At 38.0% G+C, this 64,621-nt stretch overlaps 1 protein-coding gene and 1 pseudogene across 3 annotated transcripts; both read left to right on the plus strand.

Annotated features, from left to right (window-relative positions):
• The first annotated feature begins 32,167 nt into the window (after window positions 1-32,167).
• On the plus strand, window positions 32,168-56,964 carry LOC148873201 (uncharacterized). Of its 2 annotated transcripts, none has more exons than XM_088964328.1 (14): window positions 32,168-32,669; window positions 36,967-37,089; window positions 37,581-37,640; window positions 37,754-37,855; window positions 45,961-46,044; window positions 46,134-46,252; window positions 46,376-46,477; window positions 48,746-48,862; window positions 49,284-49,340; window positions 49,452-49,518; window positions 49,984-50,127; window positions 55,995-56,057; window positions 56,141-56,179; window positions 56,509-56,964. In XM_088964328.1, the coding sequence occupies exons 1-14, from the start codon at window positions 32,652-32,654 to the stop codon at window positions 56,617-56,619; spliced, it is 1,206 nt and encodes a 401-aa protein (XP_088820454.1). In that variant the 5' UTR covers window positions 32,168-32,651; the 3' UTR covers window positions 56,620-56,964. The 2 variants fall into 2 exon arrangements, with proteins under 2 accessions (XP_088820454.1, XP_088820455.1); XM_088964329.1 differs by having other exon boundaries at window positions 32,176-32,669; window positions 37,765-37,855.
• A 2,698-nt stretch (window positions 56,965-59,662) lies between these two features.
• On the plus strand, window positions 59,663-64,618 carry LOC148873202 (cellulose synthase-like protein H1; annotated as a pseudogene). Its single transcript, XR_016095182.1, has 8 exons — window positions 59,663-60,145; window positions 61,116-61,243; window positions 61,354-61,470; window positions 61,798-62,009; window positions 62,185-62,329; window positions 62,409-62,599; window positions 62,730-63,082; window positions 64,017-64,618. The product of XR_016095182.1 is annotated as a cellulose synthase-like protein H1 (transcript).
• Window positions 64,619-64,621: the final 3 nt, after the last annotated feature.

A 64,621-nucleotide genomic window follows, 5' to 3' on the forward strand; every position in this document is an offset into this window, starting at 1 on the left:
CTCTCTACTCTATCTCCCCCCTTTCGCCCTTTCAATCATTCTCTGCAATGGCATCTTCATGAACAAGCTTCGCCTTGTCCTTTCACTCATTTTGCAATGGCATCTTCATGGAAAATCTCACCCATACACCATCGACAAGGGACAGAGAGGTTCCCATCGATCTGATTCCCAAATGCAAATCTGAGGGAAATTCCTCTCGGACAAGCTCTCCCTGCACCATCGACCGAAGACCTCTTCATAGTCGCCAACTATGATCCAGCACTACTAGGATTGAGCGCACTATTGAGTTGCTGGTTTTTTGACATTAATGGAATCATCTAAACTTACACTTCAAAATCATTCAATTGGAATTTCTTTGGACCAACGCTTGTGAAAAATGAAAAATTAGAATAAACCAAGCTATTTAGATCCATGCCAAGGTTCCCCTTAATGTCCTGGAATGTGTTCTCTCATCTCTGAAACAACCAACAAAGCTTGTCTCTCTCTCTCCACACAAGTTCAATCAACTGTTGGCTGAAGCAGATAACTAGCCGAGCAACCTTCTCTCTCCACACAAGTTCAATCGACATCTCTCCCATAAACACGAAGAGGGTAATAGTGGGTTAAAAAAATTTATTGGTCACTTGATGTCACATATGTACGGATTTTGACGAAACATTAGCATATGCTAACGATAGGTAGAGTTAATTAGTTGTCAGAAATAGTAGAGATAATGGCTAGAGGTGTCAATTGGACGGATTTGGTCCAACCTGATCCAATCCAATGTGGGTCCACTTATAAATGGACGGGATTCAGTCTAGTCCAAATCCAATCCAATCCATTAAAATGTAAATGGATTGGATTGGATCCAATCCAAACCGAATGAAATATCAAAAATTATATAAAAACACTTTTGTAAAAGTACTTCGATAAAAATACTTTCATAAAAGTGCTTTTACAAAAGCACTTTTTTGAAAGTACTTCGAAAAAGTGTTTTTATAAAAGCACTTTTGAAAAGTACTTCCATAGACTTTTATAGAAGTGCTTTTATAAAAGTACTTCCATAAAAGTACTTTTTGTAGAAGTGTTTTTATAAAAGTGCTTTCATAAAATTACTTTTATATTAGTTCTTTCATAAAAGTGATTTTCTAAAAGCGCTTCCATAAAAGTGCTTTTATAAAAGTAGTATAAAAGTTCTTTCGTAAAAATACTTCTGTAAAAGTTTTTTGTAAAAGTGATTCATAAAAGTGTGTTTGTATAAAAGTACTTTTACAAAAGTGCTTTCATAGTACTTTTGTAAAAGTGCGTTTATAAAAATGATTTTGTAAAAGTATTTTAATAAAACTTCTGTAAAACTTTTATAGAAATGCTTTTGTAAAAGTATTTTTATAAAAGTGCTTTCATAGAAGTACTTTTGTAAAAGTGCGTTTATAAAAATGATTTTGTAAAAGTATTTTTATAAAAGTGCTTTCGTAAAAATACTTTTCATAAAATTACTTTTATAAAAGTGCTTTTATAAAAATGTTTTCATAAAAATGATTTTATGATGTTTTTTGCCTCTTGATGGAATTATTAGAAATATGATTAAAATCTAATTCAAACCAATAAGACTACAAACCAATTTATTTTGAAATAGCCCAATCTAATAATTATAATAAACCGTACAAATCCAATTTAATAAGGTCCAAGGTAGAACCGGTTGATTGACACCCCTACTTAACCATTAAGGTACGATTTGCAAATTAACTAACCAGTAAACAGTAGGGATAGTTTAAGGAACGGTTTGCCAGATCTGACAACTGCACCACCAAAGGTGGCCACTGACTTCTACCTTTCTAGCTGCATCGGCATTTCCGCCCGATCTTTCCTAGGAAAATCAGAGGTAAAGTGTTGATATGCAGTTGTAAATCATCTTTTTCCTACTTCATGACATAAATTCTGTGAAACGTATTATACTACATGAAAACAAAAGAATGCTACTTAGGTTCAGCCTTTCTACTTACGATTTCAATAGGAACCGGTAATGATGGCATGGTGGGAATCGGCAACCCCATTCGACGGACGAGCAAGACCTCGAGTAATCTACATCTACGCACACTACCCAAGAAAATTAGTAAGAGCAACATCAAACACAGGGGAGTAAAGAGAAGCTTCTTTAAAGCAATAGCTTGAGAGGTTGCGTACCAGCCTTGTAAGTCCCGAGGATATGATGGTTGCCTGCAGAATCGATAAACATTGGGTCCAAAAAATGATAACATGTTTGTATTTCTACAACTAGCACTAGCTCTTCCCAATCTATATTACTGTCGTGTCTCCTTCGTGTGTCCATAGCATTGACCTGCCCATGAATATCGAGTAAGAAATAGGAGAAAAACAAATTGTTGCAGAAAACAAAACGGCAGATGCAGGTTATAGTGGCTTATTCTGGGTGCATGGACGACGCCCGTTGCTGCTCCACTTCGCACACTTGAATCATCTCTGCCACATAATCTCGTAGAAATTACCAAAAGGAAATGTTTGTTTCTAAGAAAGATTTTAGCATGTAAAAAGAATGGGACTTATTTCTTTGCTGGCAACGAGAGCTCCAAATAATGCGCCTGCAATGGCATGGTTGACGTTGCTTTGGAAACACTCATTAAGTTGTGCGAGTCCAAAAATCAACATCCCACATCAGAATCATTCCTTACAATCGCCAAACTTTGAACACATACTATGGGTTGGAAATCTCCTTACCAAGAGAAGCGGATCCGAGTGGGCAAGGAAAGGAAACACCGGTGTTACTGTAGCACGGGCCTTCCCATATTCCATATTCATGAACTAGGGCCATCAACATGTCGGGTATACCCAACGGATCTTGGCGGACCGAACTGGAAAAAACGGTTCTGGTTCAGTAAGTTTGTCCGACTTAAGTATCGGGCCGGTTGTTGTCCTCAACAGTTCTAAACCAATTTGAACCCAAAGTCGTTCACTTTATTAATTATATGTGATATGCATCATTCTATAATATTATATGCTTAAAATGGAAAATTTTATGTAAAATACCAGTTAAAAGTATTTGATTTCCCAGTTGATCTCTAGTTTAATCTTTTTCCAACAATTTTTTTAAGGTTAGATTATCAGATTTTAAATTTTAAGTTCCTAGTTAAATAACACAATAATAGTTGTTAGCAAAATTAGTTCGGTTGTTGTTTGAGTGTAGCTTTTATACTAACAAGGACAGTTCTAGGCTTATGGTTTTGTGCCAAATAACAACCGGTTTGGGACTGCTTCTACCTAGACCCGACTCGGACCCTACCCATTGACGGCCCTACGTTGAGTGGCCATCTTCCGGTCGAGCCTCACCTTGAAACTTCAGAAGGAACGGTCGACCACTCCTCCAGCACAATGAAAATAAAAGTGGAATCCGTTTAAAATGTGCAAAACGGTAATAACAAAACCCAACATTCCCACATAAATCTACCATTAGTTTACCTTGCCAAAGCCAGAACTGACAACTGCATCGACAAAGGTGGCCACTGACTTCTTCCTTTCCAGCGGCATCGGCATTTCTGCTCCATCTTTCCTAGGAAAATCAAAGGTAAAGTGTTCATATGCGGCCGTATATCATTTTTTTTCCTTCTTCTTCAATCACATAAATTCCATGAAACGTACTATACTACAAGAAAACTAAAAGAATGCTACTTAGGTTCAGTCTTTTACTTACGGTTTTAACAAGAACAGGTAAGGATGGCATGGTGCTAGTCGGCAACCCCATTCCACGGACGGGCAAGACCTCGAGCAATCTGCATCTACGCACACTTCCCAAGAAAATTAATAGGAGCAAGAGCTCACATAGAGGAATAAAGAGCAGCTTCTTTATACCAATAGCTTGAGAGGTTGCTTACCAAGCCTGCAATTCATGCATCGTTGGTTGCTGCATTTGTAAGTCCCACGGATATGATGGCCGCCTACAGAAACAAGAAACATTGAGTCCAAAAAATGATAACAAGTTTGCATTGCTAACAGTTTACAATTAGGACAACCATTAATTATTGCCAATTTATATCACCACCGAGTCTCCTTCGTGTGTCCAAAGCATTGACCTGCCCATGAATATCGTGTAAGAAATAGGAGAAAAACAAAATGGGATATGTTGATTATAGTGGCTTATTCTCGGTGCATGGACGAGGCACGTTGCTGCTCCATTTCGCACACTTGAATATTCTTTCCCATATAATCTTGTAGAAGCGCTGATTCCTGTAGATAGTTGACAAGAGTTTTAAAAGAGAATAAGAGAAAATACCAACAACACAGATTACCAAAAGGAAATGTTTGTTTCTACTAAAAGTTTAGCATGTAAAAAGAATGTGACTTACATGGTCGCAGTCATTCTTATACCTTAGGTGGTAACGAGAGCTCCATATAATGCGCCTGCAATGCCATGGCTGACATTTCTATCAAAACACTCATTAAGCCGTGCAAGTCCAAAATTCAACATCCCACGTTAGAATCATTCTTACAATCGCCAAACTTTGAACATAAACTACGGGTTGGAATGCTCCTTACCAAGAGAAGCGGATCCGAGTGGGCAAGGAAAGGGTATTGGTGTTGCTGCAGCATGGGCCTTCCCATATTCCATATTGTTGAACTAGGGCCATCAACGGGTCAGGTCTGCCCAACGGACCCTGGTGGACAGAACTGGAAATAGCGGTTCCAGTTCGGTAAGTTTGTCCGACTTAAGAATCGAGCTGGTTGTTGCTCTCAACAGTCCCAAACCGTTCACTTTATTAATTATATGTGATATGTTGTTTATATTCTGATCATTCTATAATATTATATGCTTCAAATGGAAAAAATTATGTATAGTACTGGTTAAAAGTGTTCGATTTCCATGCTTATCTCTAGTTTAATCTTTTTCCAGCAATTTTTATCTAGGTTATATTATCAAAATTTAAAATTTAAGATCCCTCAATAGTTTTTAACATAATCGTTGCGGTTGTTATTTGAATGTAGCTTTTATACTAACAAGAACGGTTCTAGGTTTATGGTTTTGTGACGAATAACAACCGGTTCGGGACTGCTTCAACCTAGACCCGACTCGGACTCTACCCATTGATGGCCCTATGTTGAGTGGCCAGCATCCGGTCGAGCCGCCCCTTGAAGCTTCAGAAGGAATAGTCGACCACTCCTCCAGCACAGTGAAAACAAAAGTGGAATCCGTTAAAAATGTGCAAAGCGGAAAAACAGAACCCAACATTCCCACATAAATCTACCATAAGTTTACCTTGCCAAAGTTAGAACGGACAACTGCACCAACAAAGGTGGCCACTGACTTCTTCCTTTCTAGCTGCATTGGCCTTTGTGCCCAATCGTTCATAGGAAAATCAGAGGTAAAGTGTTCATATGCAGCTGTATATCATTTTTCTACCTTCTTCTTCAATCACATAAATTCCATGAAACGCACTATACTACAAGAAAACAAAAGAATGCTACTTAGGTTCAGCCTTTTACTTACGGTTTCAACAAGAACCGGTAAGGATGGCATGGTGCTAGTCGGAAACCACATTCCACGGAGGGCAAGACCTTGAGATATCTGCATCTACACACACTACCCAAGAAAATTAGTAAGAGCAAGAGCTTACACAGAAGAGTAAAGAGAAGCTTCTTTATAGCAATAGCTTGAGAGGTTGCGTACCAGGCTTGCAATTCATGCATCGTTGGTTACTGCACTTGTAAGTCCCAAGGATACGATGGCCGCCTGTAGAATCGAAAAGCATTGGGTCCAGAAAATGATAACATGTTTGCATTGCTGACATTCTATAACTACCACATACCATTAACTCTTCTCGATCTATATCACTGTTGAGTCTCCTTCGTGCGTCCATAGCATTGACCTGCCCATGAATTTCGAGTAAGAAATAGGAGAAAAACAAATAGTTCTATAAAACAATACAGGGGATGCAGGTTATAGTGGCTTATTCTGGGTGCATGGACGACGCCCGTTGCTGCTCCACTTCGCACACTTGAATCAACTCTGCCACATAATCTTGTAGAAGCGCCGATTTCTGTAGATAGTCGAGAAGAGTTTTAAAAAAACAAGAAAAGACAATACCAACAATACAGATTACCAAAAGGAAATGTTTGTTTCTAGGAAAATTTTAGCATGTAAAAAGAATGTGACTTACATGGTCATAGTTATTCTTATACCTTAACTGGCAACGAGAGCTCTCCAAATAAAGCGCCTGCAATGGCACGGTTGACATTGCTTTGGAAACACTCATTAAGCCGTGCGAGTCCAAAAATCAACAGACCACGTTTGAATCATTCCTTACAATTGCCAAAATTTGAACACAGGCTACGGGTTAGAAAGCTCCTTACCAAGAGAAGTGGATCTGAGTGGGCAAGGAAAGGAAATACCAGTATTAATACAGCACGGGCCTTCCCACATTCCATATTCTTGAACTAGGGCCATCGACGGGTCAGGTATGCCCAACGGACCCTAGAGGAACAAACTGGAATCCGACTTAAGAATTTGGCCAGTTGTTGATCTCAATAGTCCCAAACCGATTTGGACCCAAAGCCGTTCAGTTTATTAATTATATGTGATATGCTATTAATATTCTTATCATTCTATCATATTATATGCTTAAAATGGAAAATTTTATATATAATACTAGTTAAATGTGTTTGATTTCCTAACTTATCTCTAGTTTTATCTTTTTCCAACAATTTTTATTCAGGTTATTCTATCAAATTTTAAATGTTAATTTCCTAGTTAAATAAAACACTAATTGTTTTGAGCATAATTGGTCCCTTTGTTATTTGAATGTAGCTTTTATACTAACAAGAACGGTTATGGGTTTATGGTTCTATGCCGATTAACAACCGGTTCAGGACTACTTCTACCTAGACCTGACTTGGACACTACCCATTGACGACCCTATGTTGAGTGGCCACCTTCCGGTCGAGCCGCCCCTTGAAGTTTCAGAAGGAACAATCGACCACTCCTCTAGAACAATGAAAACAAAAGGGAAAACCGTTAAAAATGTGCAAAACGAAATTAATACAAACCAACATTCCCACATAAATCTACCGTTAGTTTACCTTGCCAAAGCCATAATTTGTAAAAGCATCGACAAAGGTGGCCACTGAGTTTTTCCTTTCTGGCCACATCGGCATTTGTGCCCGATCTTTCATAGGATAATGAGAGGTAAAGTTTTCATAATTCAGCTATATATCATTTTTTACCTTCTTCTTCAATCACATAAATTCCTTGAAACGTACTATACTACAAGAAAACAAAAGATGTTCTGCCTTTTACTTACAGTTTTGACAAGAACCAGTAAGGATGGTATGGTGCGAGTCGGCAACCCCATTCCACAGACGAGCAAGACCTCTAGCAATCTGCATCTACGCACACTGCCCAAGAAAATTGGTATGAGTAAGAGAAGCTTCTTTATAGCAATAGCTTGAGAGGTTGCAAATCATGCATCGTTGGTTGTTGCACTTGTAAGTCCCGAGGATATGATGGCCGCCTGGAGAAATGACAAACATTGAGTCCAAAAAATGATAACAAGTTTGCATTGCTGACATTCTACAACTAGCACATACCATTAACTCTTCCCAATCTATATCACTGTCGAGTCTCCTTCGTGTGTCCATAGCATTGACCTGCCCATGAATATCGAGTAAGAAATAGGAGAAAAACAAATAGTTCTAGAAGCTGAGAAGCACGAATAGACCATAAGCTTGGCTTGGAGCTTTTCAGATCTAGATCATTTTGATCTTTTAGGGTCTTTCTTGGGATCCTGTCTTTTGGTCTAGTGGGCTTTCAGTAGCCAAACAGAAAAAAAGACCATTTTTGGTTTATTGGGATTCTAAAAGCCCAAATCTTTCAAAAAGACTTACCAAACAGCACTTAAAACAAACCAGCTGGGAGCCCAAAACTGAAATTGCTTTATTTTACAAAACAAACAATAAAGGAAAAACAGCAAATGATTATAATCCACCTGTACCTAAGCTCAAAACATGGCCACAAAATTAATTCAAACACAGGAATAAAACTTCTCACAGTAAGCTTTCTTGCCAATGGAATAAGGAGCCTTCCTATCCTGATTTTGACATTGACCCAGATGTTCTATCATTCCATAAGCTCATAATTTCTTTATTAGTTTGATGAATTAAATTTGATTATGGAAGGATAAGAAATATTAGGTGGGGATTGGACTTTATTTGTGAGGATTGCCTTAGATGTAGAGTTTCTAGGTCGGTAGATCAGTTTATTTGACTAACATCTGAATGGCTACCTTAATTTGGAGAAGTGGGACTTTGGAGTAACCTCAACAGGTGGTGGGATGGCAAAAAATTGACTGATATTATTCACTCTTGTGCATAGGTGATCGATAATATATATCATTAGTGTTTTAAAGTCTTAACTATCATTTATATACATTGGAATCATTTTCATATACTCTCCTTAGTAGCTTAATCTTTCACTTTCTCTCAATAGCATTTGAAACCTCATTCACATCTAGTGTTTATATTGAGCTTTCTTTAAGATTTAAGTCTATGAAACCAGCATGTGAAAAGTCAATAAGTGGGGTTGTCTTATATTAAATTTAGCCACCAAGTGGTGCATTGACCTAATCTAGCCATGCAAGATATGGTTTCAGTATAAGTATTATAAGTATTGTCATACATCGTAAGTTCTTCATAGATCAGCCAACTTGTCCCATGATTGATGTTTAATATTTGTGCTTGTCAGTTAAAAAGATTCCAGCAAAGCATGGGTCATAAAACAGGTATAGTTCAGATCAATCAAAAAAGAAAAAACAACCTGTCAGGATTGAGAAAATGTAAGGTAAATTTATAGGAGTTAAATTTGATGTATCGCAATCCGGTTGCTCCTAATTGGAGATGAAGTGGCTTCAGGTAGACGATGGAATTGGCTGATCTGCGCAGAGAATTAGAGAACCTGGAGGTATTTAACCGGCGAAGTCGCTCCGATGCTTAAGTCAGTACTTTGCGAGCTAAAGATAATTTAGAAAGCAAGAGAGCTAGTGAGCAGTGATTACGCGTACCTTAGGCCCCTGGAGGGGGGGCCTTCTTATAATGGAGTCCTCGCGGGCTTCGCAGAGTTGTTCTAGGATCATCGCCATGATAGAATCTGTTTCCGCATTAAGTGGGGATAACGTTATCAATTGATAAGGTTAATCACTTCCGCCCGAATCGGTCGGGGAGATAATGCTAGCTATTACGAGGCGTGATCCCGTAGAATTCAGGAACCGTTGGAGTGACTTTCGGGATTATATTATGAGGGCAGATCGGTATACCCGAGCTGGTTTCCCCGAACTGATATTCTCGAGCTAAGGCTTATACACCCCGAACTGAATCAAGTACTGGTGTCACGACCTGGTACAGAGGTGCCCTTAGCCCGGGATGATCTCGGCTCGAAGAAGACTTAGTTCGGGGTAATGGAGTATCACTTTGTAGCGAGTTGGCCATGCCGAGTTGTCACTCATGTCGAGTCACGTCCACGTGTCCTCTTATTATGAGGTCGGGCCAAATCACCCTTCATCAATTGCCCCCCACTCCCCGAGCCAGGGGTCCTGACCTGGTGTGGGGAGTTCACAACATGACAAGTGAATTTGGCTCGAAGTCCAAGCCGTCCAGTCGAATAGTTCATCGGTCGGACCAGTTTGGCTACTCGACTCAACCAAGGATAACTCATGTCACGTGCGGTTTACACGCGGACGTCACGCGATCTATAAATTCCACAGATGCCAAAAAACACACTAAACCGATTTCAACCTCGGGGGTCATGCAACTGGTTTTCTTAGGAACCGTCAGATCGCTTTGATCTTGATCGTTGATCCCTCGATATAGCGTCTATATATAGGGGGACCCGAGACATTTTCTTCGTCATAAGTTCACTAGCCTTCGTTCTGAGGTCGTGTTTAAACTCTTTAGCTCGGGTTTTCCAGTTCGTCATTTTTCCAGTTCGATCATTTTTCTTGGTGAGTCTTCCCTAGCTCTTCTTTTCAATTTAGTTCAGGTCGGTCCTCCTGAGGTGTAGTCATCCTGGGAGGGGTGAGAGACCTCAGATAACCCAGTGTCCACTTCTCGAGGTCAAGTGCTGGACAAGTTCGGTCCTTCAATGATGATTGTGGACAGACTTCGGGCACTAATATACCAGTACAACCTCCCGAGTGAGTACTCCTATAGTCTTCCCGCAGGCAACTTCCCTTGGGAACACGATCACGATGAGATCGTGATTTTTGGAGAGCAGCTCACGGCTGGTCTCCGTCTTCCTTTGCACCCCCTAATAGTAGAGGTCTTGAAGTTCTTTGATGTTACTATAGACCAGCTTCATCCGAACTCTATCCGTAATGTACTCGAGACCATTTCACTATTCTATGATTACGCCCTACCTCTCGATCTCGATACCTTTTCCTCTATTTTGTCCATCAAGAAGAACATTTCTTGTGTTCTTCCTGAGCATAGGTGGACCTACTATTTGTCCCCTCACCCGGGCTATAAAATTTTACACGGACTACCCAATAGGATCCTAGCCTGGAAGCGGGATTACTTCATGGTCCACAGTTCCATGGGGTGGCCTTTTCCAACCCATTGGAGGGTGGCCATTTAGGATTCCAATATTAGACTAGACCTGAAGACAAGGAAGATGCTCCATTCTTGGGCAGAGCTCGGCCTCAACTTTGCGGACTACATCGCTAAAGATAAGCTCGTGCAGGCTGGCTTGAGTCCTGGTAGGTCATCTTGGTATACAGTTAGTATCTTATTTTGATAGTTGGCACTCTATTCCTGATAACATTACTAATGCCAAGTTTGGTTGCAGCTCCCATGAAGCTCAGTGCAGACAAGCTTTTTGGGTAGATGAAAGGGAAGAAGAAGCGAGCTTCTAAAAGAGCTCGTACTGAGTCCCCACAGCCCGCCATTCCTGAGCCCAAACAGCCTTCTAGTACGCCTCCGGTGATTGACTTGGTCGAGCAGTCGGAGAAGACCCCAGTTCGCATGCCCGAGATGTCTTCGGAGCCTGCCCCCGCGATAGTTGCTGCTTCTTCGGGCAACGAGGAAATAGTTCGGAATATTCTGACTCCAAAATACAACCTCCATAAGAGCAAAGGGGCGGTGTATACTGAGGAGGTCTCGAGCTGGGCTGAACTACCGATGGCTCAGCTCAGGGCTCATGCGGCTACCCACTACATGGTAGTAAGTCTTGTTCTACCTTAAATTTTGTATTTGTAGCTTTGTTGGTACTAATTTATACTCTTGGCATGTGAACTCCGTCGTGCACGCCCTGACTTACCAATCCAAGCTGCACTTGAAGCGGGCTCTAGCTGTTAAAAGCTCATCCCACGAGGCTCATACTAACCCAAACTTAGCTCGCAGCAAGATCATTTAGTTGGAGAATGATGCACAAGTTCAAAAAGAGCTTATCACGGTGCTAATGTTGGAGAAGGCGGATCTGAAGCGCCAAGTGGAGAACCTTGAGACCGACGTCAAAGAAGAGAACTGAGATTCTGCTCAAGGCCATAGAGGAGGCCAAAGTCAAGGCCGTTGAGGAGTATAAGAGCTCGAAGGAGTTCGAGGGAAAGCTGATCGAGGTCGGGTTGGAGGGCTATCGTAAAGGCTTCAAGCTCAGTAGGTGGTTGACCAAGCGTGAGTTCCTGCAACTCGAAGTGAGTGCCATCACTACCTTGTGGATCACAGAAGAGATAGCCCTTGAAGCCACTAGGGACCCAGACTCCGAAGCGGAGAGCAACGGTGAGCTGCTCGACATTGAAGAGGTCGGTGCCGATGACAAAGTTGGTTCTTCTACCAAGGCTTTGGGCAAGGGTGATGGGTGCCCCAAATAGTTCTTTGTACTTCGAGCCTGCGGGCTCAGCATCTTTTTCTTTTTCTCTCCCCCTTTTGTATCGAGCTCTTTGTTATTAATGAAATACACTTATTTTCTAAGTATCGTGCAATTAACTTTTTCTAACCAATATAATGGATGTGCTTTCCCCGAGCTGTCGAGCTATCGAGCTAGATAATCGAAGTGGGGATTTCTCAATTGTCATCACCTCGAACTGTCACCCAGTACTTAGTAGCGGAAACTTCATGAGATGTATGCCAATGTGAGCGACATTATAGCGTATATACCTGACTTGTCTGCACACGGGCTACTTAAATAGACGTTGGTTATCCCTAACGGGCCCAACCTGTTATACTTCGAGTTGTCTATGCCTTAGGCATTAAAAATACTTTGCCTATTCCGAAGAGGCGACTAGGTCTTATATGGTGCTGAGGTCTTTTGTTAGCTCGGCGCTTTTTCCCTTAGGTTGAGGGAGCGACTCATAGTCCACTCTCCTTCGGAGCTAGCCCATGCTGAAGAGGTGGCTGGGTCTTATATGGTGTCGAGGTCTTTTGTTAGCTCGGCGTTTTGGCCTTTAGGCCCTATGAGCGACTCACAGTCCACTCCCTAGTTCGGCAATTACAGATATTATTGTCTTAGGTTGACGATGTTCCATGCCCGAGATACCTGTTTTCCTTCTAGGGTTTCGAGATCGCACGTTCCTTCCCCAAGCACCCGCTTTACTCGGTAGGGTCCTTCCCAATTCGGTCTGAGCTTACCAACACCGGGCTCAAGCACCATGACTTTGCGAAGAACCATGTCTCCAACGCGGAAGTTCTGCTTCTAGACTCTAGCGTTATAGTACTGAGCTACTCTCTGTTGGTAGGCCGTGGTTCTAATGTACGCGAGGTCCCGTACCTCTTTAAGTAGGTTGAGGTTGGTGCATAGCTCGTCCTTGTTTGCCTCTTCGTCGTATGCCTCCAGGCGTAGTGTAGGCACCTCAATCTCGACCGGGATCACTACCTCCGTGTTGTAGGTGAGGTTGAATGGAGTCTCACCCGTGGCGGTCTTCACAATGGTTCGATAAGCCCATAGTACGGTGGGCAGCTCGTCTACCCATAATCCTTTAGCTCGGACTAAGCGTGCCTTCAGTCTGCGAAGGATGGCCCTGTTTGTGACTTCCGCTTGAACGTTCGCTTGAGGGTGTGCCACCGAGGTGAAATTCTATTGTATCCCCATGTCTTTGCACTAGTTCTGGAACTTGATGTCCTCGAATTGCTTGCCGCTGTCAGAGATAAGTACTCGGGGTAGTCCAAAATGGCAAACTATATTTCTCCAAAAGAAGTTTTGCATGCTTCGTGCTGTGATCGTTACAAGAGGTTTGGCCTCCACCCATTTTGTGAAGTAGTCCACTGCTACCACTAGGAATCTCCTCTGTCCTGTTATTAGCGGGAATGGTTCAAGTATGTTGATTCCCCACTGTGCGAAGGGCCATGGGCAAGTGAGGTACTTTAGGTCAGCAGCGGGCTGGTGGTGGGCGTTCGCGTGCCTTTGACACTTGTCTTATATTTTGACGAACTCAATCGCATATGTCTTCATCGTTGGCCAATAGTAACCCTGTCGTAGTGCCTTCTGGGCGAGAGCCCTACCCCCTAGGTTTTCGCCGCACAAACCCTCATGAGTGTCGCGGAGGATGAGCTCAGCTTTAGAAGGTCGTAAGCATTGTAGATAAGGAAGCGTGTAGGATCTTCAGTACAGCCGTTCGTTTATCATGACGTATTTGGCTGCCTGACGCTCTACCCTTCTGGCAACATTATGATCTGCAGGGAGGGTCCTGTGGAGCATGTAGCTCGCGAGTGGATCAATCCATCTTAGCTCAACTTGTGCAACAGGAGCGACCTCCTCTGCCCCCCCCCCCCCCCCCGCGAATGCTAGGCCGAGGCAGGTTCTCTATGTACACGGTCCTCATGGTGTTGTCGTTTGTGCTAGCTAATCGGGATAGAGCATCGTCCTCAGTGTTCTCGGACCTCGGGATCTGCCTAATGAAGTAAGACTGGAAATCCCGCAAAGCTTCTCTAACCTTGGCTAGGTAGGCGATCATGGTCGGTTCGCGAGCTTCATAATCGCCGGTGACCTGGTTGACCATGAGCTGGGAATCATTGCAAATAACGAGGTGTTTAGCTCGTACTTCGTTTGCTAAGGCAAGCCCGACTATCAACACTTCGTACTCTACTTCATTGTTGGACACAGTGAACTCAAACCGAAGTGCATACTCCAGTTTCACACCGCTTAGCCCATACAAAATGATTCCAACTCCGCTACCTTGCTGATTCGACGAGCCGTCCACATGGAGGATCCAGGTCTCCTCATCCTAGGTTGGCTTCGCTCTAACCAGGAGAGGTGCTGCACTAGTTGAAGATTCCTCTCTGTGCTCGGGCTCGATCAACTCAGGGACTATAATGCTGAAGGTACATTCCGTGATAAAGTCGGCTAAAGCTTGGGCCTTGATAGCTGTTCGAGGTTCATACTGGATATCGTACTCGCAAAGTTCAATGGCCCACTTCATCAACCTACCGGAAACCTCGGGCTTGAGCAAGACTTGCCTCAAAGGTTTGTTGGCGAGGACGACGATGGTATGAGCCTGGAAGTATGGCCGAAGTTTCTGAGCTGCAATGACTAGCATGTACGCCAACTTTTTGATATCCGAATATCTTGTTTTTGCGTCCTACAAAACTTTACTAACATAGTAGATGGGTCGTTGAACCCGATCTACTTCTTTTATCAATACCGAGCTGACTACCTCGTCACTCGCAGAGAGGTACAACTTCAAAATATCTCCCTCCTCGGGTCGGGTCAGAACCGGGATATGGCGAGGTACTTTTTGAGCTCGTCAAAAGCGAGCTGGCACTCTTCGGTCCATTCAAATGCCTCTTTTTGATTGCCTTGAAGAAAGGCAGGCAATGATCTGCCGATTTAGACATGAAGCGGCTCAGAGCGGCTATACGACTGTTCAACCTCTGAACCTCCTTCAATTTTTGGGGCAGTCTCATGTCTAGGATAGGCTTAATTTTCTCAGGGTTGGCCTCAATGCCGTGTCGGTTGATGATGAAACCCAAGAATTTACCCGTGTTGACACCAAAGACACATTTATTGGGATTTAATTTTATATTGTACTTGTGCAAAATTTGAAAAACACAATATAAGTCTTTTATTAAATCATTTGAAAATTGAGTCTTGACGACCATGTCGTCTACATAACATTCTACTTTCTTTCTGATCAGCGGCTCAAATAGTCGGTTTACAAGTCTTTGAAATGCTGCCCCGGCATTCTTCAGTCCAAAGGGCATGACCTTGTAACAGTACAGGCCGAGCTCGGTTATGAAGATTGTTTTCTCTTCATCGGCAGGGTCCATCTTGATCTGGTTGTAGCCCGAGTATGCATTTAGAAAACTCAGCAACTCGTGCCTTGAGGTTGTGTCCACTAGACGGTCGATTTTGGGAAGGGGGAAGCAATCCTTTGGGCAAGCCTGATTCAGGTCGGTATAATCGACGCACATGCGCCATTTACCGTTTGCCTTTTTTACCAGAACAAGGTTGGTCACCCAGCTCGGATAATACCTCCTTGATGAAATCAGCTGTGAGGAGTTTCTCGACTTCCTCGTCAACTATTCTCCAACGCTCTAGGGCTAAGTTGCATTTCTTTTGTCTAACGGGCCTAACTACAGGATCAGTGTTCAACTTATGAGTTATTATCTTAGCATCTATGCTGGGCATCTCTGTCGCGGACCACGCAAAAACATCTAAGTTTTCAAGTAAGAAGCTTACTATCTGAGAACGCAGAGGCTCTTCGATCGACGTGCCAATTTGGAGAGTCCAAGCTGGATCCTCTATCGAAGTGGGTACAGAGACTGTCTCGCCTATAGGTGAAGCTTGCTCCTCAGTGTACTCCACAGGTCACTCCAGTTCAAGATCGCTTACAGCCTTAGCTTTCCTTTTGAGGTTTGATGACATAGCATTTGCGAGACTCAAGTTGGTCACCTTGCACCACCCCAACTCCAAAGTTCGTAGGGAACTTCATAGCCAAATAATAGGTGGACACCACTGCACAAAGGGCATGGGTGATAGGCCGACCTATTATGGCGATGTACGGGGAGGGAGTTGCGACCACTAGAAAGGTGTGAACGAATCTCAAAATGTTGGGCCACGTACCGACCTCTACAGGTACCGTAATTCATCCTAAGGGACAAACTTCTTCTCCACTGAAGCTTACCAGCGGTGTGTCTGTGGGCTTGATATCATTTTTGGGGAGCTGCACCTTATCAAATGTGTCCTTGAATAGTATATCAGCCAAGCTGCCTGAATCCACTAGTACGCGCTTCACTTCGAAGTCGTTGATTCTTATTTTTATGACAAGCGCGTCGTCATGGGGGTATTGGATCCCGCATGCATCATCTTCAGTGAAGAACACGGGCTCTTCGAATCTTGGCCGCTTCGAAGGGTTTTGCTCTTCTCTTTCTAACTCGCGAGCTGAGGTTTTCGCCGCGGCTGATGTGCAGCCCGCGACGATTGATCCGTCAGTTATCATATGAATTACTCCTCAGACTGGTCTCTCTTTGGGCAGCTATCTCTGCGGCTACTCGCTCTGCCTATTGCTGGTCTCGAGAGCATCTCCCCCTTGTTCCACTTGCCAATTTGCTTGATTTTTATTTTCTTTTAATACAAAATTCTTTAGGTATTCGGGACGGATGAGTTCTTCAATCTCATCGCAGAGATTTTTACAATTCTCAGTATATGACCATGGTCCTTGTGAAAATGGCAGTATACTTTTTTGTTTCTGGTATTTGGATCCCCTCTCATCCGAGGTGGTCACTTCACGTAAGGGGCGTCTTTGATCGCCATAAGAATTTCTGCCCGCTTCGTGTTCAAGGGCATGTAGTTCATCCTTTCTACTGAAGGAGTTCAGAAAGATTGATCCGGTTTACTCCCTCCCCGAGCTTGCTCATCCTTCTTCCGTTTATTATCCCCGTTTGTTGAGGTCTTACCTTCTCTTTTCCTCTTTTCTGGTGGATTCTCGCTTTTCTGGTTCATCTCTTCCTTTGTTTCGATAAACTGGTCGATGAGCTTGAGAAACTCTGTGACATCTTTGGGCTTGTTGGCCACCACGTGCCACTTGAATTCCTTGTGGGCGATGCCTCTCTTCATGGCTGTAAGTCTCACAGCGGGGTCTAGATCGGGAATTTGCAAGCACGTGTCATTGAAACACTTGATGTAACTCCAGATAGATTCTCCCTTTCTTTGGACTATGCCGAGGAGGCTTTCCTGGGACCTCAGGCACCTCTTACTAGTGATGAAGTGCGAGGTGAAGATCTGCACGAACTGTGCCCAACTCTTGATTGTCCCGGGTGCAAAGTTTCTATACCATATGCGATCTACCCCCCAAAAGTTATGGAGAAAACAACACACATGCAGGATTCATCTGCCCTGGCCAAGTGGATTTGTGATTGGAATGAATCTACATGGTCATTTGGGTCGAACGACCCGTCATACTTGTCCAGGAGAGGTACCTTGAAATCCTTTGGCATTGGGATGGCCAAGAGTTTGGGAGATAGAGGAGATGGCACAAAAAGGAGTGGAGTGGTCTTCACGGTCCCTGAGCTCACCTCTTCTTTTCCTTTGGGTAGTTCGGGTAAGTTCTGAACTGTAGCTCGGTGAGCTCTGCGACGTCGCCTTTGTTGCTTCTTTACTGGCTCTGCATTAGTGTTGCTAGCTTCAGTATTGTCGAGCACTATTCTGGCAAGGAGTTGGTCGGACTGCTGGCGACGACTGCTGCTATGGACTGAGAGGTCTTGTCTAGAGTTCGCGGCCAGAACTCCGAACCGGTTTTTCGTGAGCAGAACTTTGAACTACGAAGGCCGAGGTGAAGCGGCCCTGGCGGGCTGGGTGTCTCCCGACCTATTTACTTGCTGCGAGGTTGGAGGAGTAATTTGTCTCTCGCTCCTGTCGCGGGACGAGACTTGACTCCCCAAAGGGTTCTAGAACTGGGAGGTCTCTCCCTGGCAAGGAGGGTGTTCGCTCTTGCGATAAGGCTTGGTTTGCTGTGTGGCTGGATGCCGAGGTGGAACCGGTTGCTAATTCGATGGTAGTGGAGGGAACTGCTACTGGTATTACTGCTGATAAACATGGTGCAGCACTTGCTGCTGGTACAGTTGAAATTGCTGGACCTGCCGCATTTGTGCTTGCATAGCCCGCATGCAATGTACCAGGTCGTTGAGTTGATTCTGTCCGACCACCGGGGGAACAACAGATGGTTCGGCGAAAGTTGCCCCTACTGTAGGAGGGAGTGGAGTGTTCACTGGTGCCATTACCTAGGGTACATTCAGTGTGGGGACCCCGTCAACAGAGAGAGGCATAGTGAATTGCCCAATACACACGGTTGGGACCTGGAGTTGCCCCCCGGAGACGTTCATATCAGCAGTATGTCCGACGTTACTGGAGGAAGCCATGAAAATTGAATTTGGAATGTTTCGCGGAAAAGGATTTTTGAAGCGTTTCCCATAGACGGTGCCAATTGATGTGTCGCAATCCGGCTGCTCCTAGCTGGAGATGAAGTGGCTTCAAGTAGACGACGAAGTTGGCTGATCTGCACAGAGAATCAGAGAACCCGGGGGTGTTTACCCGGTGAGGTCGCTCCGATGCTTAAGTCAGTACTTTGCGAGTTGAAGATAATTTAGAAAGCAAGAGAGCTAGTGAGCAGTGATTACGCGTACCTTAGGCCCCCGAAGGGAGGGCCTTTATATAATGGAGTCCTCGCAGGCTTCACGGAGTAGTTCTGGGATCATCGCCATGATAGAATCTGTTTCTGCATTAATTGGGGATAACATTGTCAATTGATAAGGTTAATCACTTCCACCAGAATCGGGCCGGGAGATAATGCTAGTTGTTACGAGGCGTGATCCCACAGAATTTGGAAACCGTTGGAGTGACTTTCAGGATTATATTATGAGGGAAGATCAGTATACCCGAGCTGGTTTCCCCGAATTAATATTCTCGAGCTAAGGCTTGTACACCTCTAACTAAATCAAGTACTGGTGTCGCAACCTGGTACCGAGGTGCCCTTAGTTCGGGATGATCTCGGCTCGAAGAAGCCTTAGTTCGGGGTAATGGAGTATCACTTTGTAGTGAGCTAGCCATGCCAAGTTGTCACTCATGTTGAGTCACGTCCACGTGTCCCCTCATTATGAGGTCGGGGCAAATCACCCTTCATCAAGATTCACTGAATCCTCTGTTAGTCTTCACTGAGAATATTTAAGAAAGTAATATTATCATCTGTTAGTCTTCACCAATCCTCTCATATGAAGCTGGAAAGGTGTTAGATTCACCTTACAGCTTCTTACATCACTACCATCCCTGAATCTTCTTTAACATTAAATCTGGTTAGTGTTTTTTCTAACATCTAAAGCTCTTCCTTGAGAATGTAATCCACCACTTCGAAGTTCCAACACAATGAAGGCTTATTAAGATCAGTTTTGCATTGAACAATTGGGACCCCCCAATTGTATGGTACGGTCCCGCCAGTCAGGAGACAACCTACAGGCATGACGCCACCAGGTGAGAGACATGAGCGCAGTCCTCTAAATTGGCAGGTGTTGCGCTGCTAGACGTGGGATGTGGGAGCAATCTGGCAGGTATGGTCTTGTCAGATAAGAAGCTTCTCGCGTGACTTCGAGCCACCCTGTAGCGAGCTGTTCTGTAACGAGCTGTTGGCGGTGTGGTAGCTACGACGGGTTGTTGGTCAAAGGGATTCTATCTCAAACTGCCGAGGTGATCTTCTCCCAAGCTACCAAGGGGGTCTCGTCCCAAGCTGCCAAGGGGGCGGGCTCGCCCTAGCTCGCGAATTGGGATGAATCCAGATTGAAACTCCCTCAGCTCGGGGCACTTGTGTTCCCGAGCTCGTTCTGTAACGGGTTGACAATTGCTAAGCTGTCACTCATGCCTCATCACGTCCACGTGCTGATCTGTCCATGCCGAGCTGTCGTACATGTTGAATCACGTACACGTGTCACGGAGGTCGGGCCAAATCACCTTCATCAATTATCTATCATCATATCAGTCAAAAAAAAATTATATCATTAGAGAACACCAGGTGCCTTTTCTTTTCCTTCATTTTATGGTTGTGTTGATGGTATGGTTTCTTGTTTTGCTTTCTTACACAGTACACTAAAACTGTAAGGATCTTCGAGCACCTCTCCATGTATGACATTTTCCATAATTGGCAATTGGCAGTTGTGTCATCTTCAGTTAAACAGGTGGTGAGGTGACATCGGAATACACCTAATCCAAACTAAATGTGACATTGGAATACACCATGGCCTGACAGAGTCAGCTTCAAGGAGCTTGGTTGAAATATTGGACGTATTGGGCTGTGCCAGTAGTTGATTGCAATGTAAAACGGGAGAGGTCAGATGAAGATCATGGATGAGTGGTAAAACAAGAAATGATAAAATAAAAACAAAAATAAATAAATAATGCATCCAAAAGGACCTTGGTTGGGCCCGAAATGTGACAAGATACAGAAAACTAATTTAGAACAATGATCACATGAATCAGGAATAAAAAAAGGCGAGATGAACTTGATGTAAATTGAACAGCCTAAAAAGACAAGGGAAAGACCAAAATCTGCAATTGCATTATCCACCTAAACGATGAAAAAACCAAGATGTTCGTAGAAGCAAGGCATTTTTCATGTTCTTGGATTCAATTAAGGAATGTTATGAGGCTCTAGTGATTGCTAAGTTTTTGGCTTTGATGTACAGTTACATGAAGAAAATTAGCATGGCATGATTGATAACTCCGATTCCCTTCATCAAGTCTGTGCATTCCTGAGGAGGAGAAAAGCTCCGGTTGGGCAATCTTCCAGGAGGCCTTAACCGTTCTTGATCTTGATCTTCCTACCTCTGCAGGCGGGGAAGAGCAGAGTGGTGGTATCTGGAAGCTAGACGACGAGTGGTTGCCATCGGCTTCAAGACTTTTGCGTTCGAAACAAACTTGACTGAATCAGGGAGGAGCAAGAGAGCTTGGATAAGAGTTACAGGAAGAGGTGAACTGGACTGGAAAGTCTCTCCAGGAGATTAGAAGGAATCCCGCTCCGGTTGGGCAATCTTCTAGGATGCCTTAACCGTTCTTGATCTTGATCTTCCTACTTTTGTAGGCGAGAAAGAGCAGAGTGGTGGTATCTGGAGGCTTCGCCCACATTTCTATAGTCCATTAAACTGGTCTGTTCGGTTCATGGAAACGTTCGTTTGCACAAAGACTGAAGATCTAGATATCTTAATTAGAAAAATCTTTTCGAATCTAAACGAACAGGATCCGCACCGTCAAATCTTTTATGACCGTTGGCCGTTGCAAGGGAAATGCGCGCTAACCGAATTCCTGGTGAAGATGGTAATTATTTGGGTTCGGATTTCGGGTATTCTGACCCACACCTATTTCCGCATCCAATCATTTCCCATTTTTGTAGTTTTATTAAATGAAATTTATTCCGATTTTGGGTATTCCAACCCATACCCGTTTCTACATCCAATAATAAATAAAATAATTAAAATTAATCTCCCTCAAATAAATTTGATCTCAAATAATTTCCATTATTCAATAATGTTCAAAAATAATAATAATGGAAAAACTGTAATAACAACAACAATAATAATAATTTCCATTACGTATTAATTACAATATTGTAATTATTGCATAATGGAAAGTTATTAATATTAGAACACAATAAAATTATTGCAATATTTATTATTATTAGAGCTAGGATAATTGTTACACTAATACTACCTCATTATTTAATAAATTATTATTAAATAATTATTCACATGATATTTTACCTCACTTATTTAATAATTACTTATTAAATAAGTATAATTATTTAATAATTATTAAATCCATTGTTTTAAATAATGGATTCGAGAATTAATTTCCCCAACTTATAAAATTTTAATTTCTTAAATAAATTATTTAATTATTTATCAATATTTCAGAAATTATTTACATAATAGTCCATCTTTATTGTTTAATTACTTACATAATATTTTACCTCACTTAAGAAAATTAATTTCCCCAACTTATAAAATTTTAATTTCTTAAATAAATTATTTAATTATTTATCAATATTTCAGAAATTATTTACATAATAGTCCATCTTTATTGTTTAATTACTTACATAATATTTTACCTCACTTAATTAATGATTATTGAAAATTATATCAAAAATTATTTGAATTATTAACTTTTAATTTCTTGGAAGAAATTATTAATCTAGAATAAATTAATTTTCAGAAAATTAATTTCCCAAGTTATAAAACTTTAATTTCTTGGGGTAAATTATTTAATTATTTAATAATTGTTTTGGAAATTATACATAATAGTTCACTTTATTGTTTAAAAAATAATTATTTACATAATATTTTACCTCATTTAATAATTTTATTCAGTAATTATTGGAAATAATTTAATAATTATTAAATCCATTATTTAAATAATGGATTCAGGAACACATTGAAAATTTTTTCTGAATATATTTAAATTATTAAATTTTAATTTCTTGGAAATTGTTAAATTGGAATAAATTCGTTTTTAGAAAATTAATCTCCCCTAATTATAAATTTTTTATTTCTTGGAATAAGTTATTTAATTATTTAAAGTATTTCAAAAGTTATTTGCATACTAGTTCATCTTTATTGTTTATAAATGATTATAACATAATCATTTCATAGATAGTTATAAAATAATTATTTGCATAATGTTTTGCCTCACCTATTTAATTAGTTATTAAATAAGTATTGAAAGTTATTTTATATGTATTAAATACATTATTTAAGTCATGTACTTGTGAATATATTGAAAATATTTCAAAATATATTTATATTATTAAATTTTAATTTCTTGAAAGAAACTATCACTTTCCCTTGACAAATCCCATGCATTGCATTGGTCCCCGCTAGTGTGATATATGCCCTAGAAAACACATAAACCACCTCAAAAATGAGCCTGGATCTCCCACCAACAAGAGCTTTGTCCACGTCTACCCACATAACACTACAACCACACATGGGTGGGATATATATATTCATGTCAGCATGTCTCTCCTTTGAGAGAAGCTATTTATCTATTTTCTCCTTTTTTGAATTTTTTTATTTATTTTTAATTCTCTCATTTTTTAAACAACCAATGAGAAGTACTTTCTCAATAACCTAAGTAATCTTTTCTTCTAAAATTACTCCTAAACTACCTCCCCCACTTTGTCCAAAATGATCTATAATTTTGTAGAGAGTTTCTCTCCTAAATTATCTATAATTCCTATTTATCCTCTCCCCTACTTTTTATCCATATCTATCTAAAGAAAGTTTAGATTAAAAAAATTAAGAATTATTTAAATATTCTAACAAAATTATAAAATAACTTAAAAATATTTATTAAAAATATAAAAAATAATTTTATACTTTTACAAAATATATCATGAAATTATGTAATAACAATTTAAATTATCAATTTAAATGTTTTTTAAATAATTAATAATATGTAATATCTTTAAATAAATAAAATTCGATTAACAAAAAATTTTAAATATTTTATAGATTATTTAAATATTTCAATAACTAAATATTTATCATAACTAGATTTTAAATAGTTAAAATAACAAAATTATGTAATAAATTAAAAAAAATCTTCAAAGTATAAATAATTATAACATAATAGTTAAATTATAATAATTTAATATATTAGAAATTTAATAATGAAATTATGTAATCATAGTATAAATTATGATTTTATGGAATATTAAATTCAATAAACAATTAATATTTTTAAACTTTAATATTTTACATATTATTTAAGTATTTAAATAACTAAATATTTAACATAACTAGATTTTAAATAGTTAAAATAAATAAATTATGTAATAAATTGAAAAAACCTAAAAAGTAGAAAAATAATTATAACTTAATATTGAAATTAATAATGATTCAATATTTTTACATAATATTGTAAATAATTAATTTCACTTATATCGAGTAATAGTTAGAGAAAATAACTTTCAAAAAAATAATATTTATTAATAATAATTTTAAACTCAATTTAGATTTTTATATAATTATATATACTAAAATTAATATTTATTATCTTTTGTGATAAATGTATTTTCAATAAGTATGTATAAATTTATTTTGTTTAGTATTTAATAGAAAATTTTCAATAATTATTGGAGATTAAATTACAATTGTTGAAATTTTTAAATTTAATTTATTGTACTTATTGTATTTATGTTATAAGTTATTGATTAATATTTAGTAGAGATTAAACTATTATTTGTTATTATACTATTTATTGACTAAGTTAATATATTTTTAGTGCTTATTGTATTTTTGTAATTTTTTGTAATTATTGTAGTTTTCATTATATATATTTTCAATAATTGTGTATTTTTGCTATAAATTTTCAATAATTTTTGGAGATTAAACTATTGTTATTTATTAGAGATAAGACAGTTAATTTAGCTGAAATTAGGAGTGTTCATGAGTTGGTTCAGTGCGATCGTAGGCTATTTGGTTAACCAAATTGACCTGGTCAGGTTAGGGAGTTTGTTAACTAAAACCGACTAAGTTTTTGTGAAAATTGACCAACTCAAGTTGTATTGGTTTGGGTCAATTTTTTTGTTTGGGCAATCTGTTCAAAAGATTTAAACTTAAAAATTTAATTTCATTTTAAAAATTACAGTGTGATTATTAAATAATAAATTTAAAAATTAGATTTGTGATATAAAACATTTTAGACTAAGAAATATGGGAAAATTTCCACTTTTTCATATTAAAAATTATATTTAAAATATAAAATATTAATATATATATATCCATGGTTAGGTCATTTGGTTTTGGTCGGTTTACAAATGGCTAAAGTGGAACTGATCCAACTTGGTCGAATTGGGAAATTTTTGAACCAAAGCCAACCTAAAATACTAGAAAATCGACCAACTCGGGTCGAGTTAATTGGGTTGGTTGGTTTCATCGGTTTGATAAATAAACCTAGTTGAAATTAATTATTGTTATTTTTGTATTATAAAACATTTATTAAAAGTATTATATAAAATATGAATAATTATTAATTATTTAAAGAATTGAAAATATAAAACAATTGTACTCTTATTCGTTTCTATTATGGTTCATTTATTAGAACACACTTTTAGGGATGACAATTTCCCAATCCCCGACGGGGACCTGACTTCCCCGACCTAGTGGGGCTAGGGATGGAGATTGTTTTGGCGGGGTGGGGGTGGGGGTGGGGATGAGGATTAATAGGAATCCCCAATTGAGGTCGAGGTCGGGGATGGGGATTGAGGTCCAATTGAATGGAAATTTATTAAATCTTTCAATTAACAATAATAGAAATTTACCATGTGGTTGATACTCAATATATCATTTTGATCATTTCTATCATCAAATTGAATATTGGGTTAACGAGGATAGTATTTTCAAAACCAGTTCAAGCCAGATGGTTAGACCAAAAAAATTGGGAGTCGAATACTATTTCACCTCAAAACCGTTTTTTGTCCAAAAACTGTTTATTTGGTTAGCGAACTGCTAAACTGGGCGGTTGAACCATCAACCTGGACAACAATTTTTGTCCTTTTTTTGTTTTTCTTTTTTTTTTGTCAAAGCGGGTCATCCGTTCAGACCGAACAATCGAACCATTTGACCTCAAAACGGTTCTCTATCCAGTTTGATTTTAAAAACCTTGGACAGGGAGTGGATGCCTTGCCTTGAGCTTGGCTTGGTGTGCGGCATGGCATGGCCCAAGGCCCAGCCCAACCCATGGCACGACATGGGCCCGTGGTGGCTTGGGCTGTGGACCATGCCAAACTAACGCCCCCCCCCCCCCCCCCCCCCCCCCAAATCATCCTAGAGGAGGGAGGCATGGCCCAGGACACCTCATGGGCCAACATGTCACGACTCGCACTTTGTGTGGGCTACATGCGGGTCGTGTCGTGCCGACTCACAACAACCCAATTTACACCTCAACTTGACATTGCCCAATACTGCGGATGGGGCAGGGAAATTCGAGGATTGTCCATCCTTGATGAGGAGTGGGGTGCCTTGCCCTTGAACTCGCCTGACATTGAGGAGTGGTTACCTTGCCCTGAACCCGCGTGACACTAGGGATGGGGTAAAATGTCTTGACTATGGGGCAAGGAAAGGGATGGGGTGCCTTGCCCTAAACCCACCCCGTTGTCATTCCTATACAATTGTTAATTATTAGTGGAATTAATAAAATTGTTAGCTTTTATAATTATTTTTATTTATTTAATGTTAATTAAAATTTCATTTAAAATAATAAAAAGAATAAAAATTATTAAAATTACTAAAAATTATTAATAAAACTAAATTTATTAAAAAAAATGTTCATATTCAATTAACAATAATTATTTTTATAAATCAACATTAAATGAAAAATAATAAATTAGGTAAATTCAAAATTATTTGAGGTCAGTTCTATTTGATTTTGGATAGAACCTAGCCAATTGCTCAACCCTATTTTCAAAGCACACAGGCCTTTATTTATTTATTTTTCAAAAAATTACTGGTGATTAGTGTTAGGCTTGCCCACCCTTTGAAGTTCCCCAAAAAAAAAAAAAAAAAACTAAAATACATACTATGTATGTCCGATACACTGCAATACGTGAGGAAATTTGGTTGGAACCTTGCTGTCATCAATCAAAAGATCCTTAAGCCAGTGGGCCCTGCATACATTCCTATTACCCTGGCCCATTAATCTCCCAAGTCCAAAAGTGGTAAGTCCACGTACCAACCCAACCCAACAATGCCTGAATGGTCAATGGACAGAATGACAGATAGGCAATCTCAGGCGTTATAAATATAAATATTAAAGTAACAAACAGCAACCAAGACCGATTCAGCCAGCCACCGAGGAATATTAAAGAAAGGAGACAAACAAGTGCTGGAATTGAGAAGAAAGAACAACTTAAAAAACAAGGTGGCGTGTGCTCGAAGAGTTCGAAGTCTGGTCTCCGTTCGGTTTGGGTGCCTTCTCGGTCGGGTAAGGCAAATCCCACCAACACACATCCACATACACCCCAAAATGCGTGTAATAAAGTCATGCTTGCGAATCCATGACCTATCTAAGCAAAGTATTTTTCGTTTTTGGGTAAATATTTGAAATTTAATCTGACAAAAATGCCCTCTCACCCCATATTTTTATTTTTGAATTAGGATTAACTGAATGTTTTAGCCATTCAACAGGCTGTGAATTAATAATCGTTATAAAAAGGCTGTGACCCACAACCATTTAATCTCTCTCACTGTAAGTATTATTATTGATTTCAGTTCACAGCCTGTTGAACAGCTAATTGTAATTTATGTTTTTTTTTCTTCACCAAATTAACCCATTTATCAAACCTCCCGTGAAGTTGATAATTGTAATTATTTCCCTTGAATTTTTTAATCTAACAAGGTTGCAAGTAAACCCCTTTTGTTAGAATTCTCTAAAAATAGGTATAAAAATATCCAAAATACCCTTACAATTATTTTTAACCAAAATGTTTGTTTTTCAAATTTTCTCTTAATACGAGTCGGTAGCTCAAATCCATTGAATCTCTTTTCTAAATTGATTTTCTTTTCCCAATTCATCTTGGTATCAATCATTCAAATATACTACAACTTTAAATTCTTTATTTTTTGGTTATTTATAAAATTTGTACTTTTTTTCTGTAAAAACTAGCCTCAGTAGAAATTGCATCGATATTTTAGATATTTTTATGTCTCTTGTTAGAGATTTCTAACAAAAGAGGTCTACTTGCAACTGTATTAAAATTTTGAGGGAAAATGATTACAATTACCAAACTTTAGAGGAGGTTTTAGCAATTTATCCTTATTTTCTTTTTTATGGGGGAGATGATATCTTAAGAAACTTATCATAAATGAAGTATATGGGGTTTTAATTGCTCAAGATTCTTCTAAACATGGTTTTTTAAACCGACCCGGTGACCAAACCGGTTAGGGGTCTAGTTATCGAGTCAAATAGTCCGATCGTTTGAACCGAATACTGAGCCCATTCTGACAAAAAAATTAAAAGAAAATAAAAAAGGTCAAAACTGTTCGAACGGTTCGAATGATTAACCACCCGGTTCAACGGTTCGTTGACCAAAATCAACGGTTTTGGGGGGAAATCCAGTTTTTAGGAAAACGGACTGATTCCCAGTTTTTCTAGTCCGATTGTCTGGTCTGGTCCAGTTTTGAAAACCATGCTTCTAAATACCTTTCCCGCATTATACGTTTGTTTTTTTCTATTTTCTTTGTTGACCAAATTAACCCTTTATTTTTTTTTTTCTTGTTACCCATGTGTGACTGGATGCCCTTATGTCAACGTGTTAATACACTTTTTTATGGTAGTCAATGCTATGGGTGGAGGTGCGCTACAAACAGGATGTATTTAATAGGCTGTTAAACCCGATCATGGTTATGAATCCCGGACCGGATGGTTGGACCAATTGACCAGGACCGGTCATAGGTCTGGTCCAATTCTCAACCCCAAACCGTCCAACCCAGGTTTGGACTGAACAGTTGGATCATTTTGACTTGAGAACCGGTGGTCAAAATGGTTTAATTTCTAGTCCAGTTTTCAAAACTATATAGTATGAAACCAATTATGAATAAAAATATCGTTACTAGTCGATTTGTACAGCCACACATCAAAAACATTGAGAACATGAATCTAAGAGATATTCCCGATATGCGATTAGACGTTGTGCTTTTAGATTGTTTTTACGGTTTTTACTTTGAATAGATCCGGTTCTTCCTAATTGGGTTTTACAGCCTATTGTATACCCCTCTTGTTTGTAGTAGATCCAGAGCCTAGATGACCAAAGGTGAAATCCTAAAGCATCCCATTGCTGATGAAGAAACGTGATAGTTAATCAGATATTATTTTAATTAATTAGAACTCTTTCCATACTATATCTTTTCCGTATCATAAATTTTCCCCAACTCTTTTATACAATCAGTAGGAGACTTATGGACAAGAAAACTTCGTCTGTTTTGGCAAATAATTGAAGCAGGTGATTAAGACCTTTTATTAAGGCGGATGTTGATTCCTTTTGTCCTTTTTTAAGATGGGTGTACATGTAGATATAGAAATCATCGTCCTTTTAACGTGAGTTAACAATATTCTGATTAAATTCTAAGGAATTTTGTATATATTATATATGTCACGATGTATTATATTAAGGAGTCTTTGTCATTTGATTTGGAGATCTTTTTTCTTTATCAATTTCAATTTTGGGACCATGAGTTTTTAAATGGTTGGGATTTACATTGCATCCATGAAAATTACTAGGCTTGTTTAGATAAGCTTTTGCTTTTGAGTTTTGCAAGGTGAAAAAGTGATTCGAGGTTTGGGTAAGAATTGCTTTTAAAATATAATAATATGAAGTCAAAACACTTTTAAGGAGTGTTTTTTAATTGTTATTGATCGGATGGTTGGACCATCGAGTTCGGGAATTGTACAGGCAATCGTTCCATTTCACTTAATCCGGTCGTTAACAAAAAACTGCTGATTTGATCAACAATTTTCTGACCTAGGCAATCAAATCATTGACCCGTTCAATTCGGACAATATTTTTAGACATTTTTTTTAATTTTTATTTTTAAAGTCGAAACGGGCCATCAATTCAAACCGAATGGTCAAACAGATAACCCAAAAATTGCTGGGCAAAGTGATTCCGATTTTGGATTGATTTTTAAAGCCTTGGTTTTAAGCGTTAAAATTGGAGATTTTGTATTTTAGACTTCAAAAATCACAAAATCTGAAGTTTATCCAAACACAAAAGAAGTCTTTTGATCCCAAGATTTGAAAATTTTAAACTAATAACTAAGCAAGAAAGGATTTTATTTACTCAATAAAAAGGTTGAGAAGCCCTAAATATTAGTTGGTGTGGAGAGATAAAAAGAACCCCATTGAGAAAAGACAGGGGTACGTTTTTATGTTCTGAGGGTGGGAGAGCATACTTTTCACAAGTGACAAATCATAAATAACAACCCCACCAACAAACCTAGACAAATTGAAGTGTCCTGTGGACACTAGGCCCTACCAATCCATGTAAAGAACACTTTTTTTTAGTGTGTCTTATCTGTTTGACTTTTGACCATTTCACAGTGATTTGTTAATGTGGTTTAGTGGATTGTAATGGCAAAATATTGAGCTAAAAAAACTGTAAAATTAATCAGAGGTCAAGATCTGCGGTTAATAAAACAATCCTAATATTATCATGAATGTGTGATATGATGTGTATAAGAGTAGACAATTGTTTTATATTATAGTTTTTATTTTAAAGAATTAATAACTATTTATATTTTGTATAGTAATTTTAATGTTTTTTGTAATATAAAAATAATAATAATTAATTTCAGATAGGGTTGTTCATCAAATTGATGAAACCAACCAAACCGACCAACCTGACCCAATTTGACTCAAGTTGATTGGTTTTCCAATATTTTCGGTCAGCTTTGGTTCAACAATTTTCCAACTTGATTAGGTTGGGTCAATTTTGGTTTGGCCATTTGTAAATTGACCAAAATCAAACAGATTTGACCATATATATATATATATATATATATATATATTAATATTTTATATTTTAATATAATTTTTCCAATATGGGAAAGTGAAAAAATCCCGTATTTCTGAGTCTCAAATATTTTATATTATAAATTTAAATTTATTTTTTTTCAATAGTATCAAAATAATTTTTTTAAATTTAAATTTAAATTTTTAAGTTTAAATCTTTTTAACCGACCAACCAAACCGAAAAGTGACCTAAATTGATACAACCCAAATTGACTAATTTTTACTTATGGTCGGTGGGTTTCGGGTGACCAACTCCCTAACCCGACCAAGTCAATTTGGTTGGCCAAACAATATACAACCAAACTAACCTGTGAATATTCATAATTTCAACTAAATTAATAGTTAAATATCTAATAAATAACAATACTTTAATCTCTAATAATTATTGACAATTTATAGCGAAAACACACAATTATTGAAAATAAATTTATAACAAAAATATAATAAATAAATAATAAAAATGCAATAATTATAAAATAAATACAATAAAATATTTAAAAATTTCATTATTTAAATTTTATTTATTTCATAGTTATTTCATACTTATTACATAATATTAAATATTTTGTTATATAATTATTTAGCTATTTTTAATATTTTATTTAAAGTATTTAGTTATTGAAATATTTAAAAAATATTTTAATTTTTAAAATGTTATTTTTTTAAAAGGAAATTTAAATGATTTTGTTATTGATTTTTTAAAATATTATTTAGTTATTACATAACTAAATATTATTTAGTTATCATTATCAAAATTTAAAGAAGAATGATGAATAAACTAGTTTTTTCATCGTTTTCCTTAACATAGAGGAGGATTTCATCAATTGTCAGAAAACTAAGGGGGATACTTTTAAGATAATATATAAACAGTAGGGATAAAATTAATCAATTTCCTAAAACTTAGGAGTATTTTAAAAAATTGTCCTTCAAATTTTTTAAATAATTACCATTTTTGCTAATTCTGATTTATTCGTTCTGCAAATCTTATGGCGTGAACCTCATTATTCAAAAATCAAAAAATAAAAAATTAAAAAGAAAAAAGACAAAATTAAAAAGGGTTTCTAATAATTGGGTTTACCAATCATCACAACACAAGGCGAGTTGGAAAAGGAAGAGAGGGAGAGAAGTTTGGTCCTGTAATAAGGGGTAATTCAGTCAAATAAAGAATTTGTTGTCCTGCGGACAGCTTTTTCGCATTTTGTTTCAAAACATATATGATATGATATTTATCAATGTGTAAAACTTTGTTAATTTTTGACCAACATGAAGTCAGTCGTGGCTGCTAGATTTCTGCATGTAAGTCAAGGAGGGATGATCTTCATTTTGAAATCGGCTTCAGTCAGAGAAAAATCCGTTCGAACACTGTTCGAATAACCTTTATAACCTTGCATCGGCAATATCTCCGTATTTCCGAATGCAAGACTATGGTTATTCAATTTTCAGCGAAGAAACATTAACAAGGATGGATTAAACCCAAAAATCCAAAATCGAGTGTTAAAATTTGGATTACTTTTCCGTTAATGACTAAAAACAGAAGAAAAAGAAAAGGTGTCGGGATGGGAGATTAATAATAAAACCAAGGGCATTTGAGATAAACATAAACACAAAACCCCAGTAAAAGCAGAGTTTAAAAATTAAAACATAGCGGTGAACGCGTAAAGTGTATCATTGTTGACATTGTTGTGCGTGTTTTTTATCTGTCTTCAATTAAAAACATAATTATTACCAAAAAAAATAAAAAACATAATTAATTACAAAGATAGTGGGCTACACAATCCAGCCATGATTTTTTTTACTCTCGCCGTGTATCCCGGACTACTCTCTCTCTCTCTCTCTCTCTCTCTCTCTCTCTATCGTTTATGTTTTCGGTCTTCTGGTCCTAAACAAGGAAGACGAATCGTTGTCATTGGAAAGCCAGAATCCAGGTTAATTTGTTTCCACCCAGAAGGCCAGAACCCAGTTTCTCTTCATTAAATATCATCCTCCTTCATTTTCCGCTCGTTAATCTCTCCCATTTTGCTCGAGCTCTGTTGCGTTATTTTCATTTGTTCTGTTTTGATCTTTGGTACATCTTTAATCCGCTGTTCTTGACTGGTGGAGGGTTGCAGTTGGTCACATATGTGGATGTTTTAGTGTTTCATGGAAGATGAAGATACCGAATTGCGTAAGTGTTTTTTGTTTTTTTTTTTTTTATATATATATTTCCTTTATCCAACTGGGTTTATATTTTGTTTATAAATTTTGATTTTAACAAATCCTCTGAAGAAGGTTGTTTGTATTAATACTTGTTTGAATTTGAGTTGTGATCGATGCATCATTAAATGGTTTTAGGTGATTATATTTCAGTCCCTGTATTGTTTTGGAATGTTCAGAACCTCTGGTAGATTTGTCTCTGTTTATTGTCGGTGCACTGTGAATTTGAGGTTTGGAAATATAGCTTTTTTCTTTAATGTTTGTTGGGGTGATTTATAGCCAGTGGAACTGTGGAAGTATTCAACATGTTGATGTTACTTATCCAGCCGATATGGCAAAAGCCAATTCATGCGGTCATGCCGTTTAACCTTTAGGGTCTTATGAACAAAGAATAAAAAAGAAAAGAAAGAAAAAATAACCTTTATGATCTTAACATACCAGCAGGCTCCGACTCGGCGGTTCTCACTTTGAGCACTCCTCACTCTGCACTCCACTCCGGGTACTCCCTTATAAGACGGCTTTCACCCTGCTTCAGGTAGCCCTTCCCTGATTCAAACTGCCTAACTGAGGATGCTGGAAAGGTTCTGAATTTCTGATATCAAATATTACATACCCAAGAAACATGCCAAAAGGCGTAGGACTAGGACAGGAGGAATGCACAAATCAGGTCGTTTTGACCTTTGGGACTATAGCAGAACATGTTCTGTATGACTTAGGGTAGGCGTAATGGTTTCTACTGGTTAGTAGAGTTAGAGGTTAATTGGGGAAGACAGGTTTTCAATCTGGGGTTGCATGAACACGGGCATGACAGTCAGAATCTGATGCTTGTCCATAAGTTTGACTTGGCAAGAAGCAGAAACATGGATTGTTGGACACATCTACAGATAAGTATTTACTATCAAAATTGCCCATATATATATATATATATAATCGTTATATACCTATAGAAACATGGTCTAAAACGCTCTCTTTGTTACTAAATAACATTTTTAGGAATAAATAAATTTGTTGTAATATAGCGTACATTAACTGTTCATTTATGCCAAACAAACTAGGAGAAAAAGAAGTATTATGTAGAGGTGCCTCTCAAGAATACATGGAGTGTTGGAGTTTGACATGTATTTGACAGAAACACTTCATCCACATGGGAAAGAAAGTCCATGCAACATTAGTTATGACATCAAGACATGATGCCTCTGAAAAATTAGTAAATGAGTGATATTTATCCTGCATTACTGGCTGTTGTTTGAACTTGAACTGTATTGTCATCCCTAATTTATTACCATTCAGAGGATTCTAGAGAATCTTCTAGAGAAGGACAATTACATAAAGGCAAATATTTGCAAAATCTCTGCCTCTCTCTCTCTCACACACTAACACACATTCTGCCTCTCTCCCTGTTACTCTCTCCTGGACCTATTCTCTCTGGTTCTCTCCCACTTCCACAAACTTTGAGCTATTCCTTGGACTTTCAAAGAATTTTGACCACTGCCGATACCATGCTTGTACAAGTGGAATGTTCACAACCAAGTATTTATGGTGCTGTTAGAGTTTCCTTTATTCTTTATTTATAGTTGACAGGGGTAAGTTTGTCCTTTACTTTGTTTTATTTTTCTATTTCTAATGAGGAGTAAAGCTGTAATTTGTCTATTTATTATCAAATGAATAAAAATGGGCGGCAGTTAGAGATTGAACTAACTTCTCGATCTCGACTGTTCAGCCCTAGTTCTTTGTCTTCTAACTCTCATCCTAAGGTCTTTTGAACTGTTTTTGGCTTCATTTTTCTCATTATTATTGCTCTATTTTTTTCTAATTGAAATGTGGTATTGGAGCTTAATAGCACGAACTGATAGAAGCACTTCTTCTTGGATGCCTTGAACATAGATCTCTCTTCCCTTCTTCCCTCTCCTTAATTGATCGTCAAAAAAGGATAAGTGAACTGGTCATCCTTAGGTAGAGAGGCTTAAATGCCTCAAACCTAGTTGAAGTAAGCTAGTTTGGTGGCATTTTAAATCTCCTCTACTTGACAGTTTGAAGAGGAGGATAATAGTGAGTATTGCAGTTCAGATATGAGAACTTGTTTGGTGTTGAATCGTATGCATATAAGTGTTTGAGTATGTTGATTTGTGCTTTTTGGTGTGGTCTGGTGGCTGAACTCTGTTGGTGGATTTTATGGTTGATTTGTGAGACCAATCCCTACTATATTGAGGATGGTGGCATCATTGGCAAGTGGTAAGCATGTGGTTGTGGTTGTGTTGCAGAATGATTTTTTTTTATTTATTTATTTATTTTTTATGAATGGTTGCAGAACGATTTTAACGATTTTATGACAATGTAAATGGCATCAAATAACTTGAATGGAGAGAATTACATTCCTTGCTATAAGTTGGTTGAAGTCTTTCTTACTAGCAAGCCTCTCTTCATGGTGGTCTTGAGGAGGTGTACATGGAGCAACCTCTAGGGCATGTTGTTTAGGGGTAGGTAGGTAAAGTGTATCGTCTCAAGAAGGCAATCTATAAATTGGAACAGTCCACGAGTGTGGTTTGGTAGATTTGGCAGTTTGGGTTAGAACAGTATAGTGTGGACCATTTGGTGTTTAGCAGAGACAAATCGGCGGGGAAGATAACCTTGGCCGTTTATGTTGATAATATAATCATTACAGGCAATGTTGAAGAGGGAATTAAAGAGTTGAAATAGTTTGTATGGTGGGCTTCCTGTCTATGCTGAACTAGATCATACATTTCATTTCGTGTGGGAGTACTTAGTTAGTTCTTGCAGAACTCCAGAAATAGTCATTGGGAAGCAGTTATAAGAGTATTACTGTATGTGAAGGGTGCTCCTGGATGCGGGTTTGTTATACAAGAAGGGTCAAGGGTGGTGAGTTGTATTTGGAAGGGTATTTATATGCATGCTAGGTAGTGTTCAGTATAGATAGGAAGTCCACCATGTGTTATTGTACCTTTCTTAGGGGCAATTTGATTTCTTGGAAGAGTAAGAAGCAAAGTGTAATGCTAGGTAGGGTTCAGTATAGATAGGAAGTCCACCATGTGTTATTGTACCTTTCTTAGGGGAATTTGATTTCTTGGAAGAGTAAGAAGCAAACTGTAGTTGCTAGAAGTAGTACAGAAGCAGAGTATAATAGAGCTATGGCTCATACTACATGTGAGTTTGTGTGGTTGAAGCGTTTGTTACAAGATATTTGGATAAATGTGTCTACTCCTAGAAACTATTTTGTGATCATCAAACTGCGTTCATGTATCCTCCTATCCAGTGTTCCATGAGTGGACCAAACACATATAAGTGGATTGCCATGTTGTGAGAGAAAAGGTGACAAGTGGGGAAGTGGTTACACCTTATGTGAAGTCAGTAAATTAGCTAGTCAACCTTTTCACGAAAGGCCTAAACCATACACAGATGAATTCCATTTGTAGCAAGTTATGCTCCAACTTGAGGGGGAGTGTTAGAGTTTCTTTTATTATTTATAGTCAAGAGGAGTATATGTCTTTTACTTTGTTTCCTTTCTATCGCTTTCTATTTCTACTTCTCTTCTTCGTCTTTTCACTCTTTCCTCCTAAGGTCTTCTGGACTGTTTTTGGCTTTATTTTCTTTTTATTATTGCTCTATTTTTCTTAATTGAAATAGCTACAAGTACCAAGAATTGCTTTCAAGTAGAAAAGTTAGGTTAAGATTTCCTAAATAAGTTGTTAAATATAAGCTAAGTTGCACTTTTAAATAGCAGTGCAGATACTCTAAAGGAGTGGGTAACAATGCATATTTGGGGTTAAAAGAAACAATGGAAAATTTGGATTTTGGACACCTTGACCTGGCTTGGGGGCTGATTTATGAACCTCTAGTATGGTCAAACTAGTGATGTTGTTCTTTCACTTCAGTCCAATCTTATGCAAAGTTGGCATTTTTTATTATTCTGCACTTTTATGTTGGTCTGATATGAGTCACAATCATACAAACAAATTTATTAGATTGACACATTTTCTTTTGGATTGGACAAATTGCAGAGATGATTTTGACCGTCTTAGTTTGTTTCTTATATCAATTTCAGGGCTAAATTGTACTTTATAATCTTTATTGTTCAGCTCACATCCTTAACTTGAGATATGCTTTGCTTGGTTATACAAATTATTTATTTCATTGATGTCTTGGAACACTGCTAAACAACTAAGTATAAGTTGTTTTGGTAGGAAAACAACCAAGTATGATACCATCTTATTATCTGGATGTGATCTCCTTATTATTCCATTTGCTCTCAGGTGTCAGTACTGGCAGACCCCAAAAGTAGGAGATCATGTCTTTGCAGTTTTCTCCCTACAGCTTTGTTACTTTTCCTAGTTTTCTTCATAGGGAGTGCATTCATTGCGACTGATTATAAAGTGGTATGCATTTCCTTCTCTAAATCAAATGAACTTTTAAAATTCTGTAACTCCAATTCCACAGGTATGACTTGTATCTTCCAGCAGTGAGGGAATATTTTCTTGTTCAAGTTGTTAAGTGTTCTTTTTGTTGATATGTGTAGCTTTTCTAGATGTGTAAGAGACTATCCGTTTGCTATTTGATTTTCAAATCAATCCATATATGTACCCATAAAAAAATTAATCCATATATGTCTGGTGTTTTTCTGCTTTCAAATCTACATTCTTCAGTTATGTGCATGAGTTTCTTTGAACAAATCTTCGGTGTCTTTTATTAGGATTTCCTCTTTTTGGCAGGAGCGGCTATTATCCTTGTTAACCTTTTGTTATAATATTCATGTTTCAGTTTGTATGTGGACAAATCATGATTAAACACAGTAGCATACTTGTTTACCAAAGGAATAAAACACAGTACAGTAGCAGATTCGAATAATTTTGTGGGTCCATATTTGCAGAAATTAACTAGATGGGGAATGGTTGACAATGTGCAGAATATTGAATCTAATAAGTGTGAGGTTTGTCTCATCTGCCTTAGCCTTTAACCTTTAGAAATATGTGCATAATTTTTTTTTACGAACACAAGAGTTCGGTTGAAAAGTTCTGCTGCTCATTTATTTTATTATTTTAGAATGAATGTAGGCCTTATGGAAGTGAGGCATTGCCTAGAGGTATTGTTTCCAGTACATCGAATTTGGAAATGCGGCCATTATGGGGTTCCCCTAAGAAAAAGGTATGTGAATTCACATCTCCTTGAATGTCAGAGTTTTCCCTTCTTTCTTTTTACAATGAATTATAATGGATGAAATTTATGGTTTTTCTGTCTAGTGCACCTGAAATAATTAAATTTTACTTCCAATTTGTTAGGGACAGTGCAAACCCCACTCACCTCTTCCCTGCAACATAGAAAAACTGGAATGATTTTTTATCAGCAATAAAGATTGATTCATTAATTAAAAATATATGGGATTAAGTACAACCTGATGACCCTAATGTCATCCCCAAGAAATACAGCCAGAATATAGATGCTGCCTTGCAAATGAACAAAGAGGCCCAATAAAGATGCTGCCTTGCTGCCTCTTGTTTGGCTAAAGTATCTGCTAACCCATTTGCACTCCTCCCAATCAACCTGAATTCAGCATTTACATCCTTTCCTAATCTTTCCACTTCCATGAAGACATGTTTAAGGGTCCATGGGATATACATCTTACCAAAGATACAACTACTTTTGAATCCTACTTCCACCTGTCGAAAACCCAATTACTTTGGCTGCGTTTGGTTGCAGTGCAATTTTATTTTGCACTAATACAAATGCATGGGAGTGCAAATGAAAAAATGCAAATTCTTGTTTAATTTTGTTTTGGGTTTTACTTTATTCTGCTTTGTATCTTAATTTACTTCATTTGTACTACAGTCAAACAAAGTAAGCTAAAATTTGAAACAAAAATAGATCAGAATTTACATTCAAATCATTTGCACTGTCATGGCATCAGTGCAAATTTATTTGCATTGCAACCAAATACAGCCTTTGCCAATTGGAACTCCTGCAGTAAAGTCGGTAACTCTGCCTTTGTTGAATTTGTAATGCCAATTTTCCCATATCTTACATTCCACATTCCTGATTGCTCCACCTATTCCTACCAATTTCGGGTTGTCCTTAGAGCTTCTATCAAAATTCAGTTTTACTTTGCTAACCTTTGGCGATTTCCACTCAACTCTTAGAATTTCCTTTTCTCTAGAGGACTGTGCTATTTCTTCCCATGCCCTTAGGATGCCAGTTACTAGAAAAGTTGAAAACTGTCTAATATTTTTATCCACAATGTAATCCTCACTTTTATGTTGTCAATTACCTCTTCCGAAGTTCTACTTTTTCTAATAAAAAATTCTGTTATTTTTTTCTTCCCACACTGCCCAATAGGAATGGCAACAGGGCGGGTCACCCCTCCCGGTCCCCGCCCCATAGTCAAGATACTTTGCCCCATCCTCGATGGCGGGGCAGGGCACCCACTTTCCGTCGAGGACAAGGAATCCCTAAAATTTCCCCGCCTCAAGGCAATCACCTAAAAATGATCTAATTTGTGGATAATTTACAAATAGGATTATGGAAATGTGGGATGACACTTTGGGGTACTTTAAAAATGGAATTATGGGATCCTAGGATTTTAAGAATTTAGGGAAAACTTAGAGATGTTTTATAAGTCAATATTAAATCTAGGGATATTTTACTAATTTACCATTGGGTTCTGGTGGGTTTGAGGAAATGCAAAACCCATCCCTACCATGTCCCTGGTACGGGGCAAAAATATTTTCCCTGTCCCTTCCCTTTCCTCGTTTATGGTTGGGGAAAACCCACCCTGTTCAAAGTGGGGCGGGGTGGGGCCTTGGTTTTATGGGGGAGATTTCCATCCCTACTCCCCAAGCAATAGCTGCCTTAGTAGCTCTCCACATTATTCTCCCACTCTTCTTTTGTTGCCTCAAGAAGTTGGGATTGAAAATGTCTGTCACCTCTAGGGGAGGGTCCACCTGCAGCCATAAAATTGGAATAATTTTAATGTATGATGTTGTTGGTTTGAGCATCCTAAAATTGTTTTGAGAAGCTTGAGGACTACATTGAACTTAAGGGCATACACTATCTAACAACTCCCACTTTCACTTAGGTCCAATTAGGCACATGCCTCAGTCCCATACTATCAACATATCTCTCAAACACTTTCTGTGTTAGTGGTTTAGTCAATGGGTCTGCTACATTTTCCGTTCTTGCTTCCTTTTGAATCTGGATGTCCCCTTTACCATTAATCTCCTAGAGAATGTGATATTTCCTCTTGATATGCTTTGACTTCAAGTTAGGGGTGTTCAAATTTAGTTGATAAACCAAAAACCGAAGTGAACCAAACCGAATAAGCTATTAGGCTATCGGGTCGGTTTGGTTTTTATTTTTTTAAAAAATCGGTTTTTGGTTTTGGTTTGGTTTGACTGAAATTTTCAATCGAGCCGAACTGAAAACCGAATTAATGCTGTTATTTAGTTAAATATATTAAACATTAATGTTTTATTTAATACTTTATGCTAATTAATTATTATATTTCCTAATGAACAATTAATAATAGTTAATTAAAACCTAGACTCATTATTAATTGTTTATTAGTCATTAATTATTTTTGAAAATGGCCAATTCGCCAATTCCCCATTGGCATAGGGCTTTGGGCCTATTTTAGCTTTTAATTAATGATAGCTAATTAATTAAAACCATTAGTCTTTGGGGTCATTTTATCTTTTAATTAATAATAGTTAATAGTTAGTTTATTAAAGCCATTGGGTTTTGGGGTCATTTTAACTGTTCATTAATATCACTTATTAAATACTTGTCATTTATGTGGAACCAGGGTCCAACTGAACTGAAAATTCAACCAAATCGAACCAAATTTGGTTAGGATTGGTTTGGTTCTAAAATATAATTCAGTTCGGTTTGGTTAGAGGAATTGTCAAAACCGAATAATTGATTAGGTCATTGGTTTGAACCAAACCAAACTGAACCGAACTGAACCGACCGATTGTACACTCCTACTTTTAGATGGTACGACTTCTAATTCTTGGATGAATTTTTTCATCCAAACTGCTTCCTTGGCAGCTTCACTTGGGCAATGTTCTTGGCCTCGGTTGTGGAGTCCACCCTGCACCCCTATATGCTACTAATCCAACTAACAACACATGATCCTAACATAAAAATGTAACCAAATCAGTGTTTTAGAAGCGCAAAAGGCAATTTGCGCCCAAGGTATGCACAAGGCGAGGTGCACACCTTTTTGAAGCAACGCACAAAAATAAAAAATGCTAAAATATAAAAATGACAGAAAATTAAAAAAAAAAGCAAAAAAGTTAAAATATTAAACATAATATTAATAAAAAATATAAGCTTAAATTTTAAAATAATTTTTTAAAAAACCTATTATACACGAACATAACAAGTAAAGCGTATTCAAATGAAAATTTAAAAACAAAATCAAACTTTATATTGCATTTTTTATTCAATGAGCCGCCTTTGTACCATTAAGGGTGAGCAAAAAAAACCAAACCGAAAAATCGGTTAACCGAACCGGTCGGTTCGGTTTCAGTTCCGTATTCTTAAAAACCGATAGTTTCAGTTAACCATTTAAAAAACGACGGTTAACCGAACCGACCGATATATATACGCACAGTAATATATATTTATATAATATTATATATATTATATTATATTTTTTATTTTTTTTGAAATTCAAATAAAAGAGTTCGACAGTCTAAGAGATTGTTGGCATTGCCAGTCTGCCAGTTCGGCATTGCTGGTTTGAAACTTTCAATTGAAAGTTCGGCAGTGCCAGACTACTAGTTTGACAGTCTAAATCGCCCATCGCTTTTCTCTTTTCTCTTTACTACTTTCCTCTTTTGTCTCTCTCACTCTCTTAGTTCTCTTACTCTTCTTTAGTTCTTCTACTCTTCGTATTCCCCAATCCCCACTCCAGACGGCTGCACGGCCTGTGCCAACCACCAGCACGGCAGCAGCTGCAGCACCAAGCGGCAATGCCGATCGCCGCCTCGTCGGAAAGCAAGCACCAACGGTCCAACGCCAACCACCAGCACAGCTGCACGGCAGCACCAAGCCTGTCGAACAGACTTCCATCTCTCTTCTCTTCTCTCTCACCTCTCCTCTTTGCGTCTCCGCCAGACACCACCTCTCGAGTCTCAAGCTCTCACTTCAGGCAACAGTCGACACTCGACAGCAACCACCGACACCAACCAGCCTGGCATTGCAGCAATCACTGGCACCGACAACAACCACCGGCACCGACAACAACCACCATCTTCATGAAAAATCCTGAACTGTCAACAACCACCAACAATTTTAGTTTTATTTATTTATTTATTTTAAGTGCATAAAAAACTGAAAAACCGAACTGTGGTTAATCGATTAACCGATTGCATTGGTTCGGTTTCGGTTTGGATATTTAAAAAACTGATCAGGTTGGTAATATACCTCACGGTTCGGTTAACTGAACTGTGAGCACCCCCATGTACCATGCCCCTCGAGGCAAGCCCAAACAAGTCCATGTAAAGGTCCTAAATTCTTAATTCTCACATAAAAATAATGATTTTATAACTTTAATTGCCTTTTAAGAAGATATTTTATTAGAATGAATGAATTAACAACAATAGCAAATAGGGGGGCGTGAAGTTTTCAAAAGGCACACGCCTGGGCTGAGGCACACCTAGCTTGTGGCTTTTGAAAAGGCTGCGCTTAGTACCTAGGTGAGGCACATACCCTAAACTGTGCCTTGTTTGTGTGCCTAGGCTTGCCTTTTAAATCATCGATCCAGATGTAGGCTTTCTATCATCTCGGTCAGACTGGAAGTTAGCATCACTATAACCGATCATTTGTAGTGAGCTACTATCGAAGACAAGACTGTAGTCTTTTGTTCTTATTAGGTATTTTACTATGTTTTTCATTTCTGTTAACTCTTTACTGTTCCAGAACGTTCCCTTCACACTTAAAGATGAATTTGAATTTTTGTTTGAAAACAATACCCATCCATTTCCCTCTCTACCTTCTGGTATACATACCATGTGCTTCCTGTTATTTCCGAGTGCTCTATTAGTGCTAGAAACCAGCCGTTAAAGTTCTTTCTCATCTCCACCATGTAATGTTCCCACAACCACATTCAGAGTGTTCTTCTCATCCATAAGTTCTTTAAGCCAATGTATTGAATCTCCTATCAAACATACAATGGCTTATTTCTCTTTTATGATCTTTAGCATTACATTGTTGATTGCCCCTGCTTTTGCTTTCCTTGAACAGAAATTTCTTTGCTTTGATTGCCATTTCCCTTCTCCATCTCATAGCTGGTTCAAAGTCTCTCTCCATCTCCAAGAGCTAGGCTTACGTTATTTATTTATTTATGTTTTTAGCTACGTAATATTGATCAACAGAGCTGTGTAGTTTACTTTTTTTTTTTATCAATATCTTTGTAGTTTACTTCAGGGTCCTGCAGGTTGTAATTTCCAGCTGTGGGAAAGTTTCTCTCCAGATCAATGCAATTTCCAGCTGGAGGAATTGGAGTTTCATTGTCTTTAGATTAGTACAAAAAAATTGAAGCAAGGTTGGTTTGGAATCCTCCCACTGAAGATTGGCTGAAACTAAACTTTGATGGGAGCAGCCAAGGCAACCCAGGTCCATCTGGCATAGGAGGGGCTGTAAGAGACAAGGAAGGAAACTTTAAGAGCTATATTTTCAGAACCAATGGGACATGGAGTTTCTTTAAAGGCAGAACTATATGCAGCCCTACAAGGCATTCAGATTGCAAGAGATTTAGGTGTGAATAAATTGATGATAGAAGGGGACTCCAAGGTGGTGGTGGGTTGGCTAAAGAACCCAGATTCAGTGATTTGGTGTTACAGAAATGAAATGAAGAAGTTCAAATGGCTCACACAACAAATGATTTTAACTATACAGTGGGTGGGAAGGGAGGCCAATGCATTGGCCCATTTGTACTGGGCCCATTTTTAAATCTGTTATATATTTTTGTTAAAGAGTGAGGCTGCACCTCGCGCCTCACACTGGAATGCTTGTAACAGATGTTATCCTTTGATTCTTATGGAAGTTAATGAAATTTATTTATCAAAAAAAAGTTACCCTCCAGATCAGGAAGGAACTTTGCAGCTTAAGTCACCAATAAATTTCCTAATCGGTGTCAAGTCTTTGCCTTATGTTTAGAGGGACTGTGATGGTCATGTCCATGACACTAGCATTTTCCTTTTATTTATTTATTTATGTTTATTACATAGCAAGAAGCCATTAAAATCAAATAAATTTGATGGTACATGTGAACCTTATGTAATTAGGTAGGCATGGAACTATGGCAATTCATGCAAGTAAATTTATTGGCACTGCAACAAGAGAATCCTCAAGATAGGACAAGACCTCCCTATTAACTTTGATACCCAGACCTTCATTTTACCTGAAATACCTATTTTGACTTTATTTGACTATGTTGTTGGTACAGGATATGTGCCAGATCTGTTATTGGATTCTCTTGTTGCTAATTTTACTTTTTTGGATATTAAAATTTGCATGCACTTAAAATATTAGAAGGTTTGGTTGTAATAGGAAAATTGAGCATTTGTACCAATTGGTGGACCAATTGATGTAGGACAGGGTCAGGGTCCTATGAATTTGGTGGGCTTTGTGGGATGAAGAAAGGGATTTGGTTGATTAAGGATGGATAAGGGCTGCAAATGAGATGGCGGACTCATTATCTAGGCAAGGGGTATATAGGCAGCAACTGGTCAATTTGGGAAGAGTGAAACAATAGGATCTTCCTAAGGCAAGAAAAATCCAAGGAATCACTTGTGGAGGTTGTCACCATCAAGGTTATGCACTGGATGAAAGTACATCTCTTCAAGGATTTCTCCTCAGCAGACTTAATTAGAAATTGGAGTGTTATAGCTATATCCTCGCCTTCCTCCCCTGTGGTACAAGGTTGTTGGGTACCATCGCCTCAGTTCAAGGTGAAGCTAAGCTTTGATGGAAGCTCCTTGGGTAATCCAGGTCACTCGGGAGTTGGGGGTGTGTACAAAAACGAGAAAGGAAAGGTCTTGGCCCTTTACTCGGGCCCAATTGGGGTGGGAGATTCATTAAGGGCAGAAGTAATGGCCTAACTTCAAGGTTTGAAAATGGTGAAACAATGGGGCATGCAGCAATTAGAAGTGGAAGGAGACTCCAAGCTGGTAATAGGGTGGATGCAAACTGGAAACCTGGGAGTGTGGTCTCTTAGACAGCCTCTAAGAGAGATTATTAGCTTAGCAAGGGAGATTGGGGTGCACTTTAATTGGGTAAGAAGGTCAGCAAATGGAATGGCTGACGCTTTAGCTAAGCAAGGAGTTACTAGGGAGGCTTTGTTTTGGGCCTGTTCGTAAGTTTTTGATTTTCTTTTTCCATCCATTTTGTGGGTGGTAAGCCTGCAATCTTTTCAATTATCTAATATTCTAATGAAAGTTACCGTTTCCTATAAAAAATTGTAACTGACATATCTGTTGTTATGTCGGGTAGATGGAATTACTTGTTGTACTTTTAATTTCAAACTTTAATAAATTCCTGATTACTGATAAAAGTGATGGAGAATGAAGTAGAGATCTTGCTGCCTACCAAAGAATGAGTAAGAAATCAGAAAGTAAAAAGTCTTGCTGTTAGAGTATGCAGCAAATAAATAGGTTACTTAGAAAGGAGAAATATGAGAGGGAAGAGATAAAAAATTACTGGCAAATGTCAGCAACCAGAATTCGTTAAACCAAACTTTCCTTCATCAAATTAGTCCTCCTTACTACAATGACTATATTTGTAAACTCACCATGAGAATTTGGATGTCCTACAGAGTCCAATTTGGACTAGGAAACTGACCCAAATCAACTTCTAATTGCTTTAAAAACTAAGATGAACCCACGATACAGTGACACACTGACACTCAAATAAGGACTTACTCCTAAACAACTCTAATAGTAATTTCCAAATAATAGTAAATTTCTAGAATTTGAAACTCTATTCTTAAGATACCTACAACTAGATATCAAATTGAAAAAACTCAAAATTAAGAACATCCTTGTTACCCAAAAATTCTGAAATTGGTGTATGGGAATTGAAAAACTGATTTGTTTCTCCATGAATTCTTTCCTTACTTTAGTATCTGCTTCACCAATGCAATAATGAACAGGATAAGCAATAGTGAAAATAATGCAATCTTCTATATGCTTAATTGTAATATTATATTGCAAAATATAAAAATAGCTGTATTCTCTTTGTATTTCAACCAGAACGATGCAAAACCTCCGAGGAGCTTGTTGGCCATTGCAGCTGGAATAAAACAGAAGGAAAATGTCAATAAAATGGTTAAAAGGGTAAACAGTCTTAACTTCTACACTGTCAGCTTCATTATATTTGTTGGCCTAATTTTGCAGTTAATTGCTATTTTATATCCCAATTGCAGTTTCCATCAAATCAATTTGTTGTGATGCTTTTCCATTATGATGGCATTGTTGATGAATGGATGGACTTAGAATGGAGTGACCGGGCCATACATGTATCGGCAATCAATCAAACTAAATGGTGAGGTGTATAATAAACAAATGGTAGTTTGACTCATAATTTTAATAGGAAGGACCTTTTTTCTGATTTTTAACTTGTGCATTTGCAATTACATGGTTTATTTTTGTTTCTATTGTGATTTAGGTGGTTTGCCAAGCGTTTCATGCATCCAGATATACTCCCTGAGTACAATTACATTTTCCTTTGGGATGAGGACCTTGGAGTAGAAAACTTCAATCCTGAACGGTATGTGTTGCTACCTTAGTGGGAGTTTTTGAAAATATAATTGCCAGTGAGCCCTTTCTGCATTTTTGTAATTAGAGTTTCTCTAAAACTTCTTTATACCGTCATAATGAAATACAAATTGTATTTGTTTTCCCTTTTAAATGACGACTAACTTCATGGAGTGCTATAATGTGAGCAATAATCCATAAAATAGAATCTGTCATACATCACTGTAGCACATATATCTAAGGAGCAATACAGTGTCGGTTTTGTTTAAACTTGTGATTAGTTGTTGAACAAACCAGCAATAAACAGAAATAAAAATTTAGTTATAAGAACAGAAAATATAAAGGGAAGGAAGGCGAAAGGAAGAGGAGAAAAAGAATAGTGTTAGTGAAGACAGAATTGTGGGAGCTTCTATGTTGTTCCACTATGTTTTATATAAAATGTCAAAATAAAGGAAACATTAGATACCCCTAACAGGATGGCAGCAATTAAAGAAACTAAAACAAAGGTCCAAAGAACCCAATAAGATTGGAAGCCCAATAATGAAAATAAATAATGATGACCCAAACACCTAAATGATTACATGCCCATTATTCAAGACTCCCCCTCAAGCTTAGAATAGGTGTTAACCATGCCGAGATTGCTTACATAATACTCTAGCTGAGATTTAACTCCCTTGGTAAGCTTATTGACTAGCTATTCTTTAGAGGCTGTAGAAGGCAGACAAACATTTCTAGGAACCATTTTCTCTTGAATAGAATGCCTATCAACTTCAGTGTATTTGGTTTGATTATGTTGAATGGGGTTATGTGTAATGTTGACTGCATAATATAGTAGTATGGGCTTCTCTTGCTCAATCCTCAAGTCATTAAGAAGTGATCTAAGCCACAACATTTTGGATAAGCCATGAGCTATGGCTTTGTATTGTGCCTCAGTACTGGAGTGAGCAACCACAACTGACTTTTTACTTCTCCAAGAGACAAGTTATCACCCACTAGTGTACAATATCATGAAGTTGATTTCCCATCATCCACAGAACCATCCCAATTTGCATTTGTATATGCCTCAATCCATGTGTTTTTATGATCAGAAAACAAGACACCCAGGCCTGGTTGACCTTTCTGATAAGCCAAAATCCTTTTAGTAGCTTTAAAATGTGAGTTTGTAGGTGAATGCATATACTGATCGGTAATAGTTTCCCAACCAAACTCTCAAACACTCCCTTACCATCAGTATGCTTCCCATCTGATTTTTTTTTATAATTACCTTCCATCTGATGTTGACTACCCATGATTTGGGTCCATAGGTGTAATTGGTTTAATTCCTTTTTTTTTTTTTGTCTTCTTGAGATGTATCTAGCATATATTTCTTTTGTCATACTAGTAGAAGAGCAGCACGTGTAGATAAATATGTAAATTATATTTGCATCTTTGCATGTTTGTATAAAGGTTTTCATAATACTTTAGCAAGGTGAAGTTATTTTTTCGAAAATAAAATTAATCTCTTGTGCATATGCCAGGCCGCTTGGTCTTTTCCATTTCACCGTGATTGCCATTCTCAAAGGGACTTGGTCCGTCTTAATACTACATTCCTCTAAAATCGCCATTTCCTGCATGTTATGTCTTTAAGACTTGAACCTATAGCACTTTAATAAATGCATTTTAATTTTATGTAGATATATGTATACATACATTTTAATTCAACGCAAAAAAACCTTATACCAAGATACCAACTATGCTTTTGGATGTGGATCCGTATTTGATCCAATTATAAACAGATTGAATTTGGTTTTCTGTTTGCCCTAATTTGATTGGATTTGAGATTCAAATTCAGACAAACAGATATCTTTTGCAGTACTTAAGCCACTAGCCTCTATCTGGCTTGGAATCAGAACTGCCAAGCCGAGCTTGTGAAAATTCATGGAAGAAAATAGAAATTTCCACCTAAATAAAAAAAAGCTTTGAAGTCTTTTTCTTATATTGTCAGGTTGATTCTTTTTATAAAGTTATTGAGAAAGGCTCAAAGTATTGATAGACCCCAATAATCCAGAAGGGGTTTACTGATACTTTGAACAGTGGTCTGTTACTTCTTTTAGTTTTTTTTCTTCAAAATTTCAGAGAAGGCCCGTTTTTATGTAGTTTTGTTATTCTATAAAATGTTTTCTTAAACCCCTTAAAACATGTGTATCAGGCATATCATATTGATATTTTGAAACTAGATTGAGATGGAAATTTTGTTGAGTGCTTGCAATTAATATTCTGGAATATATTGGATCTTATGCAGGTATATTTCAATCGTTAAAGATGAAGGACTGGAGATATCACAACCAGCTCTAGATCCTTCTAGATCAGAGGTTCATCATCAAATTACTGTACGTGGAAGGAGATCAAGAGTGCACAGGTTATTTATCTTTCTCGGCTAGTGATGTTTCTGAAAGGGCCACTCCATCATTTGTGCATTGCTGATTGCAACTAAGGCTATGAACATTGAGGAGATAGGACATATGAGTCCAGCCTGGGAGAAGTTTTTTGCTTAAGATCATGATGTTCAGATGACTATAAATATTCAATCTGACAATTTTTGAGTAGTCAAAACATTTTAGTAAGTAATCAGGAAAAGAATACAATCATCCAATGGCGTTTGAAAGAAGAGATCTCTTAGGTAGCACAAACTTGATGTTGAACTCCCATGCAGCATTTGTGTGTTGATAATGTGCAGCAAACAATGCCTTTAATTATATTTATTTGGTTAGCTTCAATATGACTGTCGTCTGGTATATGTATATATATTTTACTTGGTTTTGGTCTGTTGTTGTTAACAGGAGGATATACAAAAACAGGAGATGTGATGGAAACAGTACTGCCCCTCCATGCACTGGGTGAAGACTTCCATCCCTTGATGTTGATATTGCTATGTTATTCTATTGGAAGGAAGTTAACTTATTTTGTACAGGGATAATGAAAAAGAAACTTAAAAATTTGTTTTGCAGATGGGTAGAAATGATGGCTCCCGTGTTCTCAAGAGCAGCATGGCGATGTGCATGGTATATGATCCAGGTGTGCCACCTCTTCTATGGTTTAATTGGTCATACACTTCTTTAGGAAAGGGGGTCATTTACCTGAGCTGCCCATTGCACCACAATCCACCTTTTATTTATTTATTTGGTTTGAGCCATTCTATGGTTGCACTTGGTTGTGGACTTGTGGTTGTGATAATCAACTGAAGGCCAAAAAACTGACAAACCAGTCCATGTTTACTTATATTCCATTTGATGATGCATTTGAATCAGTGATACCAGAACTATGTAACCAAAAGGAACTCCAGGTCAAACCCTTTATACATTCAACTCTGTAAGACTGGTTTTAATATCCACCAAAGACCAAAATGGGCCAGAAGTTTTGTGAAATGGTCACTGATCAGTTAAATGAGGCTTAACCATAGGACATGGTACTTTTCTATGATTTTGAAGACATGAGTATGCTTGATTTAGCTGATATATTAAGATTCTTTTGGTTTCACAGAATGACTTGATCCATGCATGGGGCTTGGACATGCAACTTGGTTACTGTGCACAAGGTGATCGAACAAAAAATGTTGGTGTGGTGGATTCTGAGTACATAGTTCATCAGGGTCTCCCTACACTTGGGCGATTTGATGAAAATAAGGTAGATATTCTTTCATTTTAAACACATGTGACAAGGATTAAGTTTACTGTTGTGAATTTATTGTGTATGGAGCATTCAAGCAAGAAGAAGAGTGGAATCTTCAAGAGAACATATTCTTTATTACTTGTTATTTAGATAAATTGAGCTTACCAATTTCATGAACTTGAATATGTTCAGGATTATTTATTGCCATCCGGTTGCTGGTAAATTCTCCTTTTTGTAGTGGAAATCTGGGATCAAATTGGACCTATTTGTCTCAAAGATCTTTGATAGTCACCTGGAGAGCACCTCAGAGTGGTTAGCTAAGTGTATAAGAAGAGGCCACATCAGCTCACTAGTGGCTCTACAAGTTGCACAAGTTGAAGGACAACTACCATATCAGATCATAACAGATTGCAAGAGGTTGTTACAGTTGAACTAACAAATTGTATTACAATGTACAAATAGTGGAAAAGAGGCTAATAATAGGTGTTGAGCATTCATTTCAAGAATTAATCTCTCTCTCTCTCACCTTCAAAGAGTTTGGCTCCCTTAAAGAGCCTTGAGTTAGGTAGTTTCCTAGTATTTTGGTGTCAGAGCCTAGGATGCCTAATACCAAGACAACGTCGGTGGAGGTGGAAATCCATTGAATGTCAGTAGACATTAAGGAAATCAAGGAGAGCTTCACTGCCTTATTGAGCAGGATGGAACAGATGTTATAGAATGAGGTTAGAAAATATCATGAGTGTACAACAAAACCAGTCATTTGAGTTGATTAAGGACATCTTGGATTGTGAAGTTAGACTTTCTAGTGTTCTCAGGTGGTGATCCTACACCCTGGCTACATTATGTGAGTGCTAATTCAATTTCAATGAGATGTCTAACCAAGATTGAGTGTCTCTTGCCTCTGCCCACATGGAAAGTGAGGCAATATTGTATTATCAGTGGTATTGGCAGGGACATCCTTGAATCTCTTGGGCAGAATTCACAGTCACCTTGAGTATGATGAGAGCCTAGTAAATCTATGGCTGATGGGATCGATTCAAGATTATCAAATGGCATATGGCTAGAAAGTGTGCTGGTCGGAATTTTTGTTGGTGGACTGAAAGAGTGGCTGAGCTGGAGGTGAAGGTGATGCAATCCACCTCTGTTCTTGACTTAGTGGCCTTAGCTCGATTATATGAAGACAAGAAAGGAGGGTTTGCCGATTGGTGGGACCTGCATGTAGACCAGGTTCACCGAACTGGGAGCAAGGAATCTTGGGCAAACCACAAAGCTTTGGCCTGGACCCAATCATTCAATTCAAGAGATTCACTTTGGCTGAAATGCAATCTTGTAGAAACAAGGGTCTCTACTATAATTGTGAAGAGAAATTCGGGCTTGGCCTCTGTTGCATGGCCCAACAAGTGTTCCTCCTTCAAATGGAGGCTGAGGGCCCCGAGGTAAACTCTACTGGTGGCAAGGAACCAATTGGCGGCCAAGAATGGGAACAATGGACAAAGGATCTCAAGAAGTGTCCTTGCAAACATTGATTGACCTTGCCTATTCACAAACAAGGAGGGTAGCAGGGTTGATCCAAAGACGCCATGTGTCAATCCTCAGAGATAGTGGCAACACTTTCAATTATGTCACTCAAGTTCTGAAGTAGTTGGGGCTTTTGGTTCAGCCATCCACAACCTTAAGGTGCTTGCTACCAATGGTAGCAGCTTGACTTGTGATGGAGTTTGTATGGGGTTTGAAGCTTAAGATACAAGGTCATTATTTCCTCGTAGATTTATACCCCTTAAAATCAGTGGAGCAGATATAGTTTTTGAAATCCAGTGGCTAAACAATTAAGCCTAGTGCTCTATGATAGGGCAGCCTCACCATGGATTTCCATGTGGCGGATTCCTTAGTACACCTCAAGGGGCAGATGTTGAAAGGCCCAGGGCCCATCAGAATTGCAACCTTAGTCAAGAAGGTCACAGATCTTTCTTGGCCCATCCTAATTCAAATTGATTCGAATTGGGCCAGCCCAACGGCTCCAATGGGCTTGGTGGCTATCACAACCAGCTGTAGTAGGTTACTTCAACAATATCCAGTGGTTTTTGAAGAATCGAAAGGGCTTCCTCTACAACGTGAGAATGACCATTGCATTGCACTCTTGTCGTATGCAATGCCATTTTGCCAACTAATGTAAGACCGTACTGATACTCTTATTTTTAGAAGTTCGAAAGTTAGAAACAAGCACAAGAAATGGTTGATAGAAAAATTATGCAACCCATCCGTAGCCCATTCTCCTCTCTAGTTTTACTAGTTAAAAAGGATGGGACACGACGGTTTTGTATTGCTTACAGAGCCCTAAATAACATCCCTGTGAAAGACTAGATTCTAATACTAACATCCAGCGATTGACAAATTACTAGATGAACTTAGACCACGCCCACCCTCAACCCCAAATCCTTCTGGACCACTCACCCAACCCTGACCTGATTCTTTTAGCTATATACCCAAACTCTAGCCAGGCTCAAGCCCACCCTCAACCCAGTAACCTTGATCAAGTCAAAGCCCAACATTTTCAAGCCCTCTCCGTAACCCAACCCATCGAACGCCTAACTATTCAACCTTTGCATGTTTAGCCACAAACCCTATCAAGGCCTGATCTACCATTGCCCTCAGCCCAAGGTTCTGGATCGAAAGTGTTCACAAGAAGTAGAGGGGGCTCCTTTTCTCTATTGGAGGGTCATGGAACGAGGTGAAGATCAGGTATTGGTAATACAAGAATTACTTGGGTTTGGACTTCCCTAATTCCACTTGATGGTGCTGAGTAAACTCTAGCCAGGCTCAAGCTCACCCTTGATCCAGTACCCCTAATCAAGCCCAAGCCCAACATACTCTAGCCCTCTTTGTAACCCAACCCATCAATGACCTAACTATTCAACCTTTGCATGTTTAGCCACAAATCCTATCAAGGCCTGATTTACCATTGCCTTCAGCCCAACTGAAAGTGTTCATAAGAAGAAGAGGGGAGACCTTTTCTCTAGAGGAAGATCAACAAATGAGTTGAAGGTCATGTTGTAGTAACACAATAATTACTTGGGTTTGGACTTCCCCAACTTCACTTGATGGTGAATTGGTGATGAGTAATCCAACGGCAAGTTCCGAGGCTAGGTCAGATCTCCCTCGTTTGTTTGCCATAGGTATGAGTAGAAGTTGCTGATAACTATTTCTGATGTATACTTTGTGAAGAAAAGTAGAGGACACTGAAAGGTTTCAGCAAGAGAGAAGGAGAGAGAAGAAGAAAAGAGAGTGGGATGAAGCCAGAATTGAATGGATCTGGCCGCCAACCCCTCTTTGAATTATATACTTAAAATAAAATAATGAAAGATTACAAGAGTGCCCTTAGTAGGGCGGCTACTTTAAGTAGCTGAACAGTCCCAACTTAAAAACATAAACTAATGGTAATGGGCCTAAAGCCCAATAACTTCCTAACTTAACAACTTAAAAATAAAAAATAAATGACTGGGCCCAATAACTTGAAAGCGGCCCAACTCAACAGTATGTAACCAGGGTGGCTTTCTAGATGTTGTATACAGGCATCAAAGCAAATAGAATCAACAAGCACAGTTGGGAAACCTTGCACTTCTTTGTCCTTGATGCCTTTTCAACTACGCAAGAAACATGCAGAGGAGGCACTCTCAATCTCCCCCTTCTAGTAATAAGAGGCTCAAATGGGGAGATAAAAGAAGATAAAAGGGGGGAGTGCGGAGGACAGATGTTTTCAGGGGCAAGATCCAACACACATATCCTTTGCAAATGAAGTAGAAGGCAGGAAAGAGCATTGTATGGAAGTTTTAACTGTATCTCAAACAGGGTGAAATCAAACTTTGGGGAAATGAGCAAATTTTTGGGTGTACCGATGATCGACTGAGAAAATTAAGTAATGACCTCGTTTGAAGCAATAGAGAAGAGGAATGTAGGCGGTGGTGAGGGTGCTATGAATGCTTTGATCTAAAAAGCTCCAAAAGTTCAGAGGGAATAAAGGAGGCTTTATTGGACCTTGAATAATGGCAGATGATGTTCAATGGGTGCCCATTCTACTTCAAAACACTCAAGATGATGTTCAATGGGTGTTAACAACAATTTATGGACCTACAGCCCTTGAAGAAGATGTCTCCTTTGGTGGTCCTTCACAACAAAGAAATACCTGCGAAATTCAAAAATAGCATCAGTATTACATATAAATTGGCTTAATGACAACGGATTTTTAGTTATAGTTTGGACAATGAACACATTCTTTAAAGAGTAGTATTTGGAGTTAGTAGAGATAGAAGATGAGCCAACATCATAATATCCAAACCTGATCCATTGCCCATTTTACTTGGTCGTTGCTAGAGTATTCAATGAAGTGTTTAAAGTTGTTGAGATGGTGGATAGAACCTGAGTCTGGATACCAATTGGGATCCAGACCATCAGAGCCACTAGAGGTTCCAGTGTGGAAATCTGGAGTAGAGGAGAGGATTCACTATGATAATAAACACCACATTGTTTATAGCACTGAAGTTCTCCATGATTGGGTTAACTGCATACTTGACAGATGATGGGACTTTTCCTGTTGTTGGTGTTAGGGGTGTTGTTGCTACAACAATCCCTGCCTTGTTTTTGACCACCACATCCATGATCCCTAGCGCAACTGGGTTGGTTGAATTGATATGGGTTTGGATTGTTGCAAGGAGCAGCATTGGCTATATCAACCACAGTCATAACTGGATCTGTAGCAGGTTGGGCATGTTGGTCAAGCCGTTCCTCGTGGTTTTGAAAAAACCATCCACTGATGGGGATGAATTATTGAAATGAGTAGCAAGTGAAATCACTAGGGACTCGTATTCAGAATTGAGTCCAGCAAGGATTTAAAGGATGAAATCACTTGTAGAAACTAGTTCTGCAACTGCTGCAAGATTGTTGGCAATGGAGTTCACTTTGTGAACATAATCTGTATTCGACAGTTCACCTTTCATATGATCTGGAGTTGGCATTGAAGTTGTAAAACTCTGGATCTGAATTAGGTTGCAAATGAATTGGTCAGTGATGCCCTTACTTCTGTCGATGTGGCTAGAGGAAGGAGACTGAGTTATTACTGTTTGGTATTGGTGCTCTGAGATACATATAAGATAAAATCAAACACAAGACAATCTGAAGGGAGGGGCTCAAACATACGAGACCCCGAAAACAATTGTATTATATAGATGTTCAGTTTCAAGAGTTCTACATACAATTGAACAAGTATAACAATGTTTTGTGACAAGTAACAACAAGATAAGGGAAGATAGGGCTCTCTTGAGACTGATGGACAATTGTATTATATAGATCATGTTGTGTGATGTCATGAGACCCGCCAACAATTAGCAACTGTGTGATGTCATGATCTTTAGCTAAGACAGAGATCCAAAGGGGAGTCTAGGTGTGGTGCTCAAGTTTTTATTTAAAGGTTTTATACTTTTTCATGTTAACTATGTATAAGAAAAAAATTAAGCAAATTAAATACATGCAGATATACATATGTAGGTAAATCCATTTGTACCCAGGTACAGTACATATGTTTGAACATCCCTGTACAATTGGTGGGCCTCTTTAAGATAGGCATATATGCCAAAGTGGTTACCTATGCCAATTCTGTCTTAACTCTTAACCGTCTTGCCTGGATTGGTACTTGAATTCTTGAGATGATTGGAGTAACAATAATAACTAAGGGGTTATAATGAAGATGGAAAATCCATTCTGTTTTTTATGCTGAAGTCCAATGATGTGTGTGCATATCAGGTTTATTAGAGTTACTGTCTGGTTAGTTTTTTGATTCAGAATATTTGGTTTACTGAATATTTTTTGCTATTCTATGCTCATTTGTGCAGCCAAGTTCTGAAGTATTTGATCATGATTCTCCAACTAAGGACTTACGGAGAGTTGGTGCACAGGTATGATTTGTGTATATAATGCAGCTCCTGCCACATTTATAATTTGTTCAGTTGGTGGTTATTCATTCTCTTATGATTTGCAGCCTCCATCTGGGACCCATTTGAATAATGATAGATCTGCGGTAAGTCTCACAATGACCTTTTTTGATAATAGATGATGTATTTGGTCAAGTTCCACACAGCATTGAGATGGAAACTTGCAATATAATCATTGTAGTTTAATTATTATGGGAATCATCAGGTTCAGTTTTTGAAATTGATATAGTTAGAAATGCTCATCTTCTACTGCTGTCCATGGTGATGTTATTTCATACATCACTAATTGACTTCCCTATCGTGTATGGCCATTTTTGTCTAGGATAATATGAGTTCTTTGATCTTATATGGTTTAATTTGTATTTCTCCTTAGTGGGTTTTCTCATAGGAAATGTTGTTATTCTTGTTTATATAGGTGAGGAGACAGTCCTACATTGAATTGGAGATCTTTAAAAATAGATGGAAGAAGGCAGTGGAGGAGGATCAATGTTGGATTGATCCTTTTCAAACACCAGCAAAGCAGTAAGCAGTAGGTAGTGCTGGTTTATTGGATCTCCATAAATCCTACAGAGTGCAATGTCGGTCAAAACCAATATACATAATTTTGCATAGTACAAGCATGCGTCAAGCAACATTAAAAATACAAGTACAGCTGACAGAAAAGCATGGTGGTGATATATACAGGGCTCAAGAACGGAGCATTTGTGTATCAAAAAACAGCGAAATATCAAACATTTGTTTCTCCTATCCAAGTTTGACCTGAGTTGAAATGTTTTCTCATATCTAATGTAATGTAATATTGTAATCCTTGTAATTATATCACATTCTTTGCAATAATAAAATGCAATTTGGCTTTGCAAGTGGCAAGAAATCGTAACTGGTTTTTTCCGATGGCCATTCATAAATCATTTAAGAGAATTTTAATAGCAGAATAAATGCAAAGTTTATTGCAGGGAGAATTTGATGTCTTGGACCAAATCCAGAAATAGAAAATACTTAAAGGAATTTCCTTTGGAATTAATTGGGGAGAAGCAATTATAATGGCCCTTGGAAAGTCGGAACAATAACCCTGTAGCTTCCATTACAAGTCAAGATTAATAACAATTCAGTATAAACAAAATTACAAGATGTTAATGAAGGGGTAGGTGATGATATCATTGTTTCTTCATCGAGTAGGATGTAAACCAAGGGAAATGATTGCTTATTTGAAAATTGAAATGGACATGTTATCTTCCTGGGGTGGCAATTATTGAGCCAAAAGATTGATTCTTTGGCTCAGTTTGGAAGGAGTACAAATACAAATACATAGAGAGCAAAACCTTGTATTTTGTATTATTTTGTATGTATTGGCACTGCACATATTTGTATTTGTACTCTTTCCAAACTGAGCTTTTACATTTTATTTTTCTTTGCTTTCTTCCCCTCTTGAGTTGGTTGTCTGGTTCCATTTTATACCTCCGCACCAAATTATTGTGGACTTCATTATGGTGTAGAAGTATGCAACTGCAAATAATTTGATTACAGATTCTGGTTTACTGTTGTTGGTAGTTTGTCTTATTTCGGTGAGCGGGTTGCAAAAGTGAACCGGAATTGCACAATTTCACTTCTTCGATTTCATCTCCTAGACGAACAAGCTGCACAATTTCACTAAAGTAGAGAACAAAAAGTGGAAGAGCACTGCACATTTATGGATCAACAACAGAAAAAATATAGAAAATAGGTGATAATGAAATTTTTAATGTATATAAACCTGTTTTTTATTTGGATAAATATGGGAATCTTGATTCAGATAAACAAGACAATCAATTTCTAATGAGAACCCATTCCAGCCATGTAAGTGCAGGATCATTGGAGGAGAATTTATACCATACAAGGAATATTCTTGTGTTTGTCCCTTGAGTTAATTCGTTATTTTGTTAGCAGTACTGAATAATTAGTTATAAATAAAGCAAGTAATTGTAATAAATGATAGGACTTCTTTTTCTAATATCATTGTAGTATCTTTTGGTTAAACAGTGGTATTGGTTCATATCATTTTTCACTATCTTTTGGTTTTAATAATATTCTATAGCTTTTTTATTCTCTATCTCCTTGTAAAATCTGAAAGTATAATTCTTTTTCATTCCTTATTCAGGTCTTTATACCATATTTGTTGGAGGCATTGAAATCTGAATAATTTATCATCTTGTTATTTGGGTGTTGGCACCATTTTGCTTAAACATGTGCTTTGATAGTTTATTTATGCCCTTAACTTTTGATAGCTTTTTTATGGTTTTGATGCAAATTTATTTATTATTGTTTTCATCCTTTGTGCAGGTATTCATCTTCGTTGGATTTTGAGAGAAGTTTTTGTAAATCAAGTTTTTTGAATTTTGAGAATTGATGATGGAAATTGTATCAAAGAGTTTATCAATTTGAAACTAAGATGTATTTGTGATTCAAATATTTTGAATGGAGAATGGACTTTTAAATTTTTTGTATTTCATTTCAATTTAGATGAATGTAGAGAAAACAGGTTATTTGAAGCAAATTAAAAATAATTGAAAATAATTATAGATTATATAAAAAAATATAGAATTAACGGCAATCACAGCTACCACTATATATAATATATAACCTTCGCAAAAAAATCGAAGAGAATTTGTGGTAGTCATGACTATTGCTAAAAAAAAATGAGCCAAGAAAAGTGCACCAAACTTATAGCAGCAATCAATTCTTCCCTTTACCGGGACTACTGCTAAAGATAAAATTGTCAGTTGGAAGTTGGTCTTTAGTGGAAGCTTACGACTACCGCTAAATGCCCTAATTTTAGCGGGCCAAATTGGCCATGAATCGGGCCAAATTGGTCCGTGGGTTGAGCCTTGAGTTAGGCTTGGCCATGAATCAGGCCAAAGTTATGTATAGAATTATTTATATATAATAATTAAATAAAATAGTATATATAATAAAATTAAAAATAATTATTTATTTTTATATATATAAGGTCCCATCAACTGTATCGTACCATGCTAGCCCAAGGACCTAGTATCATGACAACGATGCTTACCAACACCATAATGATGCACTACGGATTTCTTACTCACTTTTCCTACCCACAATCTACCAATACAATATAATGATTACAGCCACACATCTCCAATTTACGGCGTGAAGAGAGTGGATAGAAAAAGTGAGTAGGAAATGTGATGACGGTACAGGGTTGTGTGGTCTCAATATCATGATTTCCCAAATTTCTGCATACTGACTGGCATTTGCTGAAATTCGAAAACCTTCCAACATTTTTTTTGGAAAGCCCACATTACGACTAATTGCTGTAAAACATTATAAGAGTAGCACACACAGAAGCCCAAATAATGAGGTCAGCCAAGAGTTAGCTACTCTCTTTTACGGTCATGGCCAATCCCATCTCTCTTCCCCAGAATCCCTGGCAAGAACATTCTGCAGAGAGTCAAAGATGTCATCATCTTCTTCCTCTTGCTTTCCCTCCTGTATCGGTTTCTAACGCTCAGAAAAGCGCCTCTTACAAAGGTACTAATTAAAATTTCAATAATATCATTTATATTTATCATTTCATCATTACTGAAGTGTGCAGGCAGGAGCAGGTTAGTACTTAGAACTTAGTAGTATGTTATGTTTTTGCTTTGTGTGATACCAGCTGAGAGCTAAATATAAGCCACTCTTCTTGCTGCAACGAACTAATATCTATGTCATGCCTCAATAGGGGCGTTGAGCTTCTTCCTCCGGTAGATATTTTTGTTACAACAGCAGATCCTGTGCTTGAACCGCCTATCATCACTGTAAACACTGTACTCTCCTTGTTGGCTCTCGATTACCCAGCTAACAAGCTTGCCTGCTATGTCTCAGATGATGGTGCGTCTCCTCTCACCTTCTTTGCTCTTGTTGAAGCATCTAAGTTTTTCAAGCTCTGGGTTCCTTTCTGTAAGAAGTATGACATTCGAGTACGAGCCCCTTCTGTATATTTTTCCGGCAAGCCTGAGGCATCACCGATTGATCTTTCATCAGATTTCGGGGTCGACCGGAAGAGGATGAAGGTATGTGTGTATCACCATTTCACACAGCAACACCATGAATGTTAGATTTTAATCTCATAAAAGATCAAATCCAATGGGTTTGATTGGTCAATTACATGAGAAATTGCACTTATACACTTGATTGAAAAATGAGTTTTTCTCTTGCAAAACACAATTTTGAACTCGTCCCACATTGGAAAGTTATAAGCTTTATTTTCAGAATTTTAATAGGAGCTAATTTACACTCCTTAGAAATAGTAGGGAGAGTATGAGAATTTAATACCGTGCAACGTGCCTGCTACAGTGTCATAGAAGGTTTCTTTGTAGATTCTTCAACTTTTCTGATTGCAGATTCTCGCCCAAGGTTCTGTTGTATCCTGGGAACGTGTCTTCAAACGCGCCTCAGAACTTCTCCAAAATTACAATGACCCTATTTTACCAACAAATGTTTGGATTAAGGTTTTTTTTTGGATTCTGTTTTTATTTGATTTTTTTATTCTAAAGGATGATTATCATACTTTTGAGTCAACTGAGGTTGTGTCCTCTGCATGGATACTGCTAAGTGCTAAGAGTAATCTTTCAATCAAGGTTAAAGTGGAATCGTTTTAGGTCGGGTTGGGTTGGGTCAAAAATCTCTATCGGATCTTCTACGCACAAGAATTATTACCACACCTACACGCAAGACATTTCTGCCACACATGGCTGTGGTGCCTAGTGGGCGTAGGTGTGGGTAGAGTTGTTGTGTGCAGGAGATCCAGTCGCTCCAAAATCTGCTGGTTTATACTTTTCTAACTTTGATCCATAAACCCGATTTTCAATCAAATCGAAAACATTTTCAGGTTTTTGGCAAACTTGGCTAATGATGTTGCACTTGCATCTTTAATTTCAGCCAACGTGTGTATAAAGGAGTAATATGGGATAAGCAAAAGGAAAAAAAAGGCTGTCCCCTTAAGAGAACAAATTAACGTGGTTTTTATCTTCATGTGTGTAGATTGAATATGAACAACTTACGCAAAGAATTGAAGAGAGGTAGTTCAAAGCCCCATTCCATGTGATCTAGCGGGGGAATTTGCAGCTTTCTCTAAAATAGATCGCAGAAACCATCCGAGCATAGTGAAGGTAAATCCAATTATATATGTTCTTCCGTGGTCATCAAATTCTGTAGTAAATTATATATTCTTGATATATATATATATATAGGTGGCCCTTACCTGGTAGATCGTTTGTAGGTCATATGGGAGAATAAGGGAAATCTTCCGGATGGGTTACCACATCTCGTTTATGTGTCCAGAGAGAAGCGGCCAAAGCATCCTCATCACTACAAAGCAGGAGCTATGAATGTATTGGTAAGATGAAATAAGTTCATCAGTATTCTCCCTCTCAAGATGAATAGCCAAAGGACCTTGACGCACGTTTAAACATAAAATTAATAAGAAATTTATTCATCTGGTGAATTGTTTTGGTTTTATATTTGTTGCCCAATAATTTGGATTTTAAGAAACAGAGCTTAATTGATTCTTAATTGCTAGAAATCTAGCTAGGATGAATTCATAAATCCTGATCGAGGTTAATTAAAAGTTGATGATAAATAATTCTTTCGGATATGGGTTTCGTTAGCCATTAATGTTGTTGCTTTCTTACTTTATGCTGGGTTTTCTTATATATATTAGCAGACTAGAGTTTCGGGAGTCATGACGAACTCCCCTTTCATGCTGAACGTCGACTGTGACATGTTCGCCACCGACCCCCAGACTGTTCTTCATGCAATCTGCCTACTGTTCGGTTTCCAACAAGAAAAGAAAGTGCATACGTTCAGTTTCCGCAGGTGTTCTATGGTAGCTTAAAGGATGACCCATTTGGAAATCAACTCGTAGTCTTACAAGAAGTGAGTAATCAAATTTCGACTTCAACCTTTCCTTACCTGAACTAACATAACAACAAGCTCGATCAGCTGAAAACGCATTTGTTAATTTCTCATTACTTAATTGATTTCTTGCCGGAAATTGCTCTCTAAATACATTGTTATATATATGCTTTGTGACATGCATGCATGCAATTTCTTTCTTGGGCATGGAATAGCAGGAATCCAAGGACCCATCTATGGTGGAACAGGATGCTTTCATAGACGAAAAGTAATATATGGACTATCACCGGATGAAGCAGACATTAATCTAGGAAGAAAGCTTAGTCGTCTATTATTGAATGGTAGAAAAGAAGCCTTCCCACATCCCGTTTTCATGTGTGAAAACCATTATTAATTTGGACATTTCAATCGTTTTGGTAGGGAAATCGCTCAAGGCAAACTTTGGAAATTCAGTGGAATTCATGAAGTCGGCATCTGAGATACTGGCGGGGGTCGACAAAGAAAAGATGGATGATCCTCCACCTCCAGCACTCGATGATTCGACCACACTTGAGGCAGCAATTCAAGTTGCTAGTTGTGGGTATGAGCGTGACACCTACTGGGGCACAAAGGTGAACCAACGGCACGCCAAAGTGCCAAATAAACCAGACTAGCTCAAGACATCCTCACTAGACACTAGACAGACTGAAAATTAATGTGAACGTAACGGTGGTCCTCTCTTTTGTTTTTTGTTTTATGCAGGTAGGTTGGGTATACGGTTCCGCAACTGAAGACGTCCTCACTGGACTGAAAATCCATTCAAATGGTTGGAACTCCGTCTACATGGCGCCGGACCCACCTGCATTCCTCGGCAGAGCACCCTCCGGTGGGCCCGCATGCATGACTCAGAAGAAGATATGGGCCACCGGTCTTTTCGAGGTTCTCTACAGCAACTATAATCCCATTCTCCCCTTCAGAACGACAAGACTCATGTTTCGGCAACGTCTACCTTCATCTCTTACTTAAACTTGTGGCCTATTCGCTCTGTCCCTGAGCTATGCTACGCACTTCTGCCCTCCTATGCTATCTTCGCCAACAAACGATTCCTGCCCACGGTATATATATATATATGGCCTATTCGCTCTGTCGCTGAGCTATGCTACGCACTACTGCCCTCCTATGCTATCTTCGCCAACAAACGATTCCTGCCCACGGTATATATATATATATATATATATATATATATATATATATATATATATATATATAGCTCTTTTACTTTCCCAATTCTGTATACTACTCAACCAATCAACCATCTGATTTCAACTATACACTAATTTCCTAAGATCCAGACTAAAAAATGGATCGGACTTTGGACTCACCCGCTCTGGTACAACCCGTCTCATTCTGACAATAAGTTGATGAAGAGGCCATTTGATATATTAGCTTTAAGCTGAAGTTGGGTTGATTATAATGCCTTACAATATTTTGTTAAATAATTATTTTATTTTTATTTATCAGGTTAGTTTACTAAAACATCTCTATAGTTTTAGAGATTTACTAAAATCTACCTTATAGTTTGTATTTTACTTAAACACCCCTTTTAGTTTACAATCAATTTATTTAATCAACCTTTTCATTAAGTAACTATAGAAATGACAAATTTCACTTTGATTTTTAATTAAATAAGTTTAACTAAAAATAAATAAAAATATCATTTTACCCCTAATAAGACACAAGAAACCACCCTATTTGGCTCTTTTTGGTCTTTTTTTTTTTTGTATGAAGAAGTATTAAAGGGTGATTTTGGAATAAATAATCATAGACCCATGTTCATGAGCATTTTCACTCAAAAGTATAGGATATGTTTAAGTAAATCCATAAATTAAAACTATAGGGGGTGTTCTAATAAACCACCCTTATTTATCAAAAAAGGAAAAGCAATAAAACATTTTCACAACTTCAGCCATCATCAAACAGATTGTAACATCTCCGAGAGTAATTGAAATTCCTATACACGTATCATTGAAAACTATTACATGAATGCAGGTCTCTGAAGCAGCAATTTTTCTCCCTGTCTCTCTTTTTATCACCTTCAACCTCTACACTCTATCCGAGTTCCTCCGCTGTGGCCTGACCATCCGTGCTTGGTGGAACAATCAGACAATGGCTAGGATAACATCTGCAACTGCATGCCTATTTGGTTGCTTAACCGTCATTTTGAAGCTCTTAGGGTTATCGGAGACCGCCTTCGAAATTACGCGTAAAGACCAGGGTACCCCTGACGATAGTGACACAGCCATCGGTGCTGGTATGTTTACCTTCGACGAGTCACCGATCTTCGTACCCGGCACGGCCCTTTTGTTGGTGCCCATGACTGCACTTGCAGTTGGTTTGTTAAGGGTGCAGTCATGGCTCAATATTAATGGGTCAGATGGGTATGGGCTAGGAGATGGCTCAATATTAATGGGTGCAGTCCCAGCTCTACCATATACAAATCAGCTGCTCTGGCATTACTGTTCGTGCACTTATCTTTGTGGGCTTCAAAGAACTGAATATTCATACTTTGTGCAATTGCCTACTATTTCTACCCATTATTGAAGCTCCAAGACAACTCAATATATTTGATAAATTATTCATTTATTTCTCAAGGA

This window comes from Nelumbo lutea, chromosome 1, assembly GCF_056320005.1.
Source record: "Nelumbo lutea isolate HS-2025 chromosome 1, American lotus-T2T, whole genome shotgun sequence".
In the NCBI taxonomy this organism is placed as follows: Eukaryota; Viridiplantae; Streptophyta; class Magnoliopsida; order Proteales; family Nelumbonaceae; genus Nelumbo; species Nelumbo lutea.

Excerpts from the sequence above, each read along its gene's own strand:
- LOC148873201 (XM_088964328.1), top strand. Across the intron at positions 46,478-48,745 it reads GAAAACTTCAATCCTGAACG|GTATATTTCAATCGTTAAAG; the intron begins GTATGTGTTGCT and ends GATCTTATGCAG. Across the intron at positions 49,519-49,983 it reads GTGCATGGTATATGATCCAG|AATGACTTGATCCATGCATG; the intron begins GTGTGCCACCTC and ends TTGGTTTCACAG.